We start from the raw sequence: 72089 nt of genomic DNA on the forward strand, positions 1-72089 counted from the left end.
GATTTTTTTTTCAGAGACAAGCGTCATGGAAAGCAAGGAAAATAAATTATACTTTGGGGCCAGCTGGTCACTCATCCGATTTGAATGAAGAACATGCTGTTAAGACGGCGCAAATAGAAGGCGACGGCTGGAGTAGCGCCTGTCCTTTCTTTTCCTTCTCTATGCGCTGCTTCAAAGCTACGTCCTCCACTTATTGAACAGAAGCACGGACATTCTGATTTCTCCTCTACACGTTATTATCAGAATAGTGATGCGCAATCGTAAGAAAACCACCACAATTCGCTTTAAGTCTGAACCATCAAAAGCATCACTTATTCTTAATTTTCGATCTCTTGACATGAAAAGGTCATTTTCTAAGTTTTGCAGCGCATTTAAAGTTAAATTTTTTTCAGGAGATTAACGAAGACATCAGAGGCGAAAAATTTTATCTAAATAAAGAAAAATACTGCTATACTTGTATTCTAATTTGAAGCGTCCTCTATTAAGCGATATATCGGTCCTGTGACTGCGATTTTATAGTCATGCAATACTCCGAGGAAAACACCCCGTGTGCGGGAATCTGATGATTCCTAGAATTAATACATGATTATATACAGGAACTTTCTGGTCCGTGTGGAAGATAGACTTATTCTTTGAGGGGATGACTTCGAGTCGTTATTGCGGCAGTATGTTAAAAGAAAAGAAAGGTGAGTAGTTATTTCGCTTTTTAAGAAAAAAAACATTTATCCGCAGCTACGGTGCGGTGAATTAATGCACAGCTGTAGCGTGCTTACAGCTCCTCTAGTAAATACACTTCGCAAGTATATCAGTGGGTTTCTCACAATGTCTTGTTGCTCATGTCATTAAAACAGTTGCTTGTCGGTTTTGTCAGGCGGTTTACTTTGCTCTTTTTCGGGCAAGCTTACTGCAGACCTCTTATAGTATAACCACGATCAGACTTCCCGTTCATGGGCTGAGTGGTTGATGCTGGCTGCAGAAGAAATTAGTAAACATTTTTTAAAGCAATGCTTTCGATCCTTGCGAACGACTAAAGGCAACCATGTCTGTAGGCTGTAGCTGCATTACAGATGTGCTGCAAACAAGCAATCCAATTCCATGCCTGCACATTAATATACGGATTTATCGCAACTATTTCGCTGGAAAACAATTCATTAAGCCCTGCTGTCTTGTGTGATTTTCGCTCATGCTCCTACGCGTTGCTTGGAAAATAAGAAGGAACTGCTTACGAATGCACTCCTGATAGTCACTTTCATTCAAATGTTTCTGCAGCTCGAAATATTCAAGCCATACTAAAACAGCTTGCCAATGAAAATTCCGCACGGGCAGTTGCGACTGCTTCCGTATGAGAAGGCATACGCTCACTCGCTCACTTTGTAAATGCAGTCACAGCGCGCAATGGCCTGACGAAACCCGATGTGAAGTAGCTAACAATTATACTTCTCCATGGATCTCCGTAGACGACGCCTCACCCCTTCTTATCCGCGCCCTAACTTCTTGAAGGCAGTCGCCACCATACCGCGGCCCCCGTTCCGCCTTAAGGGTGTGACACGATAGCTAACATGTTGTGCAAATTTGAGTAGGTTGTTGCCGCTTTAGGCGGCTCAACACGGCGGTTGACGTGCGGTTTAAAATTTTTAGTACCTCTGGAAAAAATCTATATTCCATTTCATGGCCCCCGCGTGTCAAATCAGGCTATCGCCACCAGTGATCATTATTAAGTTTGTTTTCTCCTCTATGCTTGTTGTGACTCCCATCATACATTTTTTTATTAGAAGCCCATGTCAACGTTTAGATGAAACACAGTTCTTTTTTTGCCGTTTGACTTCAGTGAAAAGCGGCCTTCGTGTCCCACGTACCAAAAAATAGTTTCGAACAGAATCCTTCATTCGGAAGTACTGTAGACGGCCAAATGGGCTACGGAGATTTTGTTTTTTTTTCGTGTTGATAAACAACATTGGTTCGCGTATCGTGGGCGAACGACTATTTAAACTCGATTTGGTCAATTGTTTTAGGGGGATCCCCCAAGGTGTAGTATATTTGTAATAAGGGAGTAATTACTCATTGGAATCCACCCAAGCGCAGCCCTGCGGTTACAAAGGACAGCTTTCTGTACAGCTTTTTCAGGACCTCAGAAGTTAAAGAAAAAATCGTCCTGGTCCGAGGTTCAAAACCGGGACCACTGATGCACCGCAACAGTTCCTCTACTAAGTGAGCTAGCCGGGACGGCAAGCTCACGGTAAGGCGAGAGCGAATTGATGGATAACTCGAAGGGGGAACAGTGCTGGTCAAATGTTTTAGGAGAATCCTCCAAGGTGGAGTGGATTTGTAAAAGGGAGTAATTGCTTGCTGGCATCCACCTTGCGTTTGAAATGGCGACCACGCAGTGCTGATTATTCGCTACTACATGGTTTTCCCCGTACATCTAAGACACATACAATACAATCCCTGGACCTGCGAAATTGTGTAGTGTAGCCAGTTTTGGGCCCGTGTTCGGAGTAGGTTCATCCTCTATTCCAGGCTCTGTTCTTTCGCACAATCCGGCCTTCCGCTGATGTGCAGCGCCATTGATCGGCACTTCCTCTCGGCTGCATTCATGACCACATATCGCTGCCTTTAGCATTCTATTTCGGTCACAGCTGCATGAAGAGCTGTCTGCCCGTACACTGAAGTTCCACTCGCCATCTGAGCCCTGCCGCAAAGCGTGCGCCCACAATGCCCAGTGTCTTCGCTAGATGTCTATACGCTGAAGGTCCTCCCCGACTTGGCGAAGGAAAGAAAAAAAGGGTCACAATGATACCCACCTTGCCACTTCCACACGTGCACCTTCAAACGCGTTGCTTCTGCTCCTAGGATTAAATGCAGATGGCTATCGACATCAAACGAAGGGAGCTCACACAAACAAGTATCGTTGTAAACATCAGTGGATATACTCCTATATCAGTGTTTCACATGAAGTTATTATATCTCTGCAATGTATAAGTATTGATTTGGAGGTCACCTAAGTGAGCAATATTGTCTTAAATAAACTTCGAACACTTCCCATGAGATTTTTCGTCTTTATTTTTGAAATTTACTTTCCTTCTATGTCTTCAAATTTTCTACAATATATTCAGACAAGGTGGTACTTACGAGAAGACGCTAAGTGTTTCAGGCATTTAGTTGATATTTGAATTTTCAGGGCAATACATGCACAATATACATTGATCAATTTTATTCGTTGTGGAATTCACGACAGCCTGCTCTCTGAAAGCTTATTTACTTTCCTCCTTACACGAAGGCAGCTACTATGTACAGACTAACGAATAAAAAGTCACTGACTGCGATCGTTTGCAAGGGAGCTCACTTTATGAAGAGTGCTGTGAGACAGGATGTATAATAGGTTTACACCTTCTAACAGGCGTGGTGCTGCGTGACATAGCTGTTGCTTACAATGCTTAATTATAATGATATGTTCAACACTATTTCCTTTATTATCATGCCAAAGTGGAAAATTTCTGAATTTGGACCGTATATATTACATTGCTGCTTTATTTAGTCCAAAGCACTTGTTTGGCAGAAAATGTGTTAAGATATTTGGAATAGTACCGAGGATACAAAAGGGCCTGATGACGACATAGACACGTTTGTTCACAACAAGTTCATCACACTTTACTTGAAACGAGCGAAGAAGCCAAGGAAGAGTAGTGTTAGAAATTCTGATCCCGTATGGAGAGCCATCCCGAGGGACTCGTTCATTAGGCAATGTGTTTGCGTCCTAAACAATATAAAATTGCATTCATTTTGCATTTAATATTTCGGCATCATTCAGTTGTGATGGCATAGCGAATACCAGGTTTTTACTTCCACGTTCTGTAACGAAGCGTACTTTATGGGACCTGAACGAGCTACTGATTTGAACTGCGCACTTGTCTGAGCAGTATGTCCAAGCAACTAGATGCGCACCCTGTAATGTTGAATCAACTTCCATTTGTTGTGCAAACTTTCATTTATTTTTCTTCAGCTACTCCTGACGCAATATGAGCATTTCGCGCCGAAAAGTTTTTTTAGTTCACTCCTTGTCTATATCGAGGTTCTTAATTAGAGCTGATCGTACTTAGGAGCGCGTGCTTGACAAAGCAAGAAAATGCCGCCCGCCAATTGAGAGAGAATGTTAGTGAAGCGAGTTAAGGGAAAATGTAACCGCTGTCAGCACCACTGCTCTATCGGAGGATGCCCAACAACGCAAGAATATCTCTCTGAAGCATTTCCTATTAAGCTATGTGTGATAAGAGCACGTGCCTAACTCAAGAAACACTGTACTCTGATGTAATATTGAGCAAATTCATAATAAAACGACTACCAAAGGATTATATTTCATTTTTCTATCTCGTTATCTCCCCACCATTATTATCAGCTGCCGTAATTTGCAACACCATAACTGCTATAACTTCGTAATAGCTTTCTTTAATGTGACTCCCAGTCGCTCACATCCAGACGTCATATTCTTATCAATACACGAAACGTGACACTGAAAAATAAATCAGGAGCGACACTAAGACCATCTGGAGCAGCTGCCCTTTGCCGCTATTCCCCACATGTGTTTCTATTTGTACTTTATTCCCGGATTCTACACGTGACCACAAAAAAGGGCTGTAGTTCAGTGGGAATTCCTGCGGCGTTCCCACTTCGCACAGAGGCTGAGCACTCTCTTAATCCATGGTGTGTAGCTGTAGATTCTCGTGTGGGCACTCGGCCGCTGGCTCTTAGTGCAGAACGTGAAGGAGCTGATGCCAACCTGCACGGCTGGTTTTCCCGTGGCGACGACAGTCAGAGGTCCACCTGCTTCGCCCTTTTAAAAACAGACAACAAGAACTTCAAAAATTGTTTGCACAATAGTAGAGGAACCGTCGGAAGCATAAAGAAATGTCTGACACATCACACAACAAAAACGTTGAGAGGCAATTATTCAATAGCATGCGGGCAGTCTACGCTAACTGCTTCATTTGTGCCTTTCGATTTTGACTGTGTGCTGTTACATGTTTTTGCTTTTTATAGCGATCTTTAGTTTCGGCACAGAAGTCGCTTTTGTTTTCTTTGCCCAAGGCACCGAGCTAGTGTTAGTTGGCATCTACCGGGCGTTTAATGTGTATATGTACACTGAGAAGTTCGCTTCTTCGTGATCCCAAGTGCCGCCGGGTTCCCACCGCTGACACAATTAGTACAAGCTTTCGCCTGGCCTGATGTTCTTCTTATCGTGCGTGAAATGATTACAGAAATTGTCCTTGAAACAATATTGTGTAAACAAAAACTACCTTTTGTCATGGAGCTCTTTGGCCAAAGCTGCAGTTCCGCGTAAAGAATGCCTACTCAACGTCATCATTCCTTTCTCCGTGTTTCGTTTCGCTATAAACCGTGTTTTTAATCAAGCAGCATTTCCGAACATACCACGAGCAGAAAAAATGGCGAAATATCATAGAAACAATGATAAGGAAAGCACACTGCGGTAGCGTGACCGTAAAACGTGCTGTCCGAGAGTCTGCAGCATGATCAAAAGGTCTAAAGAAGGGGGAAGCTAAGCTGGGCTGTGTGTGCCACTGCCGGTTCTAATCCTTCTCAGAACGCTACAGAAGGTAGACTCGTTGTACTCTTTCCCATTCTCTTTTCTCCTCTCACTCCTTCGCTAAGCCTTCTACTTAAAACTAAAGATGCGCCCGGCGCTTTGGGAAAATAAATTAATATTAATCCAGTAAAAGAAAAAAGGATGATGTAAAAATTGTATGCTTATTAACAAAAATAAAAACGAGCATTTGCGCTCTAATTTTCATCAGATAATAATGTCGCTTTGTTGGCGAGTAATTTTCTCTGCTCGATTTTTTTTGGAGGCTGGGCATGAAATTTCACGTTCCGAATCGATGGCTGTTCGAGTAACCACATCTCGCCTGAAAAGAGATTAAGGACTACCCGAATTCATGTTCTATGGTAAAGTTGAAATGAGGATTTTTTTCCTCAATTAGCATTGGTTCTGTGGCAAAAAGACAGGCTTGTTACAGATAAATGTTGACATAAATACAAACGTTTTAGCTAGCACTCGAATATAAACATATCGTTGATGACTAAATCCTGTAAATTAGGATCTCCACCGTAATTAATTTTAAATGTGCTAGCTTATCTGGTCCAGCCCTCACAGATTTGCGCTAAGATTACTTCATGTCACCGCGACATTTATGCAGAAACCGGCCATTTTTGACGCCACGAACGGAAACGGGGTACTTTACTATTTTTCGCTATTTAATACAGCTAAGTCGGCATTTCTCATACATACGTTCTTTGACCAGCAAAACTTATAAATGTTGCAAAAAACAACCTCCTGGGCCTTTACTAGAGTTTTGTGTGTGCGTGCGTGTGTGCACATATATTCCAGCTTCCAACGCCTCGATTCAGGTTAGCGCCCGCCACTGCAGTTACTTCGTGTTAATCGCATCAGTTGCAAAAGCTATTTTTATCCTTCTAATTTAAAGTTCAAAAAACGTTCGTGAGCGGCTTTGTTATAGAAATGCGACGATTACATCATAAACGATGATTTCACAGAGCCTAGTTTCCCTAGAACAAAAAACATTTCTTTCCCAATGAGCTCTGTTGCTGCAGCTCGGGCAAAATGACTGCTGTTATTTCTGTTCATGCACTGTCCCGTACTAGTATAACACGTTATCTAGTGGGCAAGTCCTATTTTTGTATCTTCTTATCCCAACATCTTTCTCAACGAAATTGCTATTCCTTGAGGACTGTGTTAATTTTTGATCTTCGCAAATCTATTGAACAGGATACGCATGCGTTCTCACTCCATCCGCATTTCTTTGTGGCAATGAGCTCGCATTTTTACTGTATTCATCCTTTTCTCGCAAGTGAAAACACGTCATACTGCTGCTTCAAAAAAATTAACTTTCTTAGAAAAAAGCACCAGTGCTGTTCGTATCCAATTCTTTGTGATCCGTCTTTCCTCAGCGGCAGGTTGTTAGTCGGTCTTAACTGCTGCGGCTGGCACTGCGCGGACGATCGGGAGGGCGCACTTTGCGGTCATTTAAGATGTTTACTTCAATGCAATTCAGATTTTTGTTAACCCGCCCCGATCCTGATGACAATGATAAAAATGTCACGGTGAGTGTGCATGGTGTGGTCGTGTGAAGATAACGAAAATGAAACACCATATGGGACTTTAAAAATCAGACCTTGGCATTTACAAAGGAACCAGGAATTGTAAGTGCGATATATTCTTTATGTAAAATAACAGTGTCACCAGAATCTGATCATACTGATCGATAACTTTAGGAGGTTTATAGGGCACTGATGTAATAAAAGTATATTGTGATATTTTAATATCTAAGTTGTCTCGTCTAATGTTGATATACACAACGCCGAGAGAAGCCCAGTATAAAATTTATGTGCAATCATTTTTGGCGCCCTATTTGTTAACGGTTGTATTATTGCTCCCTAGATAATCTAAAAATCTGCGTCATATGCTCGGCCCTCTTACCTGAACAGATGAACTGATAAGTAACTATTTTATTAATCTACCAACACCAGTCATATGCTTTTCTTTCAACGGCCACATGCATACTCAGCCTATATTCCTTCTCTTTGAATCCTTTTATATAGTTGTGTGTTGTATAAAGCATAACCACCCCCTCCCAAGAAAAAAAGATCATCTACACTTTCAGCGGGAAGAACTTCGAGACAAAGAACGTATCTTAAAGCGTAATCTGAATATTTTCATCTATCCTATTCATTCTTGTAAGTCTGATATCCCACGGCTACCCCTAAAACATCCATGGAATGATTACTTACTTCTGTTAACGCTTACCTGATTAATATTTTTTCCTTGCCCCTGTGTACACAAGAGTGTTTTCTTCCATGTGCCGTTTGTTCCATTTGGCATCTTCCAGCGCTTTGTGCAGTCACTAGAGGGTAACACTTTTTCACTGGCATACTGGAGCGTTTTAGGTCCTTGCTCATCTGGAACACCAAGTGAAGGGGCAGAGCAGAAATCAATTTAAGAGAGAACAATCGATTAAGCGTTCAAAAAGTACTTGGCTTTGACCTCCAACCACGAGCGTCGTCTAGACACGCATGCTCTCCAAGCTTCACTTCAGCACCGATCATACCACTGCTGCCGCACATGCCCATGTGAACGAAAATGGCGACCAGGAGAGTGTGCTTCTATGCCTAAAGCACAGTTGTCGTCATTTATATAACAGTGATATTCAAGATGCAGTCACTTCTGCTGAAATGTCCTTGTTTTTTATACAAGAATTACAGGGTAATGTCTATGCGGTAAAAACACCTCTTTCTTTAGAAAATCAATCTAAATGTTGCATGAGCACTTTTAGGTGGCGCTGATATTATTACGATTTTATTATTCCTATGCTTTTGTTTATATTAGCTTCCGTGCAATAATAAGCTTTATGGACAGGCTACAGGCTACAGTTTACGGTGATATGTGCCAGTGCCACGTACAAGTCCGGACCAGTGGCAAATGAACGGCACTGTGCATCCTCAATTCAAAGCGCGAAACTGGAAGTTCAGAGCCTTTTCGGACGGTAACTTTGAGATTTCTACGCGTAGCTTGCTCGTTCGTGATCAACAACGGGTTCTTCCCCCACACACAAAGACGTAACGGGTAAGCAAAAAGCGCAGACTCGCGAGTGGTTTTTATTCGAAAGAAGACGCATCTTTTATAGCTTCAAACCGAGCTATCAGTGATATATGCGCAGGCTAAAAACCTGTCTTCTTTTGTGACGCAAGTAGGCCCATCAATCAACTTCTACTAAAAGAACGCAGGTTTTTAGACAGCCCAAAGGTATTGGCATGGCGGTTTGAAGCAATAAAAGATACTTCTTATTTCCAATAAAAATCTGCTGTGAGTCTGAGCTTGTTGTGTACCCTTCACGTCCTTGCTTCCATGTGCGCAGTATTCATTAGTCTCCATGATTGACCGACTTGCCGAACAACGCTCTCACTTGAATTTTGTATTAATGAGTCTTCAACCGATTGCAATGCCCTGTATTTCTTGAAGCTAATTACAAGAAGCTATCCAGAAACACGTCGAGAAAAACTTGTTAGCCTTATTATTGCCAACGCAATTCCTCTAATACAAAGTGCATCCTCTTCGTGCTTCCTAGTAAGATTTCCGACCTTCTCTTTCATCGACTGTTGTCATAAACTACAATATGTTGAGGGTTTCCTCATTGAAAATCTACCAAAAAGCCCTTAGCATGTTGCGCGTGCCATATGCAGAAGAACTGGTGAAAGATATCAAAGGATCGGAGTGAACACCGAACTGATACGCGATTTCATGACCCGTGATCACTTTACATACTACTAATGCGGATTTCAATCATAGACTGTCATTGTTGGAAAACATTACGCAATGACATATCTTTACACGTTCTTTAAATAGGCTAAATGTTCAGTTTGATATTTTTCACTGCAATAGAGAGTAAATTTCATTTTAGGTGCTCTCTTTTTGCTGGCCTCGCTAGGACTAAAATTAAGTTGAGATAAGCCAGCTCGATGCCGTAATTCCATAACCGTAAAGAAGATGGTTATGGTTACTCAGGGTACCTTGCGCCTCAGTCTGTTGTAAACGTTACTTTGCTGGGCCCTTAGAAACAGTCACCTTGTGGGCAATAAAGGTAAATAAGACAAAACCTTCCCAATTTATGCCTAATTAAAAAAACAATATTGCACAGGGAACTAGGTCTAGCCGAGTTTTTTTTTTTAGGTGATAAGCCGGAATTAGTTCTGTATAACGGCCGAGGGTGATTTTCATATGAGGTTTAGTATTTTGTGTTGTATGTATTTAAGTTGGAAATTTTCAGTATACTGAAAGTGTGTTCCGGCAGTGGAGTGGCCTGCCCATAACGTGGTTTCTTTTATCACGCTCCTTTCTCCATCTCGAAACATGCCTTTTGAGTAAACATAGTCGATAGTATATGCGTAAAAATTGTATTCGTGATTGATTTGTAGCTTAAAGCATTAGCACTTGAGGAAGCAAATATTATCCGCTCACTACATTCACGAAGTGTAAAGTCAGTAGGGACCAGCTCACAGGATCATTAGGATTCTTGCTAATGCATGATTCCGGCACAACTTGTATAAGTTCAATGTACGCTGTTTTCGGGGCTGTGCTTAGATTTTCAGACATCATATTTATTAAGGTATTGATTTCTATGCAGTGCGATTGCAATAGTTCCTTCTTTGGATATTGACATTAAAAAGCCCATGAATTGCATGCATGAGAAGCTGTCCGTGCCCTCTTATTGCTGTTAGAAATGAAATCAGGCATCCTGAGAGCCGGTCAGTGAGATCTGAGAGGTGAACTAAGTAATAATGTTGTTTCTGAAAACTAATTAATGCATCGAATATGTCACGTGATTGAAGGTGTTGTGATTATAAGAACCAGTGAACAGAGTTGATGGGTGATGTAATTTGGGAACTGCCACGTGATGTGTTACGCCAATGAGGCCACGCTTGGGCCTATCCGCTAGCATCTGCGCTCTTAGAGATCAAGGCATATTTTCGACTGAAATTCGTGCTAAATACAGCAAACCCAAGTGATCGAGACCTAATTCTGAATGAATATGATTGGATGATAAACCGTTCATCAGAGCACAGCAATGGACAAACGGACGCAGTGAGGTAAAAAATAAAAGTAACCGTTGTAGATTTGTGTAGTAAAGGGAACGCAAAAGCAGCGCTCGTTATGACAACATTCACCAAAACCAAGGACCAAAGCAGTTGTTCTTTATAATATGTATTGTTCATCTTTGGGAGATCTATATGAGTAAGGTTTTCAAGGTAATATATCAGAGAGCATCTAAAAAACAACCACATGCCGCCCGTGGGATACGAACCCGTGACCTCCGAGTTTCGCGTCCGGTGCAAATTCAGAGGTCGATTGTTCCAATCCCGCAGGGGGTATATGGTTTTTTTATGACGTTTTCTAATCAATTACCTTTAAAATGTTGCCCTATAAATCTCTCACACATGAACACGAGAAATTAAAAAAAATATTCATTATGCAGCTTGGTTTCGCTCACTTGTTGGTTTCCGTTTATGAATTCAAATATTTTGGGAATGAATAAAAGAAAGGTATCTATACTTCCACGTAACCTTCTCGAATGAATGCCAGCTATCCATTATATTCTGAGGTAGGATGATTCCTCCGTGCTGCCGGCACATGGCCTTTAAGCTCTGAGGCACCCTTTCCTCGCGCCAGTATCTTGAAGATGAATCTCCTGCTCTCTTCTTTGCGACGCTCAGTATCGTACTTCGCATCCACCAACTACCTCAGCCTTAGATAATATACATTTCCTTTTCTTGCATTGTTACTGCAAAGTGGGTGCTGTATTGATGTATTCCACTTTTTGGGTGTTTACAGAAGAATGTTTTGAACCCTATAGAATTCTTCCGCCGAATTTCATATTTCCGTTCCTACCCTAAATGTTATTTTCCTCAAAAAAATTCTGATATTACGTTAATTTGTGCTACCAGCTCCATCCCGCGTAATAAGATATAGAAGGTAATTACCTTCTGTTTATGCTCGGAAAAACATTATAATAGCAAAAACAGGCAGTCATGACAGATGTCTCACAACATAGCTCCGCTGTCAGACATTCAGAATTCAAAGGGAAGTATATCGGCTAAACAGAAGCTTATTGGAAACACAGTTTACAATTTCAAGAGGCGTAATGACAGATGTGAAGGTAATAAAACGTTTTAGAGGAGGCAAATCCGGACATATCCAACTTAAATGAGATTAACATTTAGTCCGATATATTGACACTTCAGTACAAAAAGCGGCCACAGATAAGTTTATCGGAAACCTAGAACCACGAATACACTGAATTCACACTAGAGACAGGCGTCTTGCATATATGGCAGCCACTCGCCGGCTTTGGCAGGCCTAACCTGCTTCTCAGTGAAGCTGCAGTGCAGAGTTCTTTGTAGCCTGCCACTGCCTATCATAAGATGTCTGACCTTGTGGCACTGTACTATAAATAAGATAATCACTAGATAAAATTAGGATACAGTTCATTACCGCACCACCTTCACCATCACAGCATGCGCGGTGAGAGTCGCCACTGTGATTCAGTTAGACTGTCTTCACGGGATGACAATGGTGTGGACTGTAAATTATGTGATAGAGATCGAAGGCCATATCCAAGCATACACCATGTTCACCTCATCGCGCAGTTTCACAGTGCTAAAGATGCCAGCAGGTGCCGAAAGCCAAGGCTTCCGCGCTTGGAAAGTGATCCGAGAGAGCCGTTAAGAGGAACGCTACTTGCAGAGCCGCAGTGTACGGATCGGTATGCTGAAGGACCGGAAAATTGGGAAATTAATATATGCAGCGCGACTATTGAATAAATTTTCAAGTGGAAGGTCTGCGAGTTGAATATAGTGAATAAATCGAAACATCTGAGTTCGATATATCCGGGTTCGACTTATTGCTTTTTTTCTTGTGCTTCAATCCGTAAGCGTAGTTCATTGCGTCTCCGACAGTCATAAAATATTATGCAGAGTTTATTATCATTCCAATGTTATGTAATTGACTGTTAGTAAGTGCTAATTTAAAATATTCTAATTTTTAAACATATATAATGGCTCTACAATCATTTATTAAGCAATTATAGAAAAATAAACCATATTTAACACTAAACAAAAGCCGAGTTTCATACCGTTATCCTTATGAGTTTGTTGTGACTGTTGTGACCTAATCAGTTTCTATGTGCGTGTGATCTTCGGAATTCACTAAGGAATTGACGTTTTCTTAATTAATAAATTATGATGGAAGCACTTTTAAACCTGCCTTTTGCGCTGCCGCGCAAAGACATAATCCTTAAACACGCTGCGTCATTGTTGTCAGCATAAAAGAACGGGGCTTTATGAAAAGCAAATAAAATCCTTATCAAAAGCAACCAAATACTTCCTCTGGAAGATCAAAGGTCACTCTAATTTATCACGCACCAAGTCTGGTCATTCAATCAAATCACAACTAATTGCATCTCTCCGCCTGGATCTTGACACCTGCTGAGCTGTGCTTCCCTTGTCTTGCCCACCTCTTTGTTAATCTAAAACTTCATTCGTTATTACTGGTTCGCATTGCGTTTCCCACTAAACTTTGGTGCCTTGTCTTTATTGCAGCTGCGATATCTCCCGCCCTTTTTTTTTACAACGCAGGAAACGTTTTCGTAGTAACTGGTATAATTCACTGACTTGCTCAAATGTTTAGGGGAATCCCCCAAGGTGAATTAGATTTATAATAAGTACGTAATTACTCATTGGAATTCCCTCAAGCACAGCCATATGGCTTCAAAGGAAAGATTTTTCAGAAACTTCGCAGTTGAAAATAAATTTGTGGTGGTTCGGGGCTCGAACCCGAGACCCCCGCTTCACCGGAGCAGTCGCTCTATCAACTGAGCTAATCTGAACGGCAAGCTCCTGGTTGGACGAGACAGAATTGAGGAAATACTCTAAGCGGGAATAGTGTTGGCGAAACGCTTAGGGGAATCCCCCAAGATGGAGTCAGGAAAACACACAAGTGGGGAATAACCCCAATGTGGGGAGTCCAGCGAGGAATCCCCCTAAATATTGGAGGAGCAATTACGCCTTATTTTAAATATACTCCAGTCTGGGGATTCCCTTAAACATTTGACCAACACTGTTCTCACTAAAAGTTAATGCTCTATTCGCTATCACCCTACCATAAGCTTGTCGACCCGGTTGGCTCAGTTGGTAGACCGACTGCTCCAGTGGAGCGGTTGTCCCGGCTTCGATCCCCGGAAAAGGACTAATTTTTCTTTAACTTCGAAGTTTCTGAGAAAGCTGTATAGCTTTCCTTTGTAGCCGTATGGCTACGCTCGGGCGGACGCCATTGTGGAATTATGCCCTTGTTACCAATCTCCTCCACGTTGGGGGATTCCCCTAAATATTTTTCCAACATTGTTCTCACTTCAAGTTATTGAAAAATTTGCTCTCGCCCTACCACAAGCTAGCCATCCCGGTTAGCTCAGTTGGTAGAGCGGCTGCTCGGGTGATGCGGGTCTTCCAGGTTCAGACCCCGGACCGTGAAGAAATTTTCATTAACTGCGATGTTTCTGATCAACCTCCATAGTTCTTCCTTGTAATGTATGGCTGCGTTTGGGTGGATGCCAATGAGAGTAAGTACACGTTTATTTGCTCTGCTGTAACGTTGCAGTTATAATTTCTTTCAGAGCTTCATTGGTCATTCTTTCACCACAAGTTGATTTTAACCGGCCAGTTTTAGTTTCAACACTAACAACGTTAAGGACAGATTGTTATGTTTGCATTTAAAGATATCAGTACCTTAGCGTTTGAAGGTTCAGAGCACGTGCAAAATGCACTACAGCAATTTGTTTTCTGCTAGTTGTATACTTTTGGTTTAGTGCTTCTGCGGTCACTCGGCCACTTCGGTGCTTTCATAAAATACATGGCTATTTTCTTAGAATAATACCAAAAGTTTCGTTAGTTAAATAAATGAGAAAAGAAACTATAGCACAAATTCGGCATTTACTTGTATTGAGTTCCAGGCAGCTTGCGAATAATCAGCGTTTTCTAGCTGTATAATCCTTTCAGGTGTTTTTAGTGCAATGTTTTGCTATCTTTGCCTCACAGTTTGCTAAGCGCAGAACATCCCAGCTGGTTAGAAGTACCATCGATGTAAGCTTCAGAATTCTTTGAACTTTTCTTCGACGCGTCTGTTCAGAGTGTATCGCTCTAAATGATCACATTTTTACCATGATCAATGGTTGCAGAAAGTGCAACCTTCTCAACATGCGCAATAAATATTGAGAACATTGAAAGAAGTTGCCTGCCAATGAGTAATAAAAACCACCCACCTTTATACTTTCCCCAGTTAGGTGCACCGAGTTGTTTGTTCTTCAGCGACTGGCTCTTTTCCGGTAAACACACCGGTTTCACGAAGTTGTCGAAACGAAGCGGCTCATTCAGCTGAAATACGAACATAAATTTGATAAGTGTAATGCATATGAAAGGTGCAAAAAGCGTACCACGGCACTGGGGAGTGGCATGAGCGTTTCCCCAACGATTTTTGGGCGCAAAAAGAGGCCGCTTGGCCCGGGGCTCTGTACATCGTTTTTTGGGCTGCTTAAGGATATTTTACTGGTATTCCAAGGTGCGCTGTGAGCTCAAGAAAATACCGGAAAGACGGCGGTACAAGAGTGACGGGACAGGCTTTGCACACAGTTGCAATAGTGGTTGCCGCTCGTGCAAAGAATTGCGACCCTTCATTGGTATTACACCGGTCAACGTGAAGCCTAGTACCTGTAAATCAAAACTTGAGATTAAAAATGTTATGCACTATTTTGACACTGTTTATGAGAAAAAATTTTCATGCTATGCCACCATCATTCTTAGCGAGCTCAAATGATTATTAGCAAAACTGAAATCCTTGAATATCATTTGACAGCCCGAAAGTTAAATCCGCTTGATATTAGGGCAAATAAATCGTGAGGAATCAAAGATTGATGATGCTGTGAGTATGTAAAAGATTTTTACAAACTTACACTATATATCAGGGGCAAGTACAACAGTGGGCACAGCCCCATTCATCTAGTATCGTTCATGTCTTCAGGTTATGTGACTCAGAAAGTGGTACAGAAAGAAGTAGTAGCTTTTGCAATGACTTCAAAAACTAATTTGGTGTAAATATGATGGTATATAGAAGACAGGGATGGGATATACAGCCCTGAAGCAGTAAAAGGGAGTCTTAGACAGCTGCAGATTGATATCGATCACCTAAGTTTACACTGACATAGATAACTATTGTGCGCCTTGGGCATTTTGCCTACATATAAATGCCGACGCAGTAGCGGGCATTGGATCCTCTTCCATGGGCTCCGCAGTCAAATACCAAACACACTGAGCTGCCGTGACAGGTTCCAGTTTAACTCATTATAACGCCTTAATTACTTATCTTCAGAACTCGTACATATTGTAGGCGCATTGGAGCAATAACGTACGTACTTGCGCGAGGACAGGGCACAACATTAAAATACTTACGACATGATCAACTCATATGTGTTTTTTCGTTGCGTCCTGTCTTCTTCGGCAAGTACTTGCCTTATTAGAAATGAACTAACTCGGCCAAACAAAATATTGATTCGAGCAATAAGACAATGAAAAACTTATTGCCGCTACAAAAAACATTGAGCGTCATGGTTGGGTCCCATTCTTTCATGCTTGTCTTTATGACTATCAGATTTCCAGCTTGGCCTGTTATGCCTTACAGCTCCGTTTCGGGTTCAATGTAAGATCGTTTAATTAAAACCAAGGCTCTAAGGCTAAAAAACAAGCAGGTAGCTGGAACATTAGGAGGAGTAAGTAATTTCTCTAATCACGCATTAGAGTTCACGTAATATGGTCTCTGCATAATTTCTTGCCCCATTTTTAATCGCTCTGCATTTCTTTCATGTAGCTGAGTATGTATTTTAATACTTCATGCTCTGGACATGCAATCAGATTTGGGAACATGAAATCTCTCTAAATGCTCCTTGTACCTAGAAGACCACAAGACCATCTGTACACTAATTGAGCCCATGACAGAAATCACGCGTATTGGACTTGTTTCCTGTTTGTAAACGCCTCAAGAGGGAGTGCCCTACTCTTCGAAGCAAGATAACGGTGTTTTCAAACGTGCAGCTATAAAAACATTAACTAAGAATTTGGCACGCGTGCTGTCTGTGGTAAATCTGTTCAAGAAATTGAACATATCAAACTCGAATGCGATTGTATCTATTCGGATGTCAATTCAGGCGCAGTCATTCTTCCTGAGGCCGTAGGCTTTAGACTTAGCATTGCTAATGTTAATAATTCTCTGGAGAAAGTGTGCAAAAGCGATTCCAAGAGTGGTGGCTCAAATGCAGAGAGGTTAAATAAAATTTTAAACCGTAGAACTGAAAATGTACTGAAAGAAAATTGCATAATATTAGACCAGTTTAAAACATCGTTAAATAAATATAAAAAATTAGAGCATGGTGGTCACTGCCACAACCTTGTTCCAAAGGGGACGCTCCTATCTTCCATCTATTCATCGTGCGCCTAGTAGCTACCAAGTAGCCACCTTCTAAAAGCAACACCTGTGTAACGACGCAATCGCAATTAGCAGTAGCACTTGGAGGACCGACATATAGGTCTCGCACTCCACACATACCTTGCCACCGCATGTCGGTCGGCTTACCCAGTTTCCGTTGGCCATTTTCGCAGAAACTCGACATACATTCTGTAGATGTGACAGAGCTTCAATGCATTCTTTTTTTTCACGTAGTGACGTCGTGTTTCCGAAAAATATATGATTTTGAAAATGCTTCCTGTACTATTAGTTATTTTTGTCTTGCACAAGCATTTCAAATATTCGCTTTAAAATTGCTCGAAGAAATTTACTATTCACTTCGATTTTGCTTTGAACGAAAAAAAAATACTATTCGCATATGCCTACTTTATATATCGTCACCACCGCTTAGGAGGACTTGTGTAACTGCCTACTACAGTCCAGGGCGGCTACATATGGCGACTGAATGCTTCCCACAGTACGTGAGAAGGGACGCAGTTAAAACACTCGGAGAAAAAAATCTCCCTCTATACTGTTTCGGAAGCATGGATAATATTATTTACGGCACTCGGCGGTACTATGAGAAAAGTGAATCCCCATGTATATTCTGGTTCCACGTAGGGAGCCCGTTTAAAAGGCGTAAAACAGTGTTTAGCAACCAATAAATTTAAAGGTGTTGTGGGTGGTAAACTGCCTCGCACAGCAGCAGTCTCTTCCATATATTTCTGGCAGGCTGCTCAAAGCCCAACTACTTCTTTCTATTCAGGCATTCAAAACGGAAAACATACAACTAGAGGCCTTGTAGGAAGGAGAAAAGCAAACTACCATTCTTTATACCGGTCATAAAAATTTGGAATTTGGACTGGCGGCCCCACAGGATGCGAGGATTGGTCAAGTGCTCTGCTAAGTAGACCTACTACGTGCAGCTAAACAATAGCATGGCATAGTGGCCTCGTATAAACTAAGACGCAGCTTAAATCATAATAATAAGTACAGCTTAAGAGTATTACAGAAAGCCGTTAAAGGGTCCCTACAGTCGCTTAGGAGTTCTCAGAAGCCCCATTTCGCAGACATAAATACGCTTGTCGCCATCATATTCTGCTTTAATAAATATGGTCCTGCAATATTACTGGTGAGATTATTCGCAGACCCTAAATAACTGAGTGTTCCTCTAATTTTATTACCATTCTATGCAGTGGGACGTCCTCGTACAAGGATTTTATTCATTTCACTGAACGAATATGCCTCAGTAGTACTGTAGAGTTCGCATATCGGGCTCAGAAATGAATTGACAACTATTCGATTCCGCTTGGCCACCTTTTTTTTTCTTTTCAGCAAACTTATTTCATACATCGCTACGCCCTCGACCAATAATGATCTTCCAGACACGCCCACGGCAGGTTTTTGTGTAGAAGGAGATATTACGCTATTGAGAGGAAACATATGGAAGGAGCCTAGAAAAGGAGGGTCAGGTCAAAGGTGCGACAACGAACCGCACTCAACGACTACAGCTACAAGTATCAGTATTACTTCAACAAGATAGTGGCTCGCGCTACTTCATGTACCCGGAATTGGCGTTTATTGCATATGGTAGTCCTAAGAATAAGAAATAAGGTCACAGAAATCAGAGCAAATTGCACTTTTGAAGGTAATGTTTTTCAGTAAAAACTATCACGTGCTAACCGATCGTGTAGAGTTGCAAGTGTAAATGAAGGGCACGTATGAGAGAGATGAGAAAGACACCCCTCGATCGTTAGTCTTCTCTCGGCCCGTTCTTTGCGCTAGCTGCTTTTATGGATAATCAACAGGCCCAAATTCTCGCCTTATCGTCTGACCATTCATTGCAACAGGGCATAGCGTCCGGCGCAGGATTTCGAAGACAACGACAACGCCGATGCCAAGCATTTGCCAGCCCCAGTTTTGGCCACTCTTAAGTATTTGCTGCGTGAATAGCGTTATCCTGTTCTTTTTTTTTGCTTTGTTTTCAGCCACAATCTTTGTAGGTGATTTAAAAACAGCTTTTTAATCGCCACTGCACACTCAAAACGAACCATACCAAAGATGGAGAAAACCCACCAAGCTTATAGCAGCGATTTTTAGGCCGACTCAGCCACAGACAAAGAAATATCAAGGTGTAAAGAGCTATTGCATTTAGTCTTCTTTCATACGGCAAACAGATTTTCCAAAGTTTCGTCTTGAATTTCTTACCATGATTACTGCAATGTTGTTTGCCGACGATGTCACCTTGAGATCAGGATAGTAGAACACATTACTAGCGGATACGTACGGACCTCTCTCAGCAGTTGTCGTGTTGTAGAACACTTTCACCATAGTTGGATTGCATATTCTGGAAGGAAATGAGCCGGTATGCAGGGTGCACAATATGCGAATTGAACGTAGATATCACTATTTATGTATTCTTTCCGCATAATGTATTACGCTCTAGAAACAAATTTTTCGGAAAAGCAAAAGAAATTTTGTACAACAATCAGGTGTAGAACACATGTGGGGTCTTGTATAAGTTGAGCGTTTTTGCTGCACACCGAAACCAACCAATTATTCATAATTGGAGCGAAGAATGCAAAGCTTGACTCCCGTTCATTACACTCTTTCCTTTGAAACGTCAAACTCTTCCTCATGTCTCGACAGCTGGCGATGCAGCGCCCGCTGTCAGGTGACTTCTTTGGCTTTACTGAGACCATGATGGACACGGTAACTATTGAAAATTTTTCTCCTGCAATGGTTGCATAATGGCAAGGCATACTGCTATAGAAGGGCAGCTGTGGGTGCAAACTTCTCTCATGTATTAGGATGATGAACGCCAGCTACTGTGAGAAGTCTTCTCCTTCAGCGAAATGCAAAACCTAATGCCGACGCAAGAAGCGCACAATAAAAAATTTACTGAATAACAGCCAGAACCACATATTTGCTAGAATTTTCAATGAAGGCTGACCTGCTGACGCGAAACAACCCCTCGGCTTTTTCTTTGCGTTTAGGAAATAAAAGTTTCTGAAGACACTGTCTTGTTAACCAGGGATCTCAGTGCAATATCTTGCATGTACTGCGTCATCATTATAAATGTTTAGAAATAATCAGCCAAGAGCGCATTCTGTCCTCAGCTCTAGAAACAACTAAGCGTCTATACACGGACTAGTGTTTTTCCGAGCTTAAGCGAGCGCGAAAATTCATAAACCGCCATGCATCGTTAACTCTTAAAAGATGCGCCACTCAGCACAGTTGATGATACCAGGCCGTTTCCTATCCTGTACAGCTGATTAAAACAGCCATTCGCATGTCATAGCTTTTTATCATATACAAACAGTGTAGACTATAAATGGAGAAAATCTTGGAGAACAAAAAATGCAAAAGATAATTTCTACACTCGAAAAGTAACAGAGGGGCGTGAAGCATGCCTCACGGTGAGCCAGAGTGCAAACCTTGAGAAGTGTTTGTGTTTCAAAACGAAAAAAACCTGACGTTTTTGGTTTTTATGGGATTTAACGTCGGAAACCGACTCAGGCTACGAGGGATGCCGCAGTGCAAGGCTTCTCATAATTTCTACCAACTAGGGTTTTTTAACGTGCATATATATATATATATATATATATATATATATATATATATATATATATATATATATATATATATATATATATATATATATTTATTTATATATATGTACACCCACTAAAAATGTATGCAGGTTTGAATGGGTCAGTAAATAGCATTATGGCACATTTGATTTGGCTTTATAGGATGGACGTCCCAAAGCAGCTCAGTGTATGAGGGACGCCGTAGAGGAGGGCTCCGGATAATTTCGACCACCTGGGGTTCTTAACGAGCACTAACACTTTCACATTTTTCCTCCATCAAAGTGCTACCGTAGCGGGTGGGTTCAAACCCACGACTTGCATGCACTGTGTGATGTAAGTGCACGGTAATTAACAAGGTTATCGAAGTTATACGAAGCCCTCCACTAAGGAATCATTCAAGGGCTGAATCGCTTTGGAAGCTTCATCCTATAATGTTAAACGAAATTTGCCATGATCCTATTTCTCCACCTATTCAAACCTGTACACAATTTTCAATAGACATTGAACGGCACAGGGGCCTCTAGCATTTTGCCTCTGTCGAAATGCGACCGCCGCGGCCGGGAACGAACACGCGTCTTGGGGGTCAGCAGTCCAGCCACTTAGCGAGTGTAGCGGCTGCTGCTCAAGTAACATAACTGGTTGAAAACTCTGAATGAGGACTGAACACGAAGCCCCTAAGCGAAGAGGGCACTGTCATATATGCGAACAAAACAATTATTGTGAGTATTCTTAAAACGCGTCAACGTGCCTTTACTAGAATAAATGAGTAGCGTGAAGAACAGTTGTGCGATTCATCAAACTTGAGAGCCTAGTATAAAAAAAATGAATCGCAATCAATATTTCCTGGCGGGGTCGTTACATCACCCTGTCAGCGAGTCAAGGGTTCATTGGGGAGACACTGGTGTCTGTGTTTGAATGTCCTGTCAGGTCATTGCCGCTGAGTGCAGTTGTTCACGATTTCTGAGCATGAATGATGAACTTGGGCCCTCTATATTTGGTAGTGCGAGCTTTATAGTTCCCCATGTGTTCATGTGAATCATATGTGCTAGAGAAGTAAATAGAATGGATAGGTCCACAAAATCCGGCGTGTCTGAAGCGAATGTTTTATGTAGATGTGAAACTGCGTTGATGTTTTTACTCACCGCGCGGACTCCTAAAAAAAAGCTTTTGAACAGTCACCGTGGAGTAAGACTGGTATGACAGTGTAGAGTGATAAAAAAATGGAGCCCAAAGACTACTGCAGCTTCCGGCACAGCACAAAGCTCCACTAAGAAAGCCAAGGACTTGTCAGGAAAAGAACATGCCGTCATTCTCATCAAGGAATGATTAGGAGTGGACGAAGAACAGTTTAACACTAAAAGCGATCATCAGGATTGTTACAAGCGAATGACCTCAAACGCAAAGTGATGGTGCGCAAGCAACTCATTGACTGCCCTGGTAAGCACCGTGACATTGGGGCTCTGCCGAAGAACAGTGCAAGGAATGATCCGCTCGTCATTATACCTGGTGCACCTGATGTACTGGTAGGTCCCAAAACTGCGTTCCAGGCAGTGCGAAGAATAATGCGCACAACTCTCATGTGTAATTGGGCAGAACAGAAGTGTCACACGAGCAGATCGTGGCCTAAAAACACACAGGTAATAATCACAGTACATTCACTAATTTGCGTCTTAAAAGGTTTTTCTTTCCAAGATAGTTAACCCAAATTTTTTAAATTGTTTTAACTCATGAATGTGAGAGTGATGACTATGCGGTGTTTAGTAGAGCACCGTAACGTTACTTTAACAATTTCCTGGCGTCAACTACCTTTCAAAAGCTCAAAACTTTCCCAAAATTGACTTCTACCGGACACGCCATAAATATCCTGTCTTGAGGCTTCTTTTAAAATGGGAACCTCATCATATGCTCGCGCTTTTCGATAAAGGCTATGTATGATGTATAATGATGTATGATGTATGTATGATTGTGGATAAGCTTTACGAAGTGTTTATATCCACCTAGATGTGTCTTTATATACGCCTAAACGCCAGTGAATGTTACAGAGAGGAAATGAGAAATTTGTTTCTTTGCCAAAATTTGTCAGCCCCAAAAAAAATTTAAGCTCTTCGATAGGTTCCATGAATGTCTGATAATCTGCTGCACAATGCGTTTGGTGTCAGAAACGAAAGTGACCATGTTAACTATGCCCACCTTTCAGTGTGATGAGTATACAAGCCACTAGAGGCATTCCAAGCCGCTGAACAAAGATCACAGCATCAAACAATGCTATGCTCAGTTTGCGTTACGTGGTAGCTCTGGAATAATAACAATACAACCGGTGAGCAACTGGAGCGATAATACTAAACGCGGCACACCAGAAACTTACTTTACTGGAAACAGTAGCTTCACACTGTTGGCTAGCTACAGCACAGTGGTCGTGCCAGAAAACTTGTGCGTTTTTATTCCTTGCGAAAATGAATGTTTAACTAATTTGTCGTATACTTCTCTCTCGTGCAAGCGATTGAGACATAGGTTAATTAAAACTGTAAAAATAGAACAATTCAGCTACTTTGTCGTATTTTATGGCTAAGGAGACAAACAGTCGTCAGCATTTTAGGGAGTAAATGTTACGCTTTGCTAAACAGTTTTTTTTAATGATAAGTGCAGCTCTAGTTGGGAACGTTCACGGTTCTGCAACTTGACTTTCTAGTTTTGAAGTCATCACAAACATTGATGAAAGGTTGCTTTGAAGTAATATTAGACGATGATAAGGCTGCAATAACTAATTTCTAGTTTATAGGTCAGTCACGTTCTGGCGATATAATAACAAAAAAAAAGGCAAGTGCGAAGATTATTGACTGATGAGGAACGAGCGATCGGTTGTGAGAAGATCAGGTGTAGGCAATCTGGCGTCACATTTAGAGCAATCAAAGCATACTTTTGCAGTTGGAAACCAACGCCACGTACATGAAAGCGAGATTGAGGTATCCACTGACCCATGGAGCAGGTTGTGCGCCTTTCCTTTCAAGAAAATGAACGGCCTTTGCAAAGCTGACAACGCCAATGAACTCTATGAACGCAGTCGGCTGTTTTGTTTGGTTTTTTAGGAAAGTAAATGGCACAGTAACCGTCTCATATATCTCGGTGGACACCCGAACCGCGCCGTAAAGGAAGGGATGAAGAGGGGAGGGAATAAGAAAGAGAAAACTGAAAATTGAAATTTGGTTTTTAGGGAAAGGCGCGGCACTGTGCCGCGGCGGAACAACATTGGCTTGGTGCTACTAGTGGCGCATGTGCAATAGTGACTAGGGACCGATAGAGAGGGAAATATCAGCGACGAGAGGCGCGTTCTAACATCATGTGCCTCCTCGGAGCACCGCCGCGGCGAAATCGCAAATTATCGGCCAGTGAAGCTTTCGCTTTAAAACCTCATTCGTTGTTTGTCGCGTCCTCGGGTGTAGGTCGACACTTGAAACATATCGCACGGCCATCGTAGACTTCTTAAAATGGGTTTTCTAGGTTACAACCACCGTTCTTCCTACGGGTCCACCACGAATTTAAATGCTCACGTCTAAGCCTTTTGGGCACTTTATGTGCGGCTTCCTTTGGCCCAGATTTTGTTCGAGATAGGGGAAGGCCACTCGTTCTTCCTTACTGGTTCTTCCCAAAGAGAAGTCAGTGAATACGATAAAAAATTTCCACCCACTTATGAAACTGAAATTTATTGGTAATAGCGACAGGTAAGGTGACGTCATCCTCCTTCCATCAGGCGGTGCATGCCCGTCTGCTAGGCATCAGCACAAGGTAAAGCTGGGTACATTTTGTAACCATGATCGAAGCAGTTGACAACTGCGTCATTTTGATTTTTGTTTTTTCTTAATATGCCCATTTTGTCCAAATTTTCTAGTGATAATTAGCTTGAAGTGAATCTGCGATGAATTGTGAATGAAAGTCAAAATCAAGTGAAATAGAGCTCTAGGCTTAACGGCCGGTATTAAGAATGAAATATTGTTTTGTTCGTTCTCCTATGCCGCAGCAATTTACATTAGGCGTAGATCTGCTGTAAACACCTAGACATGTATTTGTCTAAGTCTTTTGTGGGAATACAACTAAAATGTAACAAAAATTGTTCAGGTGAACAGTGATATGCTTGAGTTCATAGTATAGGTACTTAAAAATAGTTATTTGCAAATGGAAGCTACGACACGTGCCCAAATCAAAGGGCTCTACCGAGCCTTGTTCTACTTAATATCAATATATGTTTGCTATAAGTATTGCTACAAAAATATTTTGCACACTCGCTGGTGCGCTTAATTAAATTGGCGCAGGGTAATAAAACCTTATTTTGAGTTCGTGTTAGGCTAAACGAACCGCTGAGCTGAGTATATGATACGCCCTTTTAAATAAAGGAAAGTACTTATTGAGTACGAATATTTAACGTGTGAAACCGACGGCCAGGAACACAGAAATCATAGGAGCTGACAACAATCAAACTTAAACGAACTTCTGGAATAAAATACTCAAGAGGACTCTATTCAGGAATCTGACGCTAACCTTGATGAGGTTACAATGTTTCGCAATCACACCTGCAAAGTCAATTTGCAACGAATTTTAGTGAAAACCCCTAATTTAATTGTTTACTTAGGCCGAATAAATATCACAGCAATTTTGGTGACGATGGCGATGTCAAATGACTCACAAACCACTAATAGATTTAGTCTAAAAGCCTGCCGTAAGCAGAGTGTCTTAAATTAATCAATCCTGTGCCACATCGTTTTACCTAAACATCATTTTCTCATAATTTCTTATCTGCAGGTCACACTGCCTTCTACCGAACCTCTTTTTATCTGGTGCGCTTTTATTCCGAAAGTCTAATAATTTCTAGGCTTCTACAATGAGCGCCGACTACAGTTACTGCCATTATCTTCTCTCGCTTTCAAGTGTCACCTGAAAAGAATTGTTCCGGCAAATGTTTCGCATGGACGGATAGCAGGTATTTGTTTTTCCACATCCAAATGTTAAAGCCAATATTTTCCGTGTAAAAACAAATGATTTTTAGGGTACTGAGTAACTTCTTGCTCTATGCTTAGCCTTCGCAGATACCTTGCTTAGCAGTATTATCATGAATGTTCGTTTTCCAGTGGTTCTGGTCGCCCAGCAGAAAAATTAGTGGCCAACTGAACACGAAACTGCGACTGGGGGGATTTCCTCTTGATATAAATGCGTGATCTCGTGCCGCACTGGTTATATTAATGTTATAGCAACACAAATGCAGCCGAAAAGCTGCCCAATACATGCGTATACTGCAGTGCCATCACTGTTTAAAAATTCAAGCAGCGCTGACTTTCAGAATTATGGAAAAAAATTCTAACCTTCTTAATCTTCTAGTTATGTCAATCTCGTGTCTTTGCCTTAGGCTCAATACCACCCATAAGCAGATGTACTCCCTTACCTTTTCCTGCGCCTTGCTACCAATTAGAAACCTATATTCTTCTGCTTTTCTTGAATATTGCTTTAGTTTTCTACATATCACTTGCACAACCCACCATTTTGATTTGCTTAAGTTATTGATCATGCATTGCAGTGCATAGCATGAGTTACTTAGCCAGGCTGTGTCATCAGTGGATCACAGATTACTAAGCTATCCTACATAAACTCTTTTGCCTAATGTGCACAATCCAGGTGTTTGAAAATCTCGCGAAAACAGGCAGTAAACAGTATTAGAGTGTAGCGCCCCGCGCTGCCGGCAGTGTGCTTGATGCCGTGAAGGACGAAGTGTCCTTAGCACATGCTGATGAGAACGCTCGGATTGCAGCGAAAGGGGCTCGCGCTGTGGGCATGTTGCGCTCATTAAGTGATCCCCGGTCTGGAAATCGGAAATATGCACTTTTGATGATTTATATTTTGTATGTCCGACCAATTCTAGAATTTGCATCTTTGCTGTTTTCTGGTACAGCTGCTTACGAAATTAGCCCGCTCGTTATTTTGGATAGGGAAGCGCTTCGGTTGCGCCTTATACTCCCCAAATTTATGGCCAATAACGTGCTTTATCATGAAGCCGTATTCTGCCTTTGTTATCTAGATTTAATGTTCCTAACTGTTCAGACGTACCTAAGTATATTAGAATCAGATTTACACCGCTCCTTGTCTGTTTTTTGTAGCCAGCCGATTTCCTTTCTTGGAGTCCACTGGCCTAGTTTTCATACCCCGCAGGTAGTGATGCTACAAAATTTGCTTGATCATTTAAATGTTCTTCAGTATAACATCCTTCCGACAAAAAACAGTGCGTCCTCTGTAGAAATTTTCTACGGTGGCATTTTCCAGAAAAACGCTAACCATTTACCAGCCCTCCTTTTAAATGGATTATTAGAAGACCATTTACAAAGCCTACCTTTTAGCTTAACGATAGCTACTGACGCCTCTCCATTCCGCTGCGGTGACAGAGGGGTTATGGCGCTCGGCTGCTGGCCCGAAAAACGCGGTATCGATCACGGCAGCAGCGGTCGAGTTTCGATGGAGGCGAAATTCTGGAGGCCCGTGTACTGTGCGATGTCAGTGCACGATAAAGAACCCCAGGTGGTCGAAATTTCCGGAGTCTTCACTACGGCGTCTCTCATAGCCTGAGTCGCTTTTGGGTGTTAAACCCACATAAACCAAAACCAAACCAAACCAAACCAAACGCCTCCCAATGCGATGAAAAGGCAGGGGCGGGAATATATTGCCCACTTCTAGATTGGTCTTTTTCTGTGCAGCTTCCCGACCACAGCCCAATTTTTCCAGCGGAGTTTCTGGCGGTGGTGCTTGCTCTTCGCAAACTAGAGCCATCTTTCTCTGCAGTGGCTCTCATTACTCTCTTTGTGTTTGTCAATTGCTTCGGCTGTGGATTAGCCAATCTTGAACACCGTCCATGCATTACTCCCTCCGCATTTGAGCCTTGTTCACATGACATGGGTACCAGGTCATAGCGGTGTGACAGCCAATGAAGTTGCGGACTGCCTGGCAAAGGCGTTCCTCAATGCATTGCGCTACCTGTCGCTCCAGCTATAGCGTACATCACAGCAGCGAGGTTTCGAAGAGAGAAACTTTTAAGAATGACAACTGGATCTCTTATAAGTTCTCATGATTACCTGCACCTCAGGTGTTCGTGGAGCAAGACGTCATGCCATTCACGGCAGCTTGAACTATATCTGTCAAAGCTCTACTGCCGGATCCCACCCTTAAACCTTTTTTGCACAAGTCTGTTTTGGCGTTTAATCCCGTCTGCGTATTCTGCGGTGAGCATGAAACTATAGACCATTTTTTGTTGTTTTGTTGCCAATACACCATAATGAGAGAAGCCACTACAACAAATTGGCCTTTGTTTGAGCAGCCCAGTGATATTGTCGTTTAGAGCCACCATACTTTGGTACAGCCACAAGTCTGTTTTACCGCCGTCCAAATTTTTTTAACGGAATCAAATCGGCCACCTTGGTAACTTTTTCAATATTATTTTTATTGTTACAATTATTTTTATCACTTAACCACTCGGCTGTAAACCTCAGTGTCGATTTCCTGCGTGCGTTCTGCATTTCCCGTTTCATTTCGATGTTCCTTTTTGTTTACTTCTTCTTTCCTCAACTATAAATTATTTTCATCCAGGAAATATTTATCTGAAAAACTCTCTGTGCTCTCCAATTCTTGGCCAATCCCTATATATGGGCATGTGCCATTGTACGAGGGTAACAACGTCAACAACGCTCCGAACCTTCGCCAAGGACAGACGCTGCCGCCGCCGCTCCTGTCTATTCTCATGCAGCCCTCAATAAATGGGGCCGCGGTCGCCTTCCTGGGCGACCTCCACGTCGTGGGGACCAGTCGAGCCGCACCTTCTCCCGCAGCAGAGTTCCTGGATGGCGGGCTGGCACGAGCCAGTGTTCAACATGCCGCTTCCGGCGTTCCGGCCTCAAGGCGTCGGCTGGTGGATCGCTCTGTTCGAGGCTGCGCTGAAACTGAACGGCATCACCATCCAGCCGTTCAAACACGACGTCCTTTGCGGTGTCCTCCCGCCAAACATGCGGCGCTGAATCGCCTGCCCTGCCGTGGACAGCCAGCCGTACGACGAGCTGCACGCTGCCATTCTGGCTGACTTCGGCTTCTCCTACTGCCCGCTGCCGCTCTTCGACGCTGCGGTTCCGCTTTCGCCGCCGCGAGCAGCTGGCCCAGCACCAGCCTCGCTCTAGCCCGCGCAGCCTTCGTCAGAACCCTGCCCAACTCGGCAGCCCCTGGCTGCCTCCCGCCACTGCTGCCCAGCATCTACGGCCCGACCGTCCCTCTTCACGACACACCAGGTAGGCTGAACATCATCTCAACACACCGTTCTTCACTGACGTTGCCGCCACCACCTCCTGATGACAAGGGGTGCCCTGCAGAAGCATGCCTGTAAGGGTTTTCGGCATCCCCGTCTGCCTCGCCACAGCAACCAAAAATTCAACAGTCCTGTGCACTGGCGTCGATGCCGCAGCCAGCTAATGCTAAAGAGCTCTCGGCAAAGCCGGAGCCTGCTCGTCTCATCCCTAGACTCTCCAAACGTCTGTCATGCAGTAAAAGTCACACGAAGCAGGATGAGAAGGCATGACAGCAGTGCCAAGCACGCCGATTGTGACCCGCCCTCCTTTGCCTGACAAGGGCGCTGAACCGTTGCCAGTGCCCGCCCTGCAGCCAAACCAGGACTCTTATGTGAGTTCTTGCTCCCCAGCGGTGTTAGAATCTTCAAAGACGACTGACGCCACTGGCTCGGCCGGCACCAAACGCAAGTTGGACGGGAGCCCACCACGCACAACCTCTCGTCCTCAGCATATTCCGGTAACGCACACTCTCTTCAGCTTCATCAGCCACCGTCTAGCTAGTTTCCTCGGCTGACGAGGCCCGCGGACATTCCCCCGGTTGCTGCATCGTTGCCATGACTGCCTCCGACTGTCGCTACATCGCCGGCGTCCTCCTCCATGAACGGCTCGGCGCCAGTCGTGCAGCCGCCCGCTGCATTCAAGCCAATCACGGCTAGCTGTGCGCATGTTCTAGCAGCCTCATGCCGTCCACCTCAGCCATTCCCCTGCCTCGCACCTCGCGGCGCCTCTCGTAGCCGCCTTCCTAGGTACCGGGCCGCTCCGCCCGGCAGCTGTTGCGAAACTCTCACGGCCCACAGCACGCCTAGCTGCCCTGAACGGCCACTACGCGTCTCTCGACGCTCTCAGAAAGCTAGGCCGCAGCGCCACACCCAGTGTCGCCCGCCTGACCCGCGCCATCGGACCCCGGACGCCGAGCACAATTCTTTGACGACTTGACCACCACTTTGTTATCACCGCTTTGTGCACCACTTACCTGCTCCTCCGTGTACCAACTGATCGTCTTGGGAGGGGGGAGCCCTGTAGCTATCCGCGCGGCTGGCAGTGCACGCGATGCAGAACGCTCGGGACATTCGCCAGGGCCGGACGCTGCTGCCGGCGCTCCGCTCCTGTCTCCTCTCGGGCAGCCCTTAAAAATGTGGCCGCGGTCGCCTTCCTGGCGACCTCTACAAGAGCGATCGTGCCACCCTTCCCGACACCCTCCTATATTGAAATTGTATTGCTGGCTTTATGAAGGACTAAAGTGGCTATGCTGCCCGTGTACAAATAACCGTTATAGTAGAAGTTGGCGGTAGGATTATTCGACCGGTATACTGGCAAACCTTCGCACAGGACGAAAGACCTCATTAAGAAACACCATTCCATGAAAGCATCTAACCCCAAAGAGAGAGAACTGAAAAAACGACCAAAGCTGATCATAATGCGCAATATGACCGACACAAAAAATTGCAATATGGAGCGAATCGAGTATACTCTAAAGAACGGAGGTAGTGTGACAGCCGTGAAGAAGAATCTAGGCTTACTTTAAAAGGATATTTATGCGTTAAGATCAAAGAGGGCAATGTCACTAGTAATATTCACAATATAGTCAAAGCTGGAGAGCTATATACACTTACATATTAGCCGATAAAATCTGGATGTCAACGAGAGAGGCAGTAGTGTACAGCAACGGGACCTCCCGTCAGTAACAAAAGAGGAAGTAAAGAAAGCCTTAGAAGCAATTGAAAGTGGAGAAAGAACTAGAGAGGGTTAGGTAACAGCAGGTGAGTAGAAATACGGTGGTTAAATTCCACTGGCGAAGCAAGCCGTCCTGCACACGCAATGCCTTAAAACCTCGGGCTTACCAGAATCTTGGACGAACGCTAACATCTACATAATGCAGAAGAAGGGGACGCCATGGACTTAAAAATTACAAACCATTCGGACTATCACCCGTTTTCTACATGCTATTGATTAAGGTAATCGATAATAAAATCGGCAAAACTTTAGAGTTCAATGAGCTAAAAGATAGGAAAGGCTTTTCTAAAGGCAATGGCACAGTAGACATATTCCCACTTCACACGTTGTGATTTTTTCGAATGCTGAATTCACATCAGGATGACCGGCAGTGCCATTCACATCATGAATCATGTGATAGAGAAGTTTTACATACGGCTTTTATAGATTACGAGAAAGCACTTCACTAAGTCGAAACCTCAGCAGTCATGCAGGGACTGCAAAATCACGGTGCAGAAGTCACCCATGCAAAAATACTGTAAGAAGGGAATTCATATTGTTGTCAACATCATGACGCGTTGTTTACAGCACGTAGCTGACAAAGCGCTGATATAACGGATAAGAAATGTAATTTTGCACACCTTTCAAAAGACTGCGAATATTGCGGACTCATACTGTGAACTCAGCTGGGAACCCAGTTGGTGCAATGAAACCTCTGGTATAAATTACATATTGTGCCATCGTGGACATATAATTATTGCATACGCCTCCGCATTAAAACTCTTTAGCGTTCCGTAGCGCAGATAGAATGTTTGCTGTCTTTATGTTGTAGAACAAAATTAAATATTACATGCATATACATGAAACATTGTTTATTATATAGTAGATAACGCGTCCACAGCTTCTCGCCTCTGAAGTGCGCTCGATATTCTTCTGTACGCTGCTGTACTTCCATGCGTTAACGGCGTAGAATTCATTCAGCACAAACATAAAGGTATGCGTGTAATAACTCCGGCATCATCCACTTCCACTCTCGAGAAGCTCAACCAACACCCCATCTTTATCCTCCACAAAGTTCCATCTACCACCGTTCGACTGTCCATAAGCCTACCTTCCCCAGACGGCCAGGCAGCTCCGGTAAGAAAGAGACCGCTAAATCATATGCAAAGACACTTTTTGATGGCAGTCATCCTTAAAAGAGAAACTGTAAAGGCGAATTGTGAAAACAATAATACTAACGCCGATTGATCGGACAACAGCGTTTGAATGCTCGTCAACTTTAATGCGCAAGCACTTCTTGGCTCATGAGTGACGTCACCGGAAGCTGTGGACAAGCGCTGTGGACGGAAGTTGTGGACAGAGCATGTCCGCACGAACTGAATAAAAGTGCACTCGTGGTGCCATCATGCGTCAGCCATTGAAACCTCCCTTGCTATGTACGGCGCTGGTCCAGGAGATGGCGCACGCTTAGGCGAGTAGGCAAGACGACGGAGGCGAGATGGCGGATGCGTATGAGGGAGGAAGGACGCGCAGTAAGAGAAACGGTTTCGCAGTACTGCACCTAAGCAGACTTAAGTGCACTCCTGGAACTTTTTAGTGATAGATGCAACAGCCGATCTTGCACAGTACCAAAAAATCTGCGGAAAATCATCTCCGATTCTTAACGGGGTTTTGCAAGCTGGGAAAAACAGCAACTTTTCTTACCCGTTTGTCACACAATAAGCTGAAGTGAGAACAAATCTGGGTGATATGATGCTGCCTGCACAACTATATGTTCCGTATTTTGTGCTGTCTTGCAAATCCAAATGAGTTACAATGTATACCTGAAAGAAGTTTGATTTTGAGCACTTAAACACAATCAAAAAGCATAGTTATGGAACAAAAAGTGTTTTCTTACTTTTATTTCTTCCTTAAAAATCTTTTTTGGTAACTCGAAGGTTATGAATTAGAACATATTATATGAAAAATGCAGAGCCCGAAATAACCTAAAACTCCCATTACAATTCAATAAACATTCCGATCAGACAATAGCAAGCGTGTCTTCTTTACACAAAATTGGAGGCATGATTTTCAATAAAATAGTTTAAAAATGACTCGCCCAAGAGAGTGCAAATAATCCTGAGCAGTTTTCTGAATTGTGAAAAAAAAAGTAACTGAAATTTACAAGAGGAACTTGGGACTACGGAAAAGGTTTCACCACATTCATAGCGCACTTAAGCGTATTGCTGAGCTATGAATCCTAGTGAGGTTATTTTTTCGTTTCTTGGAGAACAAACGAGAGCGAACAGTTTGGCTCCTAGTGGTTTTCTGGCTTGGTTGCAAAGATATTTGTAGGAAAAAAAAAACACTACTTGAACAGCTGAGAAAACATGAGAATCATGGGCAGCTTGAAGCTACGCTTACCACATAGTGTCTTTGCAGAAGGTATCCAGGCAGCATCCCACTTAAGCCACCTCTCAAGCTCTTAACTTCTATACCCTAAGGTTTACCCTTGTCCTCATCTTCTGAGACTTTGTGGTCGCTAACGAAGACCGATCAGCTTAACTTTACGAGTAAGAAGCAAATGATGCTGCCTGGTTGCATCTAGCAGAGGTTTTATATATAACGAAAGCTCTACAACATTAATGAAAAATTTGAGCTTTGTGCCTTGTAAAAAGCATAGCATGCACGTTGCTGGAGAGTTTATAATTGCAGCGTTTCTTTATTCTAATTATACAAGGCGTATGCAGAACTGGCCTCACGAACATATGCAGGCGAAAAGGAATCAAAACCAGTAAATGTGCAATGCCCCGTGCGCAGATTATCTCCCAAGTTTCGGTGAAGTTAACATCTATTGGATAGAAACGATTCTGTGCCAGTCTTCTTCAGTGTAAGCTAGTTTGACCAACTTTCCATTTTACTGCAGTGAACGCTAACGAAGCTAAACATAGCAAGCATTCAAATCAGTTCAGTTACTTTTCTAATACCGTGCAGGTCAATATCAGTTCACGGGCTTTCTGGCGCATTCCTCGGACCAAATATTCAATTTTTCTTGTTTTCAAAGCCGCTGGCTACATCTGTTATTAAATTTTAACGCATGTAATCTACAATTAAAATATTAGATAAGACATATCCTAAAGAAATTTGAATTGTTTCAATTATTTTGTTTCCCATGTACCAACTTGGCTGCTAAATTACTAGACTATTTAGGTTCTCTAATCAGCCTTAGAAGTTCGGCGTGAAATAACTGCGTGTAATTGAAATTGCTGCGAAATATGTTGCCGAGATTAAAGAGTAGGGCTGCGGCAGGCAGCCGCTCATTTCATGTAATCATCATGATCACCATACTGGCTACGCCCACTGCAGGGCAAAGGCCTCTACCATGCGTCTCCAATTAATCCTGTCTTACGCGATCTCATATGACATAGCGATATTTAATCACCAATCACTTGGGCCGAAGCTCCCACTTTCAGCGCGCTGCCCCCGCCTCCTCTTCTCTCTCCTAGTTTCACATTCCATATGAAAGAAAACAATCACCAACTTGTCTTTATTTCTATTATTAAAGTATTTTAGCTTTCGGTGCTTCCTTTTTTTCCTACCGTAGTGTACGTAACGGCTTTCACTATTCTGATTGCGCACGTTAGCTGGACGTTATTAAACAGTGGAGACCTCTCCTCAGATGCCTTTCTTAGAAATAGCGCGCACATTTTACAAGCAAAACTCACTGTCAGAAATATTTTTGCTTAATTTTTAAGTAATTGTTTATGCATTTATTGTTTCATCAAAAAATATGTACATAGAAACTTCTCGACATATATTGATAAGAGAATAACGAAACCTTCGCAATTTTAGGCAACGACAGTATCAAGAGCAGCAGCAACCAAACAATACAACGCCCGCTCACATCCTCTTATAACACGCATTATCTGCGATATTGCAGCTGTTAACATCAGTTTATCTCTTCTACAAAAAGGACATTGCACCTTAGCAATAATATTAAACCTAACTGCTACCCGCTAGCTTCGTAGATGTGAGTTGAGGCAATTAGTACGGCATTACTTTACCCCGACTGAACAAAACAAAAGGTGCTTTGTTACACGACAACGCGGGTAAAACGAAAAGTACTTCCACAATCCAAGGTTGAAGTGGTCTCTGAAATTTCTGGCCCGCCGATGGATTATGTCGGAAGTCGGCCATCCCGCAACCTGAAAAGCGATGCATTGCATGAATACCGCGCAGTCCATTATTACCACCAGAAGAAACATTCGGCAGGCTTTAGATTGAGGTGAATTGAACTTCCTTAGATTTTATGGTTACAATTTTTGTACCCTAAGAAAATTAGTTGCGAAAGATTTTCGCTCACAAGTTTTTCTTTGAGAAACTGGCATTACTTGAACAGATGGGCACACTTTTCATGAACATTTGAATTTGAGCTTGCATTCTGCTTCTTTTGGCATGTTAAATCGACTATTTTAAACAGATGCTGTTTTTGTGTGTTTTCTTTTTCAGGCTACAATTTTGGGTCTTTGGTGTTAGCTTTCTGTAGGCTTTCTTTGCTAAAATGTGGTGTATTTTCAACGCAGCGCTGCCCGGTTTCAGTTACTTGCTTTTAGCTAAAAGGTGCACCGGTCACAATCCATTTTAAATATATATCTGCACATGTATTCCTGAGAGCTTACCTTTCCAATCTCCACGTGCACTCTCGCAAAAATGATTTCATTGTAAGTCGGTATACGCAGTGCGGGCGCGATTAAAATACGGTCTTTCTCGTATAGTCCTGACTGTTGAATTAGGTTGGTTTTTGGGTTTTTGGGGGTTTAACGTCCCAAAGCGACTCAGGCTATGAGAGACGCCGTAGTGAAGGGCTCCGGGAATTTTGACCACCTGGGGTTCCTTAACGTGCACTGACATCGCACAGCACACGGGCGTCTAGAATTTCGCCTCCATCGCAATTCGACCACCGCGGCCGGGATTGAACCCGCGTCTTTCGGGCCAGCAGCCGAGCGCCATAACCACTCAGCCACCGCGGCGGCTTGTTGAAGTAACGTATTTCATCATCCACATAATTAATATCATCCAAGTGACTGTCGAAATTCAGTGCGACGTGTTTCCAGCCGGTAACCTCTGTCTAGTGCTCAAAACAGCTCGAATAACGCACACGTTGAACCAGTCAAAATAAGATGCTCTTACCGAGGGATGTCAACCAGCTGACATAATTTTCTACGAGCAGTCAGAGCGGGATTCTTGGAATAGAGAGCCTGTATGATAACGTGTGCGGAAAAGCGTTTGTTTTCTCTACAATTTGGACCCGCTCTTCATATTGCCATCGCATGAAGTGTATGGCATCATTCGCAACATTTAGAGGCCACACGCGCAGAAGGTGGAAGTTACACAGAGAACATCCGCCATACGGTGCTGTTGCGTTCTCTGAGGAGATTCCCTCGACGCAGCGTGGCAAGCAAGCTTTGCCCACTTATCGCCGGTCGCAAGCAAGAGAATGGGTTAGAGTAAAAAGTTCACAAATAACATGAGCTTTATGTAGCGAACAGAAGATACAGAGAATTTATATTGCAGTCCTAGGAACACATGCACAGTGTTGCTAGCAACAGTTCAGCGCGTGAAACACGCTACGTAAGAGGGGCTACCATAAAAGAGACAGATAGCAACTAAAGTGCGCTAAAACAAGATATAGACAAACAAAAGAAAACACAATTTTTTTCAGACGGAACTGCGACAGTCCAAAGAGTCGAAGATCACGATATTTTTCGTCCATAAGATTGGCGCGCGCCGCCTCGCATGTATGTGACCTGGGTGTAGTGTTCAACCGGAAACCGTCCGAGGGCACTTCTTTGAAGCTAGAACTAGGGCTCGGGCTGATCGATGGCTCGAAACGTCCTTCAGATATAGGGCGCACAGCGTCTATTACTTTGCACCAAGGCCGACGCGCATATACACTTAACACTAACACCAGAGCCTCTCTCTCAGCTTCCCGCCGAGGCACGCGTCGCCATTGCTCAGGCGAAAAGAAAGGTTTGAAGAAAGCACGAGCTGACGCTCCTACAACGACGGCGCCGAGCGAAAACGAAGTGGAGAGAGAATTATTTAGCATACACAAGGTTACGGGCTCGCCATGGGCAATCGGGAATAGGTTTTCGAGACTTATCGAATCGTTTATGACGTGCGCGGGCGAGATTTTTTTAGCGCCGGACAAACTTGCCGGATGTGTGCTAATTTATGCGTTAGGTGCACTATCTGTTTCAAATTTTGTTCTTGTGTTTGTACGTGTAGGTTGTTTGTTTGCTCAGGTCATAGATGAGCCATTCGCTAAAATCATGCAATCAGTGAGAAAGACTGGAACATATATAAATAAAACATATTAAATTTTCTAAGTAATAATGCGCAACGCTTCAATCTGGCGAGAGTCTATTCCTTTAAATTTACTCTTGACGGGCTGAATTTACTACATCTGATAGTTCTGGAGGGGCAGCTTTGGCAAACAGTGGCATGGTTCAGCGCCTTATTTTTACTAAAAAGGGAGGCAGACACATTTTTATCAAACAATTCACTTGACAGAAGCTTAAAATTACGCCAGCGAAATTTAGTTTCAGTTGAAAACCGGTGGGTGACTAGCGACTCCGGCGATCAATCTTTACATTTCCCGCACACACTGCGAATTGTGCGCCTCTAGGAACACTGTTGTGGTGATTATGATATTCTACTGAACACATGCTTCTAAACTCTCTTTTGGAAGAAATTTTTGCCCCGATTTCACTGGTAATTCTCAATCAAGTTTCGCTGTAATGTAAGCAATGGAGAAGTACATTACGTTTTTACTTCACATTGAAGGTAGACAGAAAAGAAAAGATTTTGACAAAATTCTCTGCCTGGGTGAAAATATCCTTCAGTAAATTCTGTGAGATTTTGGTCCAACCAACTCGTTTTATACTTAAAATGTCGCGACGTTTCCAATCCGGCTCGGCTTTCTTTTGGTCTGATAAGGGCAGTTTAATTTGCAGCGTTAGGGACATGTTCGAGAGGAGTGGGAAAATTAGTGACGGCATGCGGAACGGAAACTGGCACTGTGATCCACAGCCGTAAAGCTCAGAGCAGCCCAGAGCCCAGTGCAAACAAGTTTTAGAGACTCCACAGGATGAACCTACAGCTGGCCATCTCGGGCGTTCATCCACCCTGCGCCGCATTTAAAACAAGTATTACTAGCACCTACTTCATGCCGATGTGGCACACTATTTGAAAACCAGCAGAGATTGTAAGCAACCAAATGCGCCCCCCACTCTGCCAGCACTTCTTCTGAAACCCATTTAAACCCCTTCAACTCCGCTACAGCATATCGGCATCGACCTGCTTGGTCCTTTCCCAAAGTGAATGTCCTGAAACAAGTGGATCATTGCAGTGACCGAGTACCTGACACTCTACGCCGAGCGCAAAGCCTTGCCGAAAGGAACGGCAGCAGTAGTCGAAAAACTTTTTATGGAATCAATATTTTCTTTTTTATAACTATTTTTTAAGAGCTCTCCCGCGTTCTCAGATGACGCTGCAAAGTTTACCTATCCTTTTGACTTGACAGCACTTTTCTAACACCTTTGTGATTAATTCAAAGTTTTAGCCCATAGCTTTCGCTTCGATTCGCTGCGCCAATCCGTCTTTCACTGAAAAATACTCTGAGCTGAGCACTTCGGCGCTGGACGTTCGCACGCCGAATGACTCTTAAGTCAAAACCATATCGCTTTCGATGAATTCCTTTCGCGTCGCCTGCATGATACACTGGGTCCTCACTTAGTCGTCTATGAACCTCAAGTTCGTGCGGTGTTAGCAAAGCCTTTACTGCGATCACTGCTCCAGGGACTCAACTTCTCTGCCACGGTACTTGCCAATTGAGTGAAGGTAAATTGGCTAGCCGCGAGCCATAAAACATGCAGCACAAGCCACAAGAAAAGAGCAGCCACCACATGACACTGATATGATAAACGCGTACCGTTTTGAAAAGCACAAAATGGACGCACGTGCCATTCAAAGTTGGCTCTCTAATCAGTACTAGAAAGTACTCACCGTTAGCATTGATTATATCAGCGTTAGCCTGGAAGAAGAGATCAATCAGAAATTTTTAATGCAGATTTGAATAAAGAAAACAATTGTTCTTGAATAATATTATCTTTCACCGTACGGGCTGTATCTCATAAGGCTCTTTAGAAGGCATGATAGGCTGAACCTCATTTGTTGAGCAATGGCTTTTACAGGACAGCTATGAAACGCACGTTGCACACCGATCCACGCATGACTCAATACCATGGCTATTTGACCACCATCTTCACCCGCCTCTCTTTGCCGCCATCGTCTTCAGGTGGGGTTTCTGCTAGGGTTGGGTAATAGGGTGCTTGACCAAACCCTGCATGCACCCACGCGATCCTACCACAATATACAAATATATGCCATGCTGTACTGTGCCCTTCGAAAAAGAGCCCATTCCCACGTTTCAACTAATGCGCCTAGGAGCCTAAATTTGCTATTTCTATTTTATGAAAAACTACGGCAGAAAAGAAACTGAAATTCGGTAATATAAACTATGTTGATTACGGCAAACGAACATTTTGTTAAGCAGCAGTTTAGTAGATTGAACATAAATTGGGTTCGGATTGGTTTCCACTTTATTCAAAACGAGCTCAATGAGGCGTCAACTTAAGCTCCACGTGACGGCAAGCAGATCAAAAATAGGACGACATGAAGACGACCCTCACCGTCTTCAGGTGGGATGCGCGGGGGGCAAGACGTAAATGCTACGTGAGCGCGCCTTGCCTCCCGCTTAAAGCACCCTTTATATCTTTGGGTTAGACTTATACTCCTTATAACACCTCTAAATCGAAGAAATGCAGCGGGCGGAAAATAGGACGCATGTGAATAGCTTCCCAAAGACACACTGTCTGAAAACCTCCTCAGATCTCCTTCCAATCCTGGAGGCGTTATGTTTGTCTGACTGTTCATAGCGTTGCAGCTTAGAAATTTTTACCGGACGTCCTTTTTTCTTACCTCACTTCTCTCATTCCTATTCCCCTTTTGATTCCCCGCTTCCCTATCCGTCATTCTAGGTTGGCCACACGAAACACCTTTCGGGCCAACCTATCTGGCTTTGAACTTCATCTGTATATCACTTTGAGGCTAGATAAATCTATTACAGAACACAAGCCTCATCTAGACTTTCTTCTTCAGACTGAACAGAACCACCCACGGCACACACACTATAGTTTCACAGCAGGACACTATATCGCCATACTCCCAATTAGAAATACGACAAGCTCTGTTGCAGTTTTGCCCCCTTACTAGCAGATCTAACTTGAAATCAGTATTTTAATGAACCTGCTTTCAATTATAATTAGAAAATTCCTCCTGTACTCGATATAAATATTTCGATGGTAATTACCTAAATTTTTGAAAGGGCAGTGATAGCGCCGATTACGCGCTGAGGAAGTTTATTAGTTTTTATTGACTTTTTTGTCTTTCTTATAGATCTTTAGGGAATCCACAGGATAAATTTTCACATTTGATCTCAGAACTCTGCAGGCTGGGGCATCTTCTCTTAATCTCCCAGAAGAGCAATGGATACAAACAATGGTCATACTCGTGGTCGATAACTCAGCGGGATTAAAGTAATACATGTTTGTATAATGTTTGTTAATAATCTCAGTCCTATGTTGCGCCAGTTGGTGCATCAGCAGTGCTAATTCCACTAGCACTGCACAGGTGGCAGGAACCTATTCTGCAGACTTGAAAGCCGCATCAACTAATTCAAAAACGATAAATTCCATGTATCTAAATCACTAGAATCCCTGTGTAAAAACTCACCTCAACTTACAAAAAGCACAGAGCAATCAAACTTTCAAAAACAGTAGCAAAAAGTGTGAAATATGGACTTCTACTTACCAAATAAATGAAGTAGGCGCTTAAAAGGCAAGTACTGAGAAGGTAGAAACACTCCATACCAGAGAGACCTTCCCGGCGCAACATTACCGACGCGAACCTGGGCTGAGAAAAAAATGGCTACTGCACGGGACAGGTTTACGCTTCTCTGAAGACGTGAAGAGGAAAGAATATTTAAGACCGAGATTTCTTTGAGCTCTTTTTGTACATATTTGTTCCCCGCTAGTCGCAAGTGTGGCGTCTAGACGACGCTCATTGATACCTGCCTGACGCAGCAACAATGGCAGCCATGTGTCTTCACAACCTTCTTGTCGTGCGACGATCACGACTTGGGGCATGTGATTTACGATCGCTTATATTCAAGTCGGCCGGCAGCGAAATGAATATCAGATAGCAGAGAAAGACACCGTCATACAGAGCCTAAGGTCCCGAGCTAGAGGTAACAAACCCACACATACAGGAATATTTCTAGCAGACATGAACTGTGTGGTTTTGGAATAAGCCTGCTTAACAGAAATTAACATTATAATTTACAGCTTTATCTGTGAGTAGATATTACCCGCGTTTTGCAACATCCTTTTCATATGCACCTACACGATGTGCGAAAAGCAATAGTTCCGAGCAATCCCATGGCCAACATGCACTGACAACACCAAAAGTGCCATTACAACGCACTGTGACAACCGAAAATGCTCACATTCTATAACACTTTCGCCCTCTCCCGATAACTGAACCCCGTTTCCTGAAATTGCTCCCTACGAACTTGTAGTAATCCACGAAATTCCTTTTTCTGTTCGCAGTACATTTTTACTGCCTGTCTTCTGCCGCTGAGCACATAACAGGCAATAAAATATAAGGCAATCGTTTACCATTGATATGCACAAAACTAAATCTTTCGTTACTTGGACCTTAGTTACGGTTCTATGCCCACGCGAACATCAATTTCACTGTACGCGGATTAGCTATGAAGGCTGACAACGCCAGCTACTGTGCAGAGGCTCGACTAGTGCTTTGAAAGTTAAACTCGACTGTGATTCACTGGGTGTCCTCCTCAAAACCAGTGCCCGTATTATCTGCTTTCACAGGTGGAAAACTGCTTCATCACAAGCCACTAATTTTGGAGTGGCACCTCACGATCCAATCAAGTATGTGACACAGCAATAATGGCCTAGACTGCTTCGTCCCCAGAAAAGTCAGACTTTTCTGGTTACAACAGGCATAGCCCCCTCAAGAAGTATACTGCCGAAGAGATTCGCTTGTAATCTGTTTAGCGGGACTCTCTAGCACGTCTAGCAGTCCAGCGCTTAGAATGATTGAGGACGCGAAGCCATTGCTCTTTGGAGAGATTGCGTTCGCTGAGGATGCATAACGAGGCACCCTGCAGGCCTCAAAAGTAAACACCTCGGGCTGTATACCTCTGCCGAGGAATGTACCTTAAAGAGCTAAGGAGCCATAGAGGCTGAATCCTTTCATGCAACGCTCTCCAGCAAGTCCTAGCCGCCTGTTAAAGGTGAGTGCAAATGGGTTCGAAGTTATGCAGCATGACATGTAGAAGGGGAAAGAACCTACGAAGGAAAATTAAGCAAAGGCTCCGGGGTATCGTATTTGTGGTGAAGTAGTACCGCACCGAAGTTAGAGATTCGTCTCTAGGGCAAGTTAATGTAAACTGATTATTCACTGCGGTTCTCTTCCGCAAGGAGCAAAAGAAATAAATTTATGCTTGATGTCCATGCCCAGTCGCTCATATAGTAAAGCCAGAGAACCTGCCTGCATAATTTTTTTTGTTTGCGCTGCGCAAATATTCCCTTTTGTTAAATTATGTTCCTGAGTGGTGCTTGTACTGCATATCCATTGATTTGCTCTTGAGGAGGCAAAAATTCCGCCAACGACCATTCGTCGCATCGTGGAGCAGCTTGTGAAAACGAGACGCAAGCAAGATGCGCTGCGAAGAGAGGCTTTCCAAGTTTCAGAGAAAGAAGATTAGTCGCTGCCTTTTTCAACTGTGTTTCAACGCTGTTCCAACTGTGCCATATATGCATATCTCTTAAAGGCAGCTTTCAAAAAGATCGTAACGATGCTAAGTATTCATTTAGCGCGTATAACGGGCCGGATTAACTATTGCGGCGGTGATCGATGCCGATGCTTGAAATAAAGATGATAATGAATTTTAATGGGGCATAGGCGGCTTTGGTGAAAGAACCCCATGAAAAATCCCAATTTTTCAATCAATTTATTCATGAGAAGCCGAACACCTGGCAACGGGAAAGGTTGTACTAATTAGAAACCTGTGGGTATCCGGGACAATGGTTATCGAAGAAACTTCTAAATCATCCTCCAGGCGATACCCCCGAACAAAGAAATTCAGCACAAAATTTTCTGGGTGCCGGGGCACACCGGGGGGACTGGGAATCAGAGGGCCGGCGATCTAGCTCGCGAGCATACCAACCGAGCAGATACATCAAGTGACCCTGAGCCCACCACAACGGTGGAACCATCGTACGCGCAAATCCTAAATCGCTACAGAGGCCAGAGGATAGCGTATCCTCCACCACACCAGCTATTAACACAATATGAGGCAGTCGGTTGGCGTAGACTGCAAACAGGAAGCTTTCATAACTTACACATACTTCACAAAATGTTTCCCAACCAGAACGCAAACACATGCAAGTGGTGTGGAGCCACCCCCACTATATACCATATTACATGGGAGTGTAAAAACAATTATTCATTCCATAAAGTAAAAGAGCCCAATGCGGAACAGCGGGAGAGCCTGCTAACCAGAAGCGCGCTGGAGGTCCAAAAAGGACTTTTCCAGCATGCGTATGAGGTAGCAAGACTCAGTGGGCCCCTGGAATAAAGGCACCACCCCTGGAAGACTCAGAACTTGAACATGAAGACACCCAGGTCCTGCTGAATCGACCAATTTTTGGCGCCAATAAATTTTTTTCCTCTTTCTCTCTCTCTCTAAAATAATACGGGCGATGGACTGAGGAGAGGACACAAAAACACGTTTACTGAGAATAGGACACAAAAAGACGTTAACGAGCGCTTTTTGTGGCCTCTCCTCAGTCCCTCGTCCGTATTATTGCGCTGCCTACTAAACAACATGCATCCCCAACTAGCTCGGCAGCTTGCTCTACTCGACTTCAAAAACTGGAGGCTCCTCCTCTCTCTTAGTCAGCTTCTTCGTGGCGGGTAGGATTGCAGGAGAGGTTGGTATAGGTTTTATCTGGGTTGAGAACATTCATGAGATTAGCCATGCCGTCGTGTATTCCTCTGTCCAAACGCGATAGACCAGGGCCCGCATTCCGATTTCTGCCTTATTCGAGACCGTCGTTTGTGGCTACACTAGATTATTCCAAACGCCCGAAGAGGACGGGGCGGCTCGGATGCAGCGAAATCTGCCGAACGATCTGGGCGGCGACGTCGAACACACCGCGTACGCTACAATAGCAGATGCCCAAGGCCTCCAATTAAATAAATAGTTAACATGTCGGTGCCTTCTGGAGCTGAGCTTCTTGCTTCCGACTTAAATCCTCTGCGTTACTGTATTTTTCAGCAACTCAGTTGACTATAAACTGCACTCAGGGCTTTCGCTCAGTCTTAGCTTGCGTATTGCAATTTGTACAGATGACATTTTTAGCCTGATTAGGTACATCCTAAACATAATGAGCCCCGGTGTGTTGCAGAAATGGCTAACTTTGTGAGTGCCAGTTGGCGTTAAAATCACCGTAGTCACGGTTGAGAATGCGTTTGCGCAAGTTGGGCAATTTGACGTAAAGCGCATGCCCCGCTAAATGCTTGAAACGTGAATTCGCTACTGTATAGCTCTTATCTGCCTGAGCGTCGCGTATCACGATTGTTTACATGGTCTGGCATTATGAACCAGTTCATATTATGGAGTGGGAGCCATCAGTGACACATCACTACAACAGAGTGCTTGACATACCAGAGGCTGTTTTTCGGCGTCGCTTACGGGTCCCGATATTCACAGTCATGCGGCTGTGCGTTGAGTTGGCGAGTTAGCTGTCACGTTAAGTTTTCGGTCGTCAGTGGGCGCGCGTGCGCTTCTCCCCAAGGCGAACCTGTGAAAACTCTAGCTGCGAAGACACCTAAGACATTCGTGAAGAGAACCACAGCAATGAGTTTATTCAGCCCATGCCTTTTAATAATTCACTGCTGGAAAATGAAAAACCGAAATGCGGCATCTCGGGATTCTTCTATTGCCTGCGCAGAAGCAGGGAAAAACGTAAATTACCGTCTGCACACCGGTGCGATCCCAGCAGCACCCTACATTTAGCGAAGTTGCAGGCGACAAGTCGTCTCGGAATCTTACTCATTCAGCAGAGCAGCGAGCGCGAAATGTGTAGTGAATGAGCGCTGGCAAAATTTTCCTTTCCGACATTTTTTCCCCTTAAGATAAATGTAGAACGCCGCGCTGTGAGAACAAGCCGCCTGCATTTTATTTACCATCGGTGATCGGCAGCTGTAGCACACGCAATCTGACACTACAAGGCCGTTTGTGGCTACTCTAATTTTCTTTTTTATGTGTACCTTCAGCCTTTACGGCACAAAATGGGCATTTGATATATTGCTTGTGTTTACTGAAGTCACTGCTGAGTGAAGCAGCCTTTGATTCAAGTCTTTCCTGTAGCATCTCATGGGCAACTGAAATGTGGCTGAATTTTTCTTTAGCCGGGTTCCGTTTATTGGTAAAAAGCAGTAGAGGCGCTGGATGCTTCCCTGCGGGAACTGGAACACTGTGAGACTCTGACGTAGTTCACCACCGTAGCCGAACTGTAATCTGCTTCCGGAGTTTCGACGAATCGAGTTTGGCTGAAATGAACAGTTTGTAAAAATAAGGTAACTAGAAATTCGGGCCAGGGTGGCTGTCTGGTCCCACCAAATGTTATGCGGATTATGGTCACAACGCACGTTATCCGTAAAGCGAAGACTAAATAAAACTTTTTAGCATACGGAGCATCCCAGGGCGATGAGCGGCATGCACTGTTTCTGAAGGTCACGGTTGAAACGTTGGCAGAGATACTGGCATATCCAGAAGACAAAGAATATAGCGCAAATATCCGAGTTTTAGGAAGCCCCTCCAGACGTTTGGTTTTCCGGTCATGATTGATGTCGAACAATATTGCGCAGTCACTTTACTGAGTGCCTAGGAGGCTCTGTGAAGATCCGTAGAAATTCAGGCCATTAAATTACATGATTGAGTACTTTTTGGAAAGTCATGATTGAGTTTTACAATAGCTGGAAATGGCTGCCCTCTACCAAGTTATTAGGTTTGGTTGCTGTGACCGTATGTAAGCAAACTATTGTCGCCACTTAAGTCAGGTTTGAAAGCGAGCATTAATTTCTTGTCTTTCTATGCGCAGTTTTCCGAGCATTCAGTGAAATGAAACCTCTTTGCAGGGTAATGGAAGGACGAGTTGCTTCGATGGCGGCCACATTTTTAGAATAAAAATTTTGTTAAATGCGCGTACAAGACGGAAACAGAAACTCCCGTCCTGTTTGTTTCTTTCTTGTGTCGCGCCCTTTACGCAGCGGTTTTATTCCAGGAAATTTGATAATTTGGTCTTGACCTTGTCTTTCACTGTGTGCAGTCTTCTTTGTAGTGAGTGAAATTCACCTGACCTGCGCTGGACTATAATTTGCACGAAAAGAAAGGTGTCAAAGTCAACTCTGAGGACTGTTATGCCCCAAGGTTTTCATTACGGAATAACTGGACGCAATACGTGTAACTCGTGCGGCAGCTGCAGGTTGTTCCGCGTACAGTTGATAGTTATTAGTCACATATTTGGCTCATAGCAAGGTGCCTATGAGCTGATCGGCCGTGGAACTGAGTGCCACGTGTGTAGTCAAGCCTTGCAGAAAGAGAAATTACCGCAGTTCCCCGAAGAATATAATGTTCGATGGACCAACGTGAGCTGCTGAAAAATTTCGCAATTAGGACGCACGCAGGAGCAACTTCATTGCCCATCTACAAAACACGGGTTGTCAGTAGTTGCTGTATGATGTGTATTTTCAGAATAAGTAATTTTCTTACTTTTTACTAAAGGGACTTTGAGGATTATATATGACGAAGGCAAGCGGGCCAGCGAGGCAGTTTTCTATGTTTTAGCTACTCCATTCAGAAATATATGGCATTTGTGGACGAGGAAAGTGATCTGAAAATTTAATTTTGTCTAAAATGGGAATTCGTGTCCTGGAGCAGTGGAAAGCTACATAACATACCTTGCTTCTGAGATTATTATTCATCATGTATCGGCGAATCGATAGCCACATACGAGGGTCGAGGGAGATCAGGGAACTCTCAGTATTAGGGCGCAGTGTGAACAATCACGCTGTGCTAGAAAGCGAAAGCAATTAACGCCACCTCTGTTATTGCGGTATCAGGGTTCAACAGGAATATGCTCGCAAGTGTGTTGGAGTTATTTTTGGAAAACGAAGTGGCAAAACAGTCGACTTGATTGCCCCCATCTCCCCCCATAACAAGTGGCTTTGTGATGTTCCAAACTTTAGCCGGATATACAATAAAGTCACCATTAGCGAGGTAATATGGCTTGCCCATATCGAAAGGAAATTTAATTGCTTGCTGTATTTCAGCACATTTGTTGGCATAATATGCATGCCTCACGATCCAAACAGTTTTGTTGGCGCACATTCGGTGCGTTGGACACATGGACGTCAAGAACAGCCTGCTTTGTAATCAGAGGTTTTCCTGTGGGTCTGGCAGCCGAGAGATTCAGGCTTCTGATTATATCCTGGCGTGCCGAGACGACTGGCTCGTTGTTATCAATTAGGGCCCGCCTTCCGGTATCTAGACTAACTGTCCTAGTGAGCTGCGCGCAGGATTAACGATCACTCAACAGGTGTTAGACTAGGAAGCACTAAAGTGCAGACACTACAGGTGCGTTCTTTCTCTGCCAACGCATTCTGCGGAAAACCTTCACATTCTAAGGCAGGAACGAAAAGAGCCAGAGTTTGTTAAACAAATTAAAATATATATGTGATGCCCACTTTGCCTATTCCAAGGCAATAAAAAAGTTTATTCGTATCTCAGAGGGTCTGTGAAGCCGAGGAGTAAAACGAAGATTTTGTGTGGCTTTAATGGGAGATTTCGGTCTGTTCGCTTTGTCACGTGTTCGGGGTTGTTGAGATTTGTTGCATTTTTTTGAAGTTGCTCTTCCTAATCGTGCAGCGAATCTCAGCGCGTTTTTTTTTTTTTCAAATGATACGAGGGATACCGCCGTCTCTCTACTTAGTCGCCCTCCTTCAATGCAGTGCTCCCGGCAGAATCGGCTTGGCGGACGCCCTCACCTTTGCATTAGATGTAGTAAAGAGACATCCACAGATCCTGTTCAGCAATGCAGTGTGACAACAGAGATAATATACTAACAACAAGGCATAAATAGATGTATTTGAGAAAAAAATACAGAACGCCCTTATTTAGTAAAGAAAACAGGCAAAAGTTTGCAGTGGTTGGCGAAATACACAGAAAAAACATCAAATGAGAACACTACGATGGTGCATTTAGCATACGGAAAAGCCGCAAAAAAACGACGCACTGTTAATTCTGCGAAGATTGTGATTTCGACAGTTAAGTTGTCAGCATTCAAAATTTTGAGTGAAGTGGTCAACAGTGGCACAGTTGGATAGATAATGTCACTCGATGAAATAGTAGCATTTTCTGTGCGCAGTTGGTTGTACTGGCGTCTTTTTGTAGAAAGAGAGTCTAGCCGGCCAGATAGCCAATGCGACTTCAAAGTATTGTAACGGGTAGAAATATATATTTAGAGAACGGATTAATATACAGAAAAAGAGACAGACAAGGATGCATACAGTAAGGGCCAGCGGCCGAATACACTTCGTCCTCCTCGTCAACCACATACAAGCACAAAGATTCGTCATCTTCTTTGTCCAAGCCTACGGCAGTACCGTAATCCACGTCGGCAAAAGCATCTTCCCTGTGCTAAGGAGAAGAGGTATCAGAAGCGTGGCATGGCTTAAGACGAGCCACATGGATGACATCAGTCACAGGGCGGATAGATGACGTCTAGAAGGTACAGGACTAATGTTTTACAGGACGTCGATCAACTGGCGGAGGACTGGATAAGGGCCAATGTATCGGAGCAGTAGCTTTTCACACAGTCTAGCGCGGTGAGAGGGACACCAGAAGAGAACGAGAGACCCCGGGAAACGTGGACAACTCGATGTTGGCGGGCGAAAATGGCATTCTGCTTGATTTGGGAGGCATAGAGACGAGCGTGAGCAACTTGGCGTGCCACGGCATCCCGAATAATGATACGTGGGCATATTCTATGGGCGTAGTCATGGCGGGCGGTAACAAGGTGAAGTGAGGACGGCGTCCCAAGAAAAGATTTAAAGGAGAAAATCCTGAAGTATCATGGCGGGACGAATTATATACTAATGTGATATCAGGCAAAACTTCATGCTAATCGTCACGGTTGGGAGAGACGTATATAGATAATATATCTGTGACTTCGTTTCAGGCGCTCGGTAAGGAAATTAGTCTGATAGTATGCTGTGAAGAGTTTGTGTTGAGTAGAACAGGGCCGAAGGATGTCTTTCACGACTTTCAACAAGAAATATCGGCCGCAGTCGTTGCGGAATAGCTGTGGCTCGTCATGATGAATGATCTTGTGCCGAAGAAGGCCCTCAACATGTTGCACAATTTGTCGGCGACGGACGCGTGATGGCATATGTTGTGTCATAGTCGGTGGCGATAGCAATCCACAGATTGCCGGATGGGGTCAGCGAAGAAGGGACAAGAAGGTCGAGATTGACGCGGTAGAAAGGAGCGGAAGGTATTTCAATAGGCTGGAGGTGACCAGGAGGCAGCACAGATGTTTTGTTCCGGCATTGAGACGTATCGCAGGCCGCGGCACAGCGACGGGCGGCACGATATAATACTGGCCAAAAGAAACGGCGGCGGACGTGGTCGTTTGCCCGAGGCACACCGAGATTTCCGGTGGTTGGCAGGTCGTGAAGTTCGGACAAGGCAGATGAGCGCAGGCGCTGAGACACGAAAAGCAGCAGGTCAGGCCCTTCAGGGTGGAGATAGCACTGGTGCAGACTGCCATCTTTAAGGCCAAAAAGCAGTAGCACCGATCCCGTGTCCACTGGCGTCGGTGCGAACTTGAGTAGAGGCTGAAGGGTTAAAATGGGATATCTTGAGTGTAGTGGTCAGCAATTTGATGACTTTGAAAAGGGTTCCACTAGGATGGAGCCCCGAGTAAAAGGAGTGTCATTCTTCAGGAGCTTAGTGTGCGGACGAGCGGCAGCTGCGAAATTTCGAAGAAATGGGCGTAAGTATAAAAAAGGCCAATAAAGCTGCGGACATACTTTGGAGATTTGGGGACAGAAAAAAATTGTGTCGGTGCGATCAATGAGATGGCCATCAATGAGATGGCCGAGCAGTGCGAGCTGGCGGCGGCCGTATTGACACTTCGAGCAGTTTAGCTGAAGCCCGGCGTCGAGAAGAAAGTTGAGGATCGCTGAAAGCCTTTCAAGATGAGTTTAATAGTGCGGCGAGAAGACATCGTCGTGGTAACATACACATGTTGACCATTTGAATCCCCGAAAACGCGAGTTCATCATTCAATCGAATGTGGCCGGAGCATTGCATAGACTGGACAGCATTGCTTTAAACCGATATAGGCTGTCAGGAGCAAAGAAAGCCGTTTTTTTTTGCTGTACATGTCATCCGCGGCAATCTGCCAATATCCAGAACGATGGTCGATGAATCATAAATAGGTGGCTCTATGAAGGACGTCTAGGACATCGTCTATACAGGGTAATGAATAAATGTCTTTTTTTGTAGTTCGGTTGAGATCACTGTAATCGACGCAGAAGCGCCAGGTGCCATCCTTCTTATTGAGTAAGACCACAGGAGAGGGCCATGGGCGTCAGGAGGGCTCAATAATGTCCTTGCCTAGCATCTTGTCAACTACCTGATGTATGATGGCCAGTTCGGCACTGGAGACTCTGCACGGGCGCCGATGAGCAGGGGAGGAGTCGGCTGTGTTATTCTATGCTTACCAACGGACGTTCGGCCCATTCGGTGATCACCAAAATCAAAGACGACGCGGAAAGACTCCAAAACACGTCGAAGATTATGAGCTTCGGCCGGCGACAGGACGGAACCTATCATTTTCGAGTACTTGTCGGCTGGCATGGCTGCAGTAGGCGATAGGCGACTAGAAGAGGACGGAACGGACGAAGTAAGAGCAGAGATGTAGCCTTCGTATATTGGGCTAAGGGTCGCTAATGCAATGCCTTGAGGAAGCGGCTGGAAATAAGAGGCTGAGTTCAAAACTGTAAATTACGTATGATTCCCGAAAATGCTGACGAATCTATGCGGAAGAACAATATATTTTGCCAGAAGCGGGCCCTTAATGGGAGGAACGGTGTAGGCGCTGTCACGGACAGACGAGGCAAAGTAAAAGAAAATATATGTCGCGGTTCAGGTGCCTGATGGAGAAAATCAGCATTAAACAGGCGGTGGACAACGCGGCCGGCGGGTTCCGGGAATAGAGGTAAGAGCAGCTAGGTGATATTTGAGGCGCGATCAATGTTGAGGGAATGGTCAGGGAGGAAGTCCACCCCAAGGATGAGGTCTTGAGGGCAATGGGCAAGGACAGTAAATAAAACAGAAGTACAGCGTCGCGCGACGGACACAGGGGAAGTGCACATGCCAACGACAGCAGATATTCCGCCATGGGCCACACGGACAACGGTTGAGGATGCAGACGTGAGCACTTTGCGCAAGTGACGCTGAAGCACGCGAGAAATCACTGACACCAGCGCTCCGGTATCGATTAAAGTAGTGACAAGCACACTATCCACGTGCACGTCGATCAAGTTGCGTCTGGTGCTGAAAATCAAAGGTGGATTTTCGGGCCGAGTCGTGAGAGCAGCATTGCCTCCAGACGCTGCAGCCATCAGTTTTCCGAATGAGATCGGCCATACGAGATAGGGGGCAATGGGCGGCGAGGTCGGGGCGATGAATAGTGACGGCGCTGGGGTGACGACGAGCGTTTGGTGAGAGGGGTCAGAAGATGGTGGCTCAAGAAGGGCGGTTCAGACGGGCAAGAAGAGCGGCGGAAAGAGACGGAGACCGGATAGCGGTGGCAGGGAGATGTTGGAGGGCTTCGGCAGTGTCGAGAGATTTGGCCAACCCGAGAGCAGTTACAACAGATGGGCCTGTCATGAGATGTTCTCCATTCATCTGGGGTGTGGCGGCGGCGAGGATAGTACGGAGGGCGAGGATTATGGACCGGAAAAACGCGGCTAGCATCATCGGAACTGATTGAGCCCATTGGTTTAAAACTCAGATTTTGGAACTCTTCCTGGACTACGGCTTGAATTAGGCAGACTGAAGTTGACTGGTCAGGTGCCAGTGGCGGAAAAGGAGCAGGTGGCATTACCTCTATTTCGTGACGTACAATCCACGTCATGCTCTCAAATGTTGGCGTGTGGCACGGTGGGGCCGGGTCAACGCACCATGACGTTGCAGCTGTGTTCGGCACCCGCGTGAACTGCTGAGGGATGCAGCGGATCATCACTTCTTCGAAGCGGCGGCTTTCCTGAGTGATCCCATCAACCGTCTCACAGTTCTTATAAACGGCGAGGCTAAATGCGTCAACCGCGATGCATTTTAAGGACGTGATCCACGTTGCCACTCTCGGATATCGTGCCGTCGGCTTTCAAGAAGAGCGCTAACAAATCCTCGATGTATGATACTTAGTCTCAGTCGACGTCTGTGCGCGGCAGGTGGGCTCTTTTATGGCAGCGAGCTGTCGGCCGATCAGCTTACCGAACAGGCCCTGGAGCTTCTTCTTGTAGTCCTCCAAACTGGTCACCTCGTCCTCATGCGTCTCTAACCACACCCGCGCTTTACCCTTCAGGGAAAAGATCCTGCGAAACATGTTTTTTTTTTCAGAAGTTCAAGGTCAAATCGGATGCTAAAGCTGGTTTTTAAGCCTGGTATGTGAGATTCAGACAAATAGAGAGCACACACCGTAATTTTCAGGTTATGCCACAACAAAAAAAGATGAATGCAAAAATCCTCGCTTTGTCGCTATTGAGTGAAAGGAAATATTAAACGCTTCCTAATGAATACGTTTGAAATGTTCCCTGTGAAAACATACAGCCCCTCTGAGAAGCCCTCAATGACATTTCCCTATTGCCCTCTAAGAAGAAATTTCACAGCTCTCCTTAGATTCTGCGCTTTCTTTACCTCAAATGGGGAGCCCTCCATCTTATTTAGCTGATAGAGTCATGTATTTTCGACCCGTCCTTTGCTTTGAAATCAAGAAACTGCCCCAAAAATTCGAACTTTTGAAAACGCTACATTTGCCGCAAGGCTGCTGACCCGAAACACGCGGATTCAGTCCGGGCCGCGGTGGTCGAATTTCGATGGAGATGAAATTTTACAGTCCCGCGTACTATGCAATGTGAGTACAAGTTAAAGAACCCCAGGTGGTAGAAACTACCGCAGCCCTTCAGTGCGGCGTCCCAGAAAACCTCAGTCGCTTTGGGACATTAAACTCTCATAATGCAGAAAATGTTTTCCCTAAAAAATGCCACAGGTGACCTTAAAATGTTTCTGAGACCATGGCTAGCGAACAACTGGCTCAAATCGCAGTGTATTTGGCACTTTCATCAATTGTGTTTTTCGCCTGACTACCCTGCTTGCAGAAGTTATGGCGTGACAATGGACTTATGGATTTTAATACCTTTCATTGCCTTGTGTTCCTTGAGAAATGCTTTCTGCACTTTCATTCCTTCACTTTTGATTTTTTTTTCTGTCATCAATTTTTAATGACGGCAGTTACTTCATTATGCAAGCGTGGATATAACAATCTGCGGAGAAAAAAAATTTCTTCGCTAAATATAGTTGGAGAACGCCGCTTTCTCAATCGTTCTCTCAGGTAAAAAACTTAAATGTGTCTCCAGGCATAAACCAGGTTTTCTTTTCATGTCATGCTTTCTGAAAGTCTGGTATTATAAAAACTATATGAAATTTTACGTCAAAATGAGTTATCATATATCAGTGAACTTTGGTATTTAAATGTTCAGTAGACTTTCCAATAATCATGCCAAATTTCATTTCATTTCGCCTCCGATCTTTGCGTTTTCGTTAAAGAAGTACTCACAGCGACCAAGAACCGCTTGTAGGCGTTTGGTGTCAAAAATATATGCGCCTATCACAAAATAACAAGTATAATAAGGAAATAACAAGTATACGTCATTAACTTTGTATTTCTGTTGAGGTACCCGTGCGTATGTGCAGTCGTTTTGTTGTCGGTCTGTCGGTCTGGCAAAATTCTATCGTTTGGAGTGCAGTGGCAGTACAGCGGCAGCAGTGAGTGTTCGCTCGGCTAGCGCAAAGCAAAATGTTGTATATTGAAGCGTGCGTTTAGGACAAGGAGCTAGGTAGGTGAGTCTAATGTACAATTGTGACGGTGCATATCAAATTGACTGAAAGCATCCTCATTGAAGGCATCTTCGCTGAAGCTAGAAGCGTGTTGATAATGTGGCCTTTTGCCGCGCATGAAGCCGTAGATGGCAGCGAAGTGCCAACAGCAATATTTTTCTTTGATTCGGAACCAGTTTAGTCCAGTGAGTTAATCACTCTACACAGCTGCTACGCGGAACGCCCAGAGTTCTTCGCTCCCAGAGTGTCTCCGTATTTGGGCGACGTCAGTCTGCCAACAAAGATAGCGCAAGAACGAGCGACAGCAGCAAACAATAAAAGGGCGATACAGAGCCAGGTATATCAACTAGAGCGCTGTCTACGCGTGCCGCTTCCACATTTCAAACTCGGCAGGCTGCGCAATGCAATGCACCAGTGCCGGTAATATTATCAATGCTATATCGCAAAGCTCAATATGGCGATGTCTTCGTAATGTTTGACAACTTCGCTGAAAGCTGCATGTCAGGTCTTTTTCGGGCCTCTCAATGGTATGTCTACATTTACGGGCATTGTCTGTCTATTCACAGTAAATGGCGAACAGTGCACACGTCGTTCATTCTTGCGTCAAACCTTTCTCTTCTTTCGAATATGTTAAATGAGAACATATAATGTTATTAATATTTTATTAATTAATTTAGTGTTTTACTTGTGAACACAATGAATCTTTGGTGTAGAGTGAAGCCCGCGCCATGTAAAACAATTCTGTACTTCCTGCCTTGAGCTGCGGCAGACAGGCGATAGCTTGAAGGCAGCCATGGTAGAGTGGATATAATGGAAACTGTGCGCGCCAGAAAAACGAGCGATCTCTAATGATGAGGCGCCTATTGAGATGCTCCTGTGCAGGTGTCCTCGGCTACTCCTGTCCGGGAAGATTGTAAGCAGTTCTTTTCGTATCAATGCGACAAGTGCATGGCATTTGATCAATGTGAGCGTGTTGATGAACTGTATAAAACTTGTTTACTTGCCAAGTAGTCCCAGTTACAAGAAACAACTTTTCACTCCTGACTATATGGACAGTAAACACGGAAGGAAACACGAACTCACATGAGCCTACTTTCCTATTTTGCAGCGCAATTTTTCTTTACGATCTGACGTCTGCGCGTTCTTGGCATGGGGCGCCAATGTATGCAGGGTCTCGCGCAGTACTGCATGCCATGTTGCTCTCCATCGGAGCCTTGTCCAGCAATGAATTCAGTATGCTTCCGTTGCATGGTATTAGATGTGCCGTAGCACTTAAGAACCCTTAATAGGTCAACGACAACACTTCAAAATGAGGACAACACAAATAGCTGTACAAATGAAAATTATTTGATAATTTAATCACATATCTACTGCGCACTACAGGCATTAATGTAGGGGGGGGGGGGGGGGTGAGCGAAACAATATGAGAGCACATGTGACAATATCAATTCTGTTTCGAAAGCCCAACAAACACAATAAAGATAAACGATGCATGCACGTGTTTGCACGACGTTGGAACCTTTCAATCACCCTGTAGCTCCGAAACTAATAGAACACGGGGTTGCAAGAAGCAGTTGACAAAGCTTATACAAACAGCACACTTTTCAGGTCAGAAATGAAAGATGAAGGTACCAGAGACATCTTCGTCTTCTATTTTAATGATAGGCGAAATGTTTTGAGGCAGGAAGAGTGAAGAATGGACAGAGAACAAATTCAAGTTAATGACATCCGACTCGAAATTAAAAAGAAATAGGCTTAGGCAGGCAATGGAATTTGAGGGTAAGGCCACCGATGGCCGAGAGAGTAACAGATCGAATTCAATGAATAGGCGAGCGCAGCAGGAATCGGCAGAAAGTTAATTGGTTGCATGAGATTAGAAAACTGGTGGGGACTAGAGGGGCGCAGCTAGCATAGGATCCTGTTAATTGCAGAAGTATCGGGAAGATTTTGCCTTCAAGCGGGCGTATTCAGGCTTATGATGAAGATTTTAAACGGGAACCAGAAATATGAGCCACAGGGAAGAATCAGATATTCAGAACTTCATTAGTTATTCGAGAAAATATATGAAACTTCTTACATTTATCATTTATCAGACACAGGAAATTCACATCAAAAATTCCTTTAGTTAATTCCTATTTCAGTTACAACTGCAACTACAGAAACCTAAAAGATCTAGAAGGCGCACTTTTTGGGAAAAGGTACGTGAAACAAAAAAGACATGTTTCAACATGGTTACCTCATGAAAAGATCCTAGCGTCCAATTCTGATCGGAGATTTTGACTTTTCCTGCACAATAAAAGGGAATGCTTGCTTTTGCAGTTGGTTTGTTTCTTTTATATTCTCCATCCAATCAGAGTCCATGCAGAGGGGTTTAGGCATGACTACTTGCTCAAGTACATATCGGTCCCTCCCACATCTTCACTATTGGCGTTAGTAATGGCATCATTGCATTCTAATCAGTGATCAAGGTTGAAGCGTTCAAGCTTATAAAATTGCAGATTACTTCGGTCAGTCTCTCGTTGGCATAATATTTGGGCGTGGAGCCCAAGTAACAACGAAACAAAGAGCATCTAGCAAGCGCTCTTTTTCAAAAAAAAAAATCCGTACCATTCTTGTAGCAATTTTGGGCTCTCAGGGCGAAACAGGGCAAGTTAGCTATGATTTGCTATAGGCTCACATCGAATCATGCCTAAATGTCGTCCACTTAATAGGAAGTGCAGCTAATAAGATTTTTTTGTTGTAACCATCAAAACATTTTGTAACCTTAAAAAACGCATTTCCCCATGGATAATTAAAGATTAACTTTTCAGTAGAACAAAAGATAATCGCACCATTCCTTCGAAATTTAGTCAGCTACTACACTGCTCTTCTCCTGCAGACCAGGTGGTTAATTCATTGCCCGAGCAATATCTTCTACTGTTACGGCGTCCAACAACGAACACAAAGCGTGGAAGCAACCAGAAGACGAACTTTTATTTGCGATTGCTTCCCATCATATATAGTCCACCGGCGGCTGCATGATAACAGCCATGTGTTATAGATAGCACGCTGACCAGAGCCCATACATAGAGCGCATGCGCGTCTGATACAAGCATCTCCCTCAGTGCAATATTTAAAAGTCTGCGAGAACAATACAAGACACTTGGTAGAAATTCTGGTCGTAGTAAAGACGACTGGGCTGTCGCTGTTGTCGGGTGGACCGCCTTGGCACGTACAGCGTGGGCTGGGTTGTAGGCTGCGATACTTCAGCGCTTTCCTGGGCTTGTGTGGGCTGTGTTATAGAGTGTGGTGCTCCCGCGTTTTCCTGAGAAATGTCTTCACTGTCAGAGTCATCTTCCGTTAAGTCACGTCGGAATACCTCACGTGTGGCTGGAATATCTTGTCGGTTACGTCGAAGCACCTTGTTGTCATCTGTAAGGACGCGATAAGACTTTGGTGCCACCAGGCCCATGACTCGAGCCTTGCAGTTCCATGCATCCCCTCGCACTTGTGCAACTGCATCTTTCTTGAGTGCTGGCAGAGTTTTCCTTTGGATGTTCTTTGGCTGCGTGGTTGGCGCCGAGACGTCAGTTGACTGGAGCATGACACGAAGTCTGGTAACCGAGTGCGTAACTTCCTTCCTTGAAGGAGCTCTCCAGGGGACCGGCCTTCGGCTAGTGGAGTCGAGCGATAGCGGAGTAGAACCAACCACAAGTCATCTTTGAGCTCGCCAGTCTTTTTTATTATTCTTTTCACAATTTGGAATCCTTTCTCGGTGACGCTATTGGACCGTGGAAATCTCGGACTCGACGTCATATGCTTGAACTCGTATCTGTATGCGAACAAAGCAAATTGATAGAATAAAAAACTAAGGACCGTTGTCGGTTCAGACTTCCAACGGAATTTCATACCTTGCAAATATTGAGCTAAGTGCAGCAATGATAGTGCATGTCGTTGTGTCGATTAGCTTTTCAACTTCAGGAAAGTTCGAAAACGCGTCAAACACGCAAAGGTAGAAGTTTCCGCCATACATAATAATGTCAACACCCACCCTGTAGTAGGCATGGCCTGGGATCGGCCTAAGCACCTCTGGTTCTATTTGTTGTTTGTACGCGTATTTCTGACAAACAGAAAAAGTCTTGACTATGTTTTCAATGTCCGTGTTCAGTCGCGGCCAAAAAATCAAGCGACGGGCTCTCGCTTTGCACTTATTTATGCCTAAGTGACCTTCATGAATGCGACCGAGTATTTCAGCTCTCCTAGCCTTTGGGATGACGGCTTTGGCGACTTCATAACAATGCCCCTGATTCCGAATGGTCTCATCCATCCTTCAAGTTCTCCATTCCTTAGTAGCCGCAAAGCTGTCTGCAAGTCTGGATCAGTGGCTGTCGCTTCTGCCAGTCGATCAAACATTTTCTTGCTTACCCGCTCCGAAGTCACGCTCACTGCATGGACGTCGACGTCATCAGTGAAGTCATCTTTGTCGCTTGGAACGGCCGACGATGATCTTGATAGCATATCGGCCAAGAACAGTTGTTTGCTTTAAACAAAGTGAAGAACGTAATCGTACCTTAGCAAGCGCAGAAACAGCCGTGGCAGTCATGGTGCCATGTCGCCAATGGCTTTCGAAGCAATTGCTAACAGTGGTCCGTGGTCGGTTTCAGTGAAAAACTTGCGGCCGTGAACGAAATGCAAAAAAAATTCACAATCGAAAGTAATAGCCATCGTTTCTTTCTCTATTTGCTCGTATCTTTGTTCCGCCTCAGCCATTGTGAGTGATGCATAGGCGACCGGCCACCAACTACCACCTTAATTCTGAGGAAGGGCAGAACCAATCCCATTTTTAGAAGCATCTGCAACGACCTTCGTCTCCCTATCAGGACCGAAAATGGCTAGCAAAGGTGGACCGCTCAATGTGTCGCAGACAGCTTGCAATTCTTTAGAGTGGTCTTCGGACCATTCGAAACCGTTGACTTTTTAATGAGGCTTCGTAGAGAAGCGCCGCCCTTTCCGAGAAATGCGGTATGTATTTACCCGATGTATATCTCGACCCCAAAAATTCTGTGAACGCCGGCGTTGTCCTTTGGCGGAGGCATTTCACTTGATGGTACGGTAACTGCGGGGTTAGGTCTTATTCTGTCTTTGTTTGTGACATCACCCAAGAAGTCAATTTCGGTGGCACCGATTTCGCATTTTGCCGCATTAAGCTTCAGGCCGGCATTTTTAGTTAGTTGCAATACTGTGCGGAGGCGAGTATCGTGCTCTTCTCTTGTGCTCCCCTATATCAGTACGTCATCGTTAGAGATTCGCACCACTGGAGCCTGGTCGAATATTTCATTCAAAGTTCTCTGCGGAAGGGAAGCTATGCGGAAGGGAAGTCTCAAGAAGCGGTGGCGTCCAAAGGGCGTTCCAATTGTGCACAACTCTGACGTAGCCTCATCTAAGGGAATTTGATGGACGCCGGAGTACGCGTCGATGCGAGAGAAAAAAGCGGCACCGGCAAGCTAAGATTCAACGTCTTCTCGATTGTTTCGGCATTTCATAATGCTCTCGCGTTAGGCACTAGTTAATTTGCCTCTGGTCAATGTACAAGCGCAGTTTCCCATGCTTTTTGCGTGCTGCAAAAAACAGGGCTCACCCAGTCCGTCGGATCGCTTACTTTGGTCACGATTCCAGCACTTTCCATCCAATCCATCTCTTCTCGCAGGGACTCGAGCAACGCCAAGGGCACCCGTCGCACCGGCTGGACTACTGGTGTTGCATTCTGCCGCAGAACCGTGTGGTACTGGCGTGCTAGACAGCCGGTGCTCCTCTTGTTATGTATTGCAGTCATCTTCATTATCATGTATTTCTTCCTTGCTTAATCTCAGTGCTGTTTAGCTAAAAACAGCGCTGCATGTTTGAATACTTAAATAGATACACGGTTATCATCCGCACTGTTTAACAATATTCTCGTAACTGATAAGGGTAGGCCGGCGCTCATTGTGTGTTTTATAGAAAGCAGCAACATCACTGGCATGCCATCTTTCTGTTTGTGAGTGTTTCAAAAAAAGAAACATGAACCAAAATTTCGTTGTATGGGCACCTCGGTATGTTTTAGGTTTTTTTTAATGCGTCCGAAATTTCCTTAGATTTTGCGCTGAATTTCTCAGAGCTACTTAAACCTGAAAACATCTCGAATATTTTTGCCAAGGTAACAGTAGCAGATAAAATTTACATTACTAAAAGACTGTCGCCACAGAATTTTCGAACGCAAACGACGGTTGATACTTTCTGATTGCCTCAAAAGTAGCAGGTGTTACCAGATTCCTACAATTGCTTTTTACTGGTATTGAAGCTTCCGAGGAAGATTGATGGAAATGAATGTTCCAATAGTTTCTCAGCGGCAAGTGAGAAGGCCGCGAAGCGGCGTCGACAGTGGAGTGCAAAGGTACCAGCTACTGCTATTTAAGGCGGCTGTAATCATTTATTGCTATTTATTGTCTATTTATTGTCCTTTTATTGCTTGGGTATATGTTGGCGATGTTTCCAGGACCAAATATTTTGTGACCTCCGCGGAAAAGAAACATTGAAGACGGCGGTGTTTTCAAACAACTCATCGACGCTTTGCATAACCCAGTGCAGCTCCAAAGGGGTGAGGCTAATGCTTAGTACTGTTTTAACCTTCAAACAGTGTGTATCAGAAAGAAGTTCTACAGGATCTTTATCTGTACTCAGCCACATCTTTATTTGTACTCAGCTGTACACAATCGCAACAATAGAAGAGAACGCCAGAGCACCTACAGGTGCGGTGTCCACAACGCGAACCAAATAATTAAATCAGCAAGCAAGAAGCTAAACGCGTCGCTGCTCTCTCCTGTTACCTGCCAGTCGTCTTTTGTATTAGCTATGCTGAAGATGTTACCGAACGAGACATGAGCCACTTTGCGCTGTGTCCTGATCAGGTGACAGCAATCCTCTCTTGATCTCCTCCTGTGTTCTGTTCTAGAAAAAACTTTTCGCGTTGCTGGCTCTTGAAAGGTCAAGGTTAGACCCGGTTTCAACAAGCACATCCAGAGACCGCTAATTGCGAGCCAGAGCAGTCAGCACAGCGTACGTCTGTCCGCAACAGACAGCGGCCTGGACGTCTCGAATGATATCACTCGCGTTAAAATGATTTCTATAGACGCGGACTTCGGATGCGAATGAAGCAATCTTTTTTTCCTGTCGTGGTCTGGCCCATTACACCAGTGGGTGCCGTTCGCAGTTACATTACGAGGTTGACAAGAACGCCCTTTCTTGCATTCTCAGACAGACCGGCGCACAGATCTTCGGAACTCGTCGTCGAGAATTCATGCAGCATTTTTCTTGCTGTGCACTGGAAGAATTGAAGAATTTCTGATTTTATTCGTCACAATGCGAGCTCATCACATCTCTACCAATGGGGGGCGCCTTCCCCACTGACCGCCACGCGACCGCTCACGCCCCGGTGCGACCGCTCCTAGCAGCGGACAAAGCTCTCCGATATCGTTACGAGAAAGTCCCTTGTCCAGAAAGGTATTGAATGACTGGTCTTACTAACTGCCGGTTATCACTCCATGATACTGGTTAGGATTAGACAAAAGCTCTTCGAGATTCTCAGTTATAACGCATCATAAGACAATGATCGGTCAACAAGAAATGACACACGCAGCTCTAAGTAGCTTGTCCTTTGATGCGCTATAGCTCAGACTTCAGAACCATCAAGCCCATTTTTGAACATTCCCTTGCTTTTTCATGCGTACTTATTGCAAACAATTATGTGAGGAACCAAGACTTGCAACATGCAACAACAACAACACAAACAAGCAACTGAGCCTATACGCAAGCGCGAATCACGTGGAGCCCAAGTGAGGTCAAGCGCTCGTTCTGAGTCAGGACCTGTGAACGGACACATTAATGTAGCTTTGTGCTGCCTTAAAGAAAGGACGCACAAAAAAAGCCTTAACTGAGATCCCTCCCTTGGAAGCTTTCAAACATATCAGAGAGCCTAACGGCGAAGAAGGCTGCTTTCTGAAGGAAGGAATCTTTCAGACTTTAGGCCTTAGATTTCGACTTGAACCTCCAAAAATACTAGTTCTCCAAAGTAAACTCTATCACTTACTTTGTACAAACAGAATACTGCCTTTGAATGCAGTTTTTCTTGTGGTTTCCTGTCAAGTAAAAGCAGAGGCATGATAAAGTTGATTCCTAAAAAATAAAATTAAAATTTTAGTCGCTTCACAGGCGATATCATCATGTCCGTTTAGAGTAAAACAGTAAAAAGCAAGGTTACCAATCGATGATGTGTTTGCACAAACAATATCTTGAATGAGGTGACGAACAAAATGTGCTTAAATTAGGGTTCAAGTGCTATCTCACGTGAAATACTCAAAAAGCACCTACATCGATTTCTTTTTCTTCATTACACAGTGTCCCAGTTTTAGTTTCCGTTTCTGAAGTTCAACCGCCGTAAAACTTCCTCACTCGGTTGAAAGGAAGAAGGCCACATATGTTCCATATATGATATATTCGGCATGCGCTTTTATGCGAGCAAAGCACGACCGGTCTCAAACAACCTACTCCCTTCTGCGCTTCTCAGTGAAACGACTGTAGCAGTTATAATAAAAAAACTTTAACGTTAAAAAGTGCAAAATTTTTCGGCTCCCTGTCAATTTTACCGGGCTCAAGCTTCCCAGAGGAAGTTGCTTCGATCACGTCGATGAAGCAGGAAAGGTTGTTTCATGCACCCTATTGCTGCCATCTTCAGGAGAGTGCGGCATTGTTAAACCTGAATGTTTCTAAAAAAACAGCGAGTATGAAGGAAGGCTCCCCTAGCCCAGTGAAGAAGAATGAGGGGAAGGTTTGTACCGTAAAGCGCCTATGATCCTCTTGTATGAGAGCTCAGTTCTCGCATAACTTTTGCGCCAGTTAGCTTTTCAAGCGTCTGTTCATTCCATGCACTCTCACCATTCCTATACGCCGCAAGGCTATCTAGGTCATTTTTCTCGACTAGACATAGAGGATGACAGCTTAACAAGTAATTCTAAACATTTTCGTACCTCCCCTCAGAACCCTCATAAAGTGTTTTTGCCTCTAATTGCTGACGTTTTTTGTTTGTATTCATCACACTTCTGTTTAAGAATAAAAAAAATTAATGGCGTCATTTTTAGAGTTGTAAACTTATAGACAAAGAGGAGCGCCTAAATATCTAAAAAAGGCCTTCAACTCTGATGACCATGATTGTGCAGAAATTGTAATTTCTTTAGAAGCCCACGGAAGTACATTTTTAAACATGTCCTGGCGTCTGGAGTGGTCTTATAATAAATGAAGCCACCCGCACTCGGGACTGCCACTACTTCTACTCTTTTGCCACTCCGTACAGTTTTCCTTCGCTAATTTATTTGCAATAAACCTAAAAGAAATTTATTTTTCTATCACTACACAATGTGTGGAATCCAGTAGCAAAATGTTGAAGCGTGTTGTGCATACATACAATACATCAGGTTTTTAGTAGACACGGCGCAACGCACAATGATTCTTTTTGCACAGCAATTCCGCCAGGAGGGCTGTACTGGTTTTATAAGTGATCGCAACAAGAACTAAATGGATCATAGAGGCTGGAAAATTGTCCTACTTGCCCTCAAAATTAGGTAAAATAGATGCATTGTTTAACACTTTCATGTTTGAGACAAACAAAATATATATGCTTAATTTCCTAAAACCTGTTTCGGCTAATAGAAGAAAAGGTAGAAAATAACACTGTAAACTTGAAACAAACTGCTCGCGACATGAAATTTACGCACCTGACAATAATATGTAAAGCTTTAAAAGCGAACACTGCAGCTTACGTACGAAAGCCTATTAAAACAAAAAAAGCGCTGGAAAATTTTTTAATTATAAGGTAAGCCACCTGCGAGGTTTGAATTTTTTAAATAATTATTTTAAGTAGAAGTTTAGGTTCCAACATTTTATAAAATGATTTTTGATAATGTAGGTAAAGTAAGCACATATGTCTTCGGCAACGTGTCGTATGCGAAATATAAGTCAACAACCTCTTATCCTTCAGATATGTTCATGGGGTTATGAGCTGCAGCGCTGACAACAAGTATAACGTTTGAAACTGACTCGACAGGCGTTAAGAAGGTATGTTACATTGGGCACAAGCATTTTTACGTGGGAAAAATTATATTGTAATTATTATTGTCTTAGTTGCCAGTGGTTTTACAATTTAAAACTCTTCAGAGAAGTTTCTTTGAGCTTTTCCTGATGCATCCATCAGATGACACAGTTTCGTTATGTATGTGGACATATACTCAACTCGCTGAACTAAAATATATTGCGAATACAACAAAAAAGGCAGCAAAAAGTCCTCGGTTGCCGTAATAAGCTAAATGGCATAACATGCCGAGAAGTCTTATTAGCTTGCCAATGTACCATTGTTATTTTTACTTGAAGCTGAGGTTGATTATCTTGAAAGAGCATTAAACCTACGATAATAGGTAGATTCGTGGTGCTGTATCACGTGTAATTTCCTGGGGCTTTTGTAACCTTGTTCTGAACTGCGCATGTAGCCACTGATATTTTTTCTATATATCTTCTGTGCTTCTAATAAATTTTGATAGTTCTTAGTGAGCACTTGGGTTGTACTCACTCCGTCTACGTCCTTGTCCTTGTGGTGCCCCAGCAATATGAATCATTTCTAAACCTTGACGAAATTTACAGAGTAAAGTGTTCAGTTATGCCTGAGCTGTGAACATCTGAACTGTGTTCTTGGTCGACCGACTTCTATACCGCAAATATTTTCCGGTGCTGCGGAGACGAACCACTTTCTCATGATATTGAAAATGCCTATTCAGACTCCGTCATAGGCGTTTCAAGCAATGCCTAATGCGGCGAATGTATGTTACGTGAATAACACTGTCATTTTCAGAACATGCTTTTCTTTTCCTTTTATTTTCGTTTCTCGTTAATATTTTTTTTCTGTTAATCTATGGATTCATTTTCTGGTACCTCTTTTTTCGCTTGGGAATTAACAGCTCATAGAATGTGCCACAAGTTTCGAAAAGAAAGAAAGTATTCAGTGCTGGCTTCTTATTGATACAGATCTCTCAATTCGTGGAAAGAACGTTCACGATAATCTGTCTCATTGAAAGACTCAGCCAACTAAAAATTCTGCGCTGTCTTTTGATTCACCAGGTGAGAAAGATGTGAAATTGTTGAATATAGATGCTATAATTTGAGATTTGATTTGTCCTCAGCATAATGCTCTGCGAGGAGCCTTACCAAGCAATGCGACACTAATTATTCTGTTGATAAAGGATAGAGGATACTGTAGCACTCTCTGTGTTGTATTGAATGTTAATGCGCTATAAAACGTAAGGAAACACTAAGTGAATTCATTTAACCAACCTATGAGGGTAATATCATCGCGCCTACTCATGTTACATACTCTAAACTTCCGGGACCAAAGCAAAGCTCAAATAGAGGAGTGGCGCTTAATATATTTTATCAAAAACCGCTCAAATTTTTATGACCAATTCAGCCATTTAAGTTAGCTAATCAACTTTTCTTAGTTCCTGAAACACACAAGTACAAAATATTCGGACCTTATAAAGCTGACTGCTAACAAAAACCCAAGTAGTTGTATTTCCGTATATTGCATCCTTTTTTCAAACTTCAACCGACGTCGCTCAATGTGTTTTCTTCTGTTTCTGTCTTTAATATTATACATAGTGTATGCACGGTGTTGCGTAGAGTACGGTGCAAATATTGAAATCAGATACAAGTTTACGAGGATAAAACAAATTTATAAGGCTTCCAATCATCCTATGCCTAGACATTTATTTAAAGCTAAACATGAGCGATTTGGCGTCCACCATAGCGTAGGAAGGGGCAGCAAAAGTTAGGTGGGTGGATGAGGTAAAGAAGCTTGCGGGGATACAGAGGCCGCAACTGGTAGAGGACGGAGTTAATTGCACAGGTATGAGAGAGGACTTTGTTGCCCTGCAGTAGACATAGTCAGGCTGTTAAAAATGATGATGCTGGTGATAGTGCTGTTTTAACATCCACTCAGCAGCCGTCGGCTTGGAGGTAGAAAAGGCAGATAAAGCTATCATGAAGGTGCGTCAGCGAGGTGCAGAGATCTGAGGAAAAGAGCGAAATAAGTAGCATTTGGTCAAAGTTACTTTACTGGTGCGTGTTTCGTTGATTGTTGTGTACTGTTTCCAGTGAGTCAGGGATACATGCTGTGGCGAAGGGACATGCAGCATGGATTTGCAGTAATTGAACACTCAATTAACGAGGCGCAGGGACTAATTTTTTGAGCCACACGAGCATTGTAGCTACGTTATATTGCGTGATGAGATGTCATCTAGAAATTTTAAGAAACAGGCGGCTAGTGGAACATAGTGCGAAAGTACTCATACGATCATCGCAGCCAAGCAAAATCTTGCTTGCGAATTGCTGTCAGCCTCAGCAACTTTGACGCCAGTGTTATGCCTCCGCAAAGCTACTGTGCGTATCTTGTTCGTGCATCGCTTCTCGTCATAGCAACTGTGGCGCCATAAGAATATTAATAATAATAATTGGTTTTTGGGGAAAGAAAATGGTGCAATATCTGTCTCATATATCGTTGGACACCTGAACCGCGCCATAAGGAAAGAAATAAAGAAGGGAGTGAAAGAAGAAAGGAAGAGAGAGCTGCCGTAGCGGAGGGCTCCGGAATAATTTCGACCGCCTGGGGATCTTCATTGTGCGCTGACATCGCACAGCATGCGGGCGCCTTAGCGTTTTGCCTCCATAAAAACCCACCCTCCGCGGTCAGGCTCGAACTCGGGAACTCCAGATCAGTAGCCGAGCGCCCTAACCACTGAGCCACCACAGCGGACCAAGTGGCAAGTGATTACGTGTGGCGCCAAGTGGCCAAAATTTATCCCGGGCTGCCCCCGATATTGAACCTTGGCCGATTGCAGCCAAAATTGGTGTCCAAACAAACTTGACTGTATCTCACACGATAAATCATAAAAACTTCTCCCAGGTCCGTTCCTAAATATCCAACCGGGTAACCAACAAAAAACTTGTTTACGGTTCTGGGGTTTGGGTTATTAGTCACTATAATGCCGCTCGTGGCGTTACCCTTAGCATCACCCACTTTCGCACGTCACACATCCGTTTAAGCGGAGTAAAACCCCGGCCGAATTTTTATATATATTTAAATGTTGCCCGGGGAATATCCTGGGCATTTCGGCCCGCATCGAGTGACACCAATGTGCACTTGCTGCAGTTACTCGGATGTCATCGAACACAGTGGTTGTCCGCAGAAACAACCAATGCTTGCCGCGACATCATCATCAGGAATGCTGCAGTCTAGGTTGGCTTGTCAACCTTGTCCATAAGTTGCACTGCGGCACTCGCCGGCGACTGAGACCGAAATTGCCTGTACGAAATGTTTTGTAATTAATTGTTCACGTTGCGCACTGGTGTCCTTAGCTCATTTTCAGGACTACTAGAGAAGTAGGCCTCTGTTAGGAAAAATAAGAAGGCGCCGAAAGACTTCATGCCCATACTGATTTAACGACAACTGTTAATCACACGTGCTTTTGATCCTTTTGAAACATGATCATACCCAAGGCAGGCTATAAAGGAAAGTCAGTGGCTTTTTGTGGCCACACAGGAGGCTTAGTTTAAGATACGCAGGAGCGCGCTCCTACAGAGCTGCAGGACTCTAAATTTATGTTTTTACCTTCTATCTTAATTAAGAACCCCGCAAGTGTATTCTAACAGGAAACAACTGCACCGCGCTTTCCGGGTTGGGCCCGATTGTTTTCAACCAATACAATACCCTGGCAGCAGCAAGTACAAATTCAATGAGTGTTTGGTGAAATATTTGGAAAATATTTGGTGAACAGCACCAGTAAAAGAATATACTGAATGATTGGACAAGTGCGCCAGATATGCATGTGTGATGTTACTCTACTGTGCAGGTTAAAATTGGTCTTAAAAGTCAGGAACGATGCCTCTGGGAACTGACGATATACGAGTATAAGCGCGGGCTGTCCCTAAAAAAAAGAAACGTATAAAAATCTGACGGATTATAGCTTCGCAAAATATTGTCAATGTGTGCATTTGACGGTCATAGCCACCACTTCTCTCTCCGCCATTTCTGCAATCCATCGATGAAAATAAGGTAGCTCAAGGGGTTTCGGTGGCCGCAAGCTTTCCTTAAAGCGACAATGGCTGCCATCGTGGCTCAGTGTCAGTGAAAATATCGGTTAAGATTCGCGCGTTTCAAGGTTATTTAAAAAATCGCAGAGGCATTTTCATAATACCACGAAATACAGATTCCATTAACATATTCAGGGACAGTGAATTAACAACTAGGTATCCATCAATAATTATCAGATTGGACAGCTTAAGAATAGTTATTATGTAAATAACATTTAAAAGCAAGAGCAAAACTCGGAAAATGCCGAGAAAGCATTTCTAAGTCAGTGCAGAGGAATAGAAGAATAAATGGCAATTTTAAAATTCATATCTGGCTTGTAGCTGAAGTTTATTAGAGGTGCATGTTTCTTGCTGAATATTTTTATACAGCGCAGGAATCTTTAGAAATAATAAGAAAATTTCCATTGCCGCATAAGGTATCCTTCAGGCAGATCTATGCCCAATAAGCTTAGGTTAAGTCATAATTATTTGGACAGTTCGTTCGTACAAGCAGGGGCCGAAATTTACAAACTTTTTTTCGTGGAGAACAAGCCAGTCTTAGCACCACATATTTCTCTTACCGAGCATTCTCAGGGGGTAATGGATTTGAACGAGCTGTAATAAATAAAGTGGCAGGGAGGCGCACAAAGAAAGTAGACGCAATATCTAAGAATCGACAGAGTAGAGGAGGTTGCTTGCGACCAAAATAGTCACGGCCGATCAGTGCGATTGACGAGAAAAGAGATTGTGCAGCATGTTGGTTCCGATTTCTTGAGCACTTTGCGCTAACGACCTGCTATCATTGTCACCTATGACAATTTAAGGTGTTTGTTACCCTACTGCAGTGGTTGACATCTCCCGTTGTTCCCTGTGACTTTTTACATGCGCGTCAGAAGGTGGTTCTTTGTACGTTTTTTGTTTATAGGAAGGGGGAAGGTGCGTGGAAGTGCCCGCTTGCTTTTGCCGGTGGGTGGGAATGAAAGTTGATCATGACGAATATCCAAAGCAAACCAAATGTATGGTGTCTATAAGATCTTGGAAAAATTCTCTTATATGCCTTGCCCAGGCGTTGTGAATTAAGTGAAAACAAATAATGCAGATAGACATTTAGTCATCTGTTAAGTAGAGCTACAAGGAAGAGGTGCTTTGGTTACCACAAATAAAAATGTGTTGGCAGTTTAGCATTGTTAAGTAAGAAATATTGTGCAAAAGGACATTTTTTTGTAGATGGACACCACCACCACTTACCTGAATTTGCGATTGAGGTGTCCACTCATCCAGGAAGCCAGTAATGCGCCTCTTCAGCCAATTTTCTCATCGTCAATGCCAATTTGCCCAATGTGCGCCGTTAGCCTCTGGTTCAGTGCCGCGTTTCTGCTGCAATGTTTTCAGCGCCAACGCGATTAGCTCTAGAGCTGTGTTTTTGCCACAAATTTCTTCACGCCAATGCATGCAGCTGATATCTTTCTGTCACTAATAATTGTAATAGTTTTACAATGTGATGAAAGATATGATGTGCCCTTCACAGGGCAAGAGTGTGTTGCAGTTTAATAGGACGCGTGTTCAGCAGCGGCTAAGGTTTAAAATGCTCTCAAGTAGTGGCCACCGAAGCTGATCTGTTCGACCTGCTGCTGGTTCGAATACCGGTAGGGTATGTTTATTTTAAATATTTTTATTTATTTATTTTTTACTCGGCAAAATACACAAACATTGCAACATCTTGCTCGTGGTTTACCGAATGGAATAGTGCTTTCGAACTAAAATATTGAAGAAGTTGAATATGACAAGCTGTCTATAAAGTAGGCTTTCGTTGTTTTAGCACTGCATACAGTATGGGGACAGAGCACAAACATACACGTGTTTGCCGGTTTAGCGAATTGAAGTTAAGTTATGCACTCTGTTCTCTAAGTTGTGCCCTGCCATCATGGTGCAACGTGTTGCTTAAACGGAATTGTTGATTGGCAAACAAGTGCACGACACAAGTTAGCGTCAGTGGACTTTGTAGAGGAAAACTCATTGTCCTGACGCAGAGGACGCAAAAACCTATGAAGCATTTGCACTTTTTTTTTCTCCCAATGTAGCACTTGCATACCGTGAATAAGCTTCGCCACAAAAACGATTTCGCCCACTTTTGCACGAACACGTATAGAGAATTCATGACCCATCCAATCCATCGCTTGGTGCTTCACTGACAAGATTTGCAAGTACTAGTGAGAACCTCTATTTCGAGCATTATGCTGGGGAACCCCCAATTAACTATAGAGATTGGGAATCGTCACTGATACAGCTAACATCAATTTCCTTATTTCAACATGATTTCAACCATAACTCATTTCATTTATCAAACTTATGAGCCAACCTGATTTCTGGCAGAAAGGTCCAGTCTAATGAAAATTCTAAAGCATTCGTTTTTTTATCAGAACAAAAGTGGGTGACGCAATCAGCGTACGCCGAAATATTAATTTCACATTATGCTATTGAGAAGCCACGAATGCAGCGCGCTTCACAACAATGAATCATGCGCGCTCGAGATGTAATGCGAATATAAAGTCCACAGTAGGCAGCCCGGTCGAGCATATTATTTGAAAGAGGCAGATATTGTAAGCTTTTGGTCTATGATCTGCCTCATAAATCACCTCCTGTTAATATAGCATGATGAGTATTTTAACCGGTAGCCCCTTACGCAGGGTCGTTTTTGTCATCTTTCAACCGTCCGTTCCACGCCTACATATGCTGAGCGACTCCGTGGCCGTGAACTTCAGACGGCTGACCAAGAGACACATATGCGCGACCGTGTTGGCAACGGCATCGTATACAATGGCGATAACGCAGCCAAGGGAGCCTAAAGCACGCTTAAGGCAGATAAAGAGGCCGAGCTAAATGCCACTTGAAAAAGCAAATTCAGAGTGCAACACTAATCGCTAAGCCCATCTCGTCAACAACCGATGGCCCATGCGGCCCATAAAGCGCAAGGCACGGCTAAGAAAACGGGTGGCGACGTAGACTTTTCAAGCCGCGGAATAGCCAGGGAGACCATGAACGTACCATAGTTCTAAGAATAGTAGTAGGCGAAGGCAGCGGCCCCTTCAGCAGCTAAGTAACCTGGTCTAGAGCTCTGCGGCTACGGCCGTCTTGAGCCCTCATACCTTTTCTACGGCTCTCCAGGAAGAAATTTTAGGCTTGAACATCTCCTGACGAATACACAAGCTGACTATTCCTTCTTTGTAATAGCCTAAACGAAACGTTTTACCACAGTTACAAGCAGAAGATTAAATAACACACTAACAACAAGCAATCACTTATATCGACAAGGAAAAAATAAGTAAAATATTAAATGGAGCATTCAAGCAACGTAGATTTATTCGTCTATTGCTATGGATAAAATGCGCAATCAGAAATCATTTCTTTAAGGTAAACAATGAACTTTTATGTGCTCTGGCCTTTCAAGAAAAGATTTTCGTACATGGCATAATAATCAAAGCACGTTTCTATGAACGATAATTATACACCGGTTCGCCAAGCTCGACACCTTATCTAAAGAAACTAGGTGACTGGTTTTCTCCGCTATGGTACCGCACTTCCATTTTAGGCAGTTGCAGCCATCCACTGATTTCCTAAAAGCAGTTGGAGTGTTCTGCATTGCTCTTTATGTTCACTCGTTCTCAATGTGCGAGAGTTTAGTTATTTTGGCATGCATAATAACCTTCAAGAGCGAGGGTTCGACTCTG

At 43.7% G+C, this 72089-nt stretch overlaps 1 protein-coding gene across 1 annotated transcript; it reads right to left on the minus strand.

Moving 5' to 3' along the window:
• Positions 1-4577: 4577 nt before the first annotated feature.
• Positions 4578-40841, minus strand: LOC144104571 (chymotrypsinogen B-like). The gene is made up of 8 exons (XM_077637668.1): positions 40710-40841; positions 38844-38871; positions 34908-34981; positions 32502-32620; positions 19337-19475; positions 14898-15009; positions 7838-7989; positions 4578-4828 (listed from the first exon to the last, which is right to left on the minus strand). Exons 1-8 carry the CDS (start codon positions 40791-40793, stop codon positions 4637-4639), a joined length of 900 nt encoding a protein of 299 aa, XP_077493794.1. The 5' UTR covers positions 40794-40841; the 3' UTR covers positions 4578-4636.
• Between the last annotated feature and the right edge of the window lie 31248 nt (positions 40842-72089).

This window comes from Amblyomma americanum, chromosome 9 (genome assembly GCF_052857255.1).
Source record: "Amblyomma americanum isolate KBUSLIRL-KWMA chromosome 9, ASM5285725v1, whole genome shotgun sequence".
NCBI classification, from domain to species: Eukaryota; Metazoa; Arthropoda; class Arachnida; order Ixodida; family Ixodidae; genus Amblyomma; species Amblyomma americanum.

Bases quoted from the DNA above. Each gene is read 5' to 3' on its own strand.
- LOC144104571 (XM_077637668.1), bottom strand. From the start codon at position 40,793: ATGTTGCGCCGGGAAGGTCTCTCTGGTATGGAGTGTTTCTACCTTCTC. The intron at 38,872-40,709 runs GTAAGTAGAAGT...CTCTTCTTCCAG, and splicing joins GCGCCTACTTCATTTATTTG to GCTAACGCTGATATAATCAA. The intron at 34,982-38,843 runs GTGAGTACTTTC...ATCGCTTTTCAG, and splicing joins TGATATAATCAATGCTAACG to GTTGCGGGATGGCCGACTTC.